We start from the raw sequence: 69838 nt of genomic DNA, 5'->3' as shown, positions 1-69838 counted from the left end.
AAGAAAAGAAAAAGATTGTACATGCATCATAGCTCCATTGGTCTTTGGGTTCTGTGAGGAAATTGCATAAGTTGCCACCTTCACAGACAGCAGGAAACTGGGGAGCGAACACAATCACAGGGCAAGATGAGCTCTTAGTTGGTGAACCAGGCCTAAGGGCCTGGCCCCACAAGGAGCCTCACATGCTGGAATAGAGGCAGGACAGCCTTTTCTGACCAGGAGCAGCATGGAGATAAAGAACTTCCAGGCTGGAAATGACCTCTAGAGGAAGGGTCATTTACCACAAGCTACACAGAGTGTGGTTCGCAGTCTAGTGCTGCTTGGCAAGCAGTTTGTTCCAGGTGCAAGACAAGATAAATGCAGCAATTCGAGTAGGCATTTAGGTACTGTTTTGGCAATTTGACATGGCTGCAATGCAGAAGTGTGTGATTTTGTAGTTTACAAAAGTATAGATTGTGACAGAATGAAAATTGAAAAACGAGTCCTTCCTTCACGTGAAGTTTAAGAAGAATTGCTCTAAAGTACAGGCTTCCCAGCCTAGCAGTGAGTCACCAGCATAGAGGTTGGCATCTGTGTTTTTTTTTTGTTGTTGTTGTTGTTGTTTTTGAGACGGAGTCTTGCTCTGTCGCCCAGGCTGGAGTGCAGTGGGGCGATCTCGGCTCACTGCAAGCTCCACCTCCAGGGTTCATGCCATTCTCCTGCTTCAGCCTCCCGAGTAGCTGGGACTACAGGTGCCCGCCACCATGCCCGGCTAATTTTTTGTATTTTTAGTAGAGACGGGGTTTCACCATGTTAGCTAGGATGGTCTCGATCTCCTGACTTTGTGATCCACCCTCCTCGGCCTCCCAAAGTGCTGGGATTACAGGCATGAGCCACCGCACCCTGCCGGCATGTGTTTTTAACTCCCTCCCACGGTAACTCCCAAGCAGGCTTGAGAACCAGTGGACCATTGGTATGCAATGCCCTACACCACAAACAGGAGACACATGTGCAAGAGACACCTTCATACCTGGTTTCAGTGGCCATGAAACCATTCCTTGCACACCTCCAGGGCTGAGGGGTGCCCCCATCCTAAGGCAGTGGCTCTGACCTCAAAAAAGTGCTTACTTAGCTGGAGCTGGAGTGCTGAGTGGCAACTGGGCCCCTCTGAGACCCCACCAGGGCAGGGTCTGTGGACCCATGTTCCCGCTGACCCGCTCCTCAGGCAGAGGCTATTTAGACTCCCAGCCGCTCTGTGAGACATCTGAAAAAAGCTTGCTGTGTGCATCACCCCTTCTCATAGAGGCTCCTGATAGATGTACACCCATGCCATCTCTGACTTCCTAAGTGCAGTTACCGGTGCCATTCTTTCCCTTTCTACCAGCACCCCCCAACTCTTGCCAGAAGGAGTATAGAAGGACTTGATTTGTTGAGACCCATTCAACTACTTCTATATTCACCCCTGTGACGTCCCCATCTCACTTCAGGCTGCTCCCACCTGCGTAGCAGGGCCTGGGCCTCCTGGACTTCCCTTGCTTTGACCATGGCCTCCCAACTCTGCTTGACAACCTGCCTTGAAAATGCCAGTTGGCCTCAGCTTTTGCCTCTTCAAAGCTATTTGGCCACATGGTTCCTCTACCTTGTTCATCTGGGTGGGGAGTGAGCAATGCAAGTACTAGTGCTTTGGAGGATGAGTTGTCAACTTTCTTAGAACAATGTGTGCTAGCATAGTGTGGTGACAAGAGCCAACGACAGAGACTCAGGGAACACGGGCTCAAATACCGCCTCTGTTACTGAATCATTGTGCATCTCTGAGAATCCCTCTCTCTCTGAGCCTCTAGATCCTCATCCATAAAATTAACATGCCTTCCTCAGAGGCCTCTTGTCAGTCTTGAAATGAAGCATAGGACCTGAAAGGAATTTGTAATGGCTAAGGCACTAGCTCTGTTGAAGTAGTAGCTCTCTCTGCTCCAGACCCCAGAGAAAGGAGGGTTGCCAACTCAGTGCCAATGCCATGCATTTTTATATGTAAGGATTAAGAAAATAAGAGGATATTGAAATAATAAAGGCCTTGAAACAGCTAAGTTGATTTGTATAGACAAAGAGCAAAGAGGAAGACTTGTCCCACTAGATATTGAGACCTAATACAAATCTATAGTCATTTAGGAAATAGTAATAGGTTTTCGCACAGGAAAAAAAAAACAAAAACAAAAAACAGACCCCGAAGGAAAACACTAGAGAGTTAATATATATGTTAAAGTTAGAACCACAAATCAATGGAGAAACGAAGGGTCTTGAGTAAATAGTGCTAAGAAAAGTGGCTGGATTCCCACCTCACACCATATTTAAACATTGATTTTCGATGGATTCAAAACCTAAATATACAAGGTAAAAACATAAAATAAATTGCAAGAAGATGTAAGAGAACACCTTTTTGGCCTTGGAGTGGAAAAGGATGAGATCTAAAACTAAAATCTGAAAGCCATAAGGATTGATAGATTCGACCAAACAAAATTACAGATTGCTGTTTACAAAATGACATTTAAAAACAAAGATAAACTACAGAGATGAATAGTTTTGTGATGTTTAAAACCAACAAAAAGGAATTGATCAACAAGAACACAGAAGTCTAAATTTAAAAGACAGAGAAGTATTTTGAATAGGCAATTTACATAAAAGGAAATCTAATGGCCAATAAACCTGTGAAAAGATACCCAAACTCAGTAGTAATCAAGGAAATGCGAATTAAAAAAATAGCATTCGCCTTGCCCCTATCAGTTTGGCAGGCATTAGAAAGCTAGGTAATAATAGTATCAGTATTTGTCAGCAAGCACAAGGTGACACTGAACCCCCGTGCTCTCCTGGTAGGGAGTGCAAACTACTCTACTGTACTGGAGCACAATCTAGCAGAGCTTGGAATGAAGCATACGTGTATTCTCTGATCTAGTGGGCCCACATCTGGGGCTCTTCCCCAAGGCAGGTCCCACTGGGACATGTCCAGCGGTGGCCACTGTGGCACTGAATGGAACTGGGGACAGGTTATCTTTTCATCCCCAGGAGAATGGATGGGCTAAATACAAAACTAAGCAGCAGTTTGAAGTAACTAGATGTATGCACAACATGGGCTGATCTCAAAATTACAGGCTGATTTCTTTTTTTTTAAGTAAGAAACAGAACAAGATTTATAGCACAATAATATTTATGCAAATTAAAAACACATACAAGAAACAACACTATATTTTATAAGAACGCAAACATATTCAGGGACTCATCTCGAATGCATTAAAATGGGTGCTCACGGAGGGGGAAAGGGATGTGGGGACCTGAGAGAATGGTGAGGAAATAAATAAAACGCAAGAAAGACCTTCCACATACCGTAGGTGATGCTAGGGGCCCAGCCCTGAAGTGAAGGGCGGATTCAGTTCAACTCTCTGCACCTGAGGTCCACAAGTACATTTTAATAATGCAGGCTTTAAAGGAAAATAGGAGCAACAATAACAGAGAGTGGCTGCTTAATGGGTATGGGGTTTCCATTTGAGTGACAATCTGCTCATCCCCAGCCTGGCTCTGGGCTACTGGCCCTTTGAGGCCAGGTTCCCCACTGCAGCACAAGGACCCCTTGGCATAGATGGCAGTGCTCAGGGCTGAGGGAAGGAGGCCTGGCTTCCAGCCCCAGCCCTGCCCACCCCGCCCTGGGGAGCTAGTCCTGGTCTTGTTTACCTCACAGTCTCATTGTGACGATCGAGTGGGCTGACGTATGGGAAAGAGCTCAGTGCCTGACAAAGCACAGTGCGGTGTGAGGGATTATTGGTGAGATTTATGACCAAGCTGTATTGCTCACGAGGCAATTTTGTCTCCCTTATTCCTTCCTGACATGGCAGCCAATCTCCATTTCAGTGACTTGGGACTTTAAGGAGGCAATATTGCAAACCTTCCCTTATTTCCCAGGGCTTGCTAAAAATTTGATCATTCCTCGTGATGTCAAATTAAAACAACTGAGAGACCTGCAGGGCAGAGGGTTGGCAGGGGCGGGAGTTCAGAGCCCATCACTCAGGCACAGGATGGCTACTCAAGATTTACTTCATCCCAGAGCCCCACACACATGTGTGGAGGTTCATGTCCATGCACCCACCACACCACATGCCCTGGGGCCTTGATCCTTACTCGGCACGGAAATGTCTTCAGAGGGTCCAGCTCTGGCAGGGGTGGGACACTTCCAGGCTGCATGACAAGCTTATGGGAGGCATTGGACGTTTTCTTTCTTTGGAAGAAGTGCCAGCAGCTTTCTTTCCTTGGAGGCCCCTTCATTACCTAGTTGGTGCCACTCAGTCTTGGTATACTTAAAAAGGCAAGTCCTCCCCAAGGTCTTGGTGTCCAAGTCCAGCACCTTTGCTCAGGCTTTGTGATCCAGGCTGCAGCTGGTATTTCTAACATTTCCTTCACAAGCCAGGTCATCTCACACAGTCTATGTGTGCCTTCCTATCTAATGGAGCCCTTGACAGGGACTCCTGTCTTAGCGGGAAACCTGTTTACCTCTCCCCTCCTCTCATACTGTTTCCCTTTCTAGAAATGTCCTGTCCTGGTTCTCTGTCTGAAAAACTACTCAACCTTCAATATCTTCCCTAATTCTCCCAGACAGAGACAGTTACAATGTGCCCTAGACTTGGCAGCACCTTTTATAAGTCTGGCTCTCACAGTACACAGCATACAGCACGGGGCCCCAGTGTTCTGTGACCAGGTCTGTCTTTCCACTATATTGGAAATCCTGGAGGGCAAGAAGTCGGTGGAATTGTCATCAGTGTCCCCATCACCCAACGCAGAATGACCAAGCACTTCACTGGTGCTGGGTTCTTGTCACTATTTGCCACTGGGGCATCATCATTCATACAATAAACTTGCACTGATTTCTTGCTGGGCGCCAAGCACAGTGCCAGGCCTTGGGGGTACAACCAGACACAAGAGAAACATGATCTGACACTATTCAGTGGAGAAAGAGAGGAGAATTTGAACAATCACAGAAATAAACGAGGACAATATGAGTGAGTAGTGCTAGCCAGAGATTTAACAAAAGGTGATGTGGCAGAGAGTAGCTGCATGGATACTTCAGGCTGGGTGACCAGACATTCAGGTGGATGATTGAGTGTCCAGAAGGAGACAGTAATGCAGAGATCAGGGGACAGAGCATTCAGGCAGTGGGAACAGCAAGTGATTAACCAAAAGTTAAGAGCCTCTGCTATCACTGAAACAGTGATTAAACACATGCTATCTTGGGTGAAGGCTCCCTACTCCCCAGCTTGTAGCAGGGACAGAAGGAAAACAGCTCCAACCATCTCCCTTGAGCAGCTTTGTCCCTGTCTAATTTGCCTTTCCGCTGGTCAAACCGCTGCTGCCTGACAAGAGCCCTGAGTCCCAGATCCCTGGACCAACTCCATCAGAAATCGCCTTGATGCACAGGATGAGTGAGATCTGGAGCCAAGCAGACCCATGTTCCAATCCCACATCTTTCACTTACTGGGAATCTAGGGCCCATTAGTTAAGCTCCCTGTGCCTTGGCTGTTGTATGTACAAATGGAGAAATCTAGCTTGTTGACTTAATGCCAGGCTTAAAGGCAACCACACATGTATAGTGTCTGGAGCAAAATGGGCCTGTGGTGGGCCAAAATCACCACAGCTAGAAGACCCTTGGAGACCACTTAGTCCAGTCCTCTGTTGAAAATGGGGACACTGCGGCCTAGTCTTGCCCAATATCACTTCCATTCAGGACTCCAACATAAATCTCCTGGAGCTCGTACTTCCCTGAATATTAAATTTGTCTTTCAGAAATAGCACAAATTCACTTTCCACTTGTACCACAAGGTTGAAGAGTGGCTGTGGGTGTGGAGGTGTGTGGGCATGGGTGTGAAACATGCTAAGAAAGTCACTTAACACACAAACACACATGTGTCCCCACATCTCTGATACATGTGTGCAGACTCCACAGGCAAAGAATCTCGCTCTGTTATTCCTACCTTTGACTTCTGATCCCAGTTCTTTGACTTTCCGAATGTAGGGCTCAGAGTCCCCAACTGTATAATGGGACACTTCAGACAATGTTTGTGCAGCCACCGCCATCTCCACTCCCTTGAGACTCTGCAAGTCCCCAGAAAGCCATTGCCAGCATCCTCTAGCAGGCTTTGGTGCAATGGCAGAAATGATGATCTGTGTGTAACATCTCTAGGAGCTGCCCTGGGCCTGGGAATATGACTGGGGAGGACTGTTGGCTTTTCTGGGTCCAATGCCTTCAGCTCAGTGCAAAGCCTGTCAAAGCCATATCCTTCTACTACCTTCCTTTCTCCCGCTCCATGTACCACTGGATCCAGAGGCTGGTCCCAGGAGTCTGCTGCTTGGGATGCTGGAAGCTGGGAGGAAGAAGGGTGGGCTAGAAGCCTGAAACGTAGGGAGGAGAGAGACTGAGAAGGAAAGGGAAGAGAAGGGGCTTGGAGGATCAGCTGGAGCAAGGACTGTGAGAAGGGAAGAGGGATGATGACAGGTGAGGCAGAAGCAGGGACTAGGCTGCTGGAAAAGACAGAGCCACAGGGAGGAGAGAGGCAGGCAGCAGGAAAAGATGGCTGAGCCATCCTGAAAGACAGAGCAGAGGAGGATGGGAGGATTCAGGAGGACAGAGAAAAAAGTGCCTGGGGAGGGGACAAAGAATGACATGGGGGAAGGAAAAAGCGAGCTTTAGAGGGGAAGATAAAGCAGGGAGGAGAAAAGGGGAGGCAAAAGGGGGAGAGGAGGGAAGAGTGGTCTCAGAGGCAAAAGGAAGAACAGAAAAAAGGGTGAGGAGGAGGGAAAGCAGCTGAGAGAGCCACAGAGGGAGAAAGAAGCAAGGAAGGAGGAGGGGCAGGAGGAAGAGGAGCAAGAGAGCAAAGAGAGGAGAGAGAAGCACAAAAAGAAAGGAGTTGGAAAGGGAGCAAAGAAAGGTAAAGGCAAGGAGTGCCACTGCAGATGGCATCTGTGACCCAATTGTGAGGGGTGACCAAATCCGAGCCTGGGAAGACCCATTTCGAAAGGAACATGACAATGGCCTGCCGCTTGTCTCTCAAGAGTCCTTGTGGCATTTCCCCGGCAGAGGGGAGCCAGCTCATGACCTGCCATGACCCTTTCCAGTGACCGTTTCATGCCCCCTCTGAGTGAGCCCTGCCACCCAGCACAGCTGAACACCACGCTCTGCATGGTGGCCTGGCGTAAGAGTCAGCTAAGCTTTTCCACCTGTCATCACTCTGCCGCCATGAGTTGCCAGGATAGGGTCCCAGATATCTGCCTCCCTCTCTTCTTTTCTTCTTCTCTTCCTCCCTGATTTCCTCCCTTCCTTTCTTCTTTCCCCTTTCCCTTCTTCTTGCCTTCCTTCTCTCCCTCCCTCCTTCCTTTCTTATTCCTTTCTCCATTCAGAGCTGGCCACAGCCTTACCTCACCTCCACGCCCGTCAGTCCCACAATGGGGAGGCGGAGGTCTCGGCCCAGCCCCAGGTCTAGGTTGCATCCCCAGAGCGGAAGCCAGGTAGAACCCAGGAGTGTGTACCGCAGTCACCTCAAAGCTGGCCACTCAGTACAGTCACCACCCCTTTGAGTAGTAGAGAAAAGCTGCTTCCAATTCCAAGCTGTGGCTTTGTAGGGCCACTAATTCCAAGTACTTCCCGGATCTAGTGATGGTCGCTGGTTATGAAAACTACTCTTAAAATAATGGGCAGATATTAACCACTAAATAAGATTTTCATGCCATTCAAAAACGATTCAATACATGACAAGATTTGAAAATAGAAAAATCAAGTTTTAGCCAGCTCCATCTCAAAATCCTCAAATGTCACCAGTCAGGACTTACTCCCTCTGGCTATGATGTTATCTCTGCAACTGGGTGAACAGCCCACCAGGAACCCGGGTTTCTGGCCCACGGCGGCTCAGTCTGCCGATGCGATCACTTTGAGGTTCAGGAGCAACTTTGGGTTGGCGTGACCACAGCAGCCAGTGTTTGGAACCGCACACTCCACTCCTTTCTGTACACAGGACCTGAAACTGTTCCATAACAGGTACAGTTAGTTCTCGGCACGTTTAGACACAGTCACCGCCTCGCCTGCCTTGTCTTTGAGCCAAGGAAAACTGTTTTCTGTTCCACATGGTCAGAACAGAAAAGGAAGAACAAGACCGTGCCTGTAAAATGAGATGCATTCCCAGGACTCTGTTTGCTGGCAGAGTTCCTGTTTCTCAGATTCTTTACTCCCCCACCTTAGCCCTCAGTCCACATCTGCACAAAACTGGTCTATTCCCTGAAACGACTGCTATGCTATGGACACGCTGGACACAACCTCGTGTCCTAAAGGGCTGTATTGTTATTTCATAGGCATAATAGAAAACAGCAAGCATCTGAAAAAAATCAAGAAATACACCGGTTTTCCCATTCTTTCAAAAAATATTTGTTGGCATCTACTCTGGGTCAGGCACTGAACAGAGACAATGTAATCAAGCAACAAGAGGTGATTTGATTGAGTGGGTCTGGGGAGATCTCTAGAGGCCCCCCAGATCAGGGTGGCTTTAGAAAAGAAGTCTGTTTCATCTTGAAACCTGAGCGACCCAGTGCTTACAAAAGAGAGAAAAGGGGAGAGACATGAGCTAAGGCTTCCGGGCCTGGCCTGAGCAAGCAGTGCTCTGGGCCACTGGTAGTACACTCGAATTGTTGCACTGGTTTTGAGGGGGGGGCCCCAACTCAGCCTCTCTAAGCACATTGCATATCCAAGTGCTCAGCAATTAAATCGATCCACAGAGGTGACTCACAGGCAGCCAGCCAGCACAGTCACGGAGCCCTGTCTGCATTCCCAATTTGCCTGCTCCGGTTGCTGCCTTGTTAATGTTATTTACCAAGCCCGATGCCCTGAATACCTGTCCCTAGCCCCTGCTGGAGCCCTCCAGCCATTGTCCCTGTTCGCCTGTCACATCTTGTCACTATCTCCCTGAATTCCACAGGTTTGGGCAGCCTGTCTACAGACCTGCCTCCTCACTCTTGTGAGGAGCCAGGAAGGTGGCCCAGCAGTCCCAGCCTTACCCTCTCTCAGAACAGGTCCCAGAGGTGAATGGCCTACAGCTCACCCCTCCTCCCTTTCTTTGGGCAAGAAATGGAATGGGTTGCGGACGGAAACCCTGCAGGGTGGCACTGTGTAGGTGGTAAATGTGGCCATTGAGAGGAGAGGGTAAGGGCAAAGGCTCCAAGGGGGATGTGGAGATGAGGAGATCTGGGGCGGGCGCTGAAGAGCTTCCTCCTGCCATGCCCTGTGCCTGCAGCTGCCCTGCTCAAATTCTTTCTTCGCCAGGGGATCTTGGGGCGCTCCCATTCCTGGAGTACAGGTCGTGCAAAAAAGCTCCCGCTACGTGGAGATTGAGCAAGGGCTTGGCAAGCCCAGCGGCGCGCTCAAATCGCGGTGCAAGAGCGTCCCCACCATTCTTTATGGCCGGAAGTGGAACAGCAGCAGGGCGAGCTGTCTGGAGCCTGAGGCAGCCTTAGCTTGGTCAGCCAGGCGCGCAGCCCAGACCTGGCCCAGGCTGCTGCACCACCCAGGCCTCTTGCCCAGCCCACTTCGGTCGGCCTTCCAAGACTCGGATCCCGAAACTGTGCCCCCTCCAGCACCAGACAAACAAGCTATGTCTTGGTGGAGCAGATTCCACCTTCACAGAGCCAGAGTGCAACAGAATGCCAGAACAGAAGCGTCTCCAGAGACCTTACCCATTGTATAGATAACAAAACAGAGGCTACAGGTCAAAGAAGTGCCTTGTCCACAGGCAACCCTAGGAACTCCTGATTATTATCTCACCACTGTTCCCATCCAGCTTGAGTCCTGAGCCCCCGTGACCACCCACCTTGCCTTTCTAGACCAACAAAGAGAGTGGGTCTATGCCCCAGGGACTCAGACCCTCAAGAGCCAGAGACCCATGCCTACGGTTCCCTGGGATGCCTACTCCTCCAGCTGGCCTCTGATTCCATCACTCCAGGAAGAAGTTGGAGGGACTTGGATATGGCACAAACCCAGGTTATGAAACCCAGTTGGCATTTAAATGACCTAACAACAAATTGCCCAATTTAATTTGCTTACCCGATTCAATAAAGGAGAAACAAGAAACCCCATCTAATTAAAAACATTGATCCATAGAAACTGGCAACTCCAAAGGCCTGGCTGGAAGTTTGAGCTTAGACAAACTTGAGTGATGCAAGGGTACAAGTTGACATAAGACAAATCTATCCTCTGACTCCCCAGGAGGGCTGCAAAGGGCCTGCGATCTTCCTTTCTTAAAATAAGTGGGAAATTGAGCCCAAAAGGGAAAGAAATTTGTTCAGTTCAACCACTGAGATCACTTTAACTCCAGGATCTGTAGAGCCCAGGAGAGAGTTAAGTTCATGCTCCACTGAACCCCCTCCTGGCCACAGACTGGGGCCATTGGTCTTGCTCTTCAACACTCTTGCTCACTTGGCTTGTGGGACCTGGCATCTCATCCTGCTTGCCCATCGAGTTCCTCTGCATCCTTCAAGACCCTGGGCAAATATCAGGTTCCAGGGACAAATCTGTCCAAAGAAGACAAGACAGCAGCTTGCTGAGGCCCCCTTAGCACTGCCCAGTTTGAGTCATGTGAATATGCAGTTAGGCTGGCAGCGCTGGGAAAGAGCAGGGTCTTCCTCAAGCCTAGGGGGACCAAGGAAAGGGGCTCTATTGGATACTGTCCTCTTCCCCAGCTACCCTACTGTGCTATGTTCCAGATTTCCAGGAATAGAATAGTCCAAGTCCCCAGAAAACGGGAGTGGAACAGGACCAAGCTTAGGTTACAGGGCTCCCAGGCCAGTGTTCCTATGGACCCTCTCTAAGCATGGCCTTGGTCCCAGCCACAGCGTTGAGTCCCTTTTGGACCTGGGCTTAGCAAACATTTTATCTAGAAAGGCATCTTCATCACCCTCCCCGTCAGGCTAACTGTAACTGGCTTGGTGTCAGGCCCTAAATCAGGGCTAGATTGTCCTTCCAGGGAAATGTCTGCCTCAGAGAGAAGCAAAATCACTTAGTTCTTGGCAGCTCAGTCCCTGCCAGGGGGAAGTTGACCTGCCAGTGAACCCACAGCCAGTATGGCACACCACTCCTCCTGCTGGGGCCAGCTGGTACCCCAAGCCTGCCTACCTCAGCTCCCTGTTCAACTGGGGAGCTCTACCTCAGCAGAGCCCCCTGGGGACCAAGTCCACACCCACTCTCCTCCTCCACACACATACCCTCTTGCAAGTAGCTTTGGCTACAGGAGGGTAGCATGAATCTCACACAGCCCCATCCTCCGGGAGCAAGGAAGGGGGAAAGCCACAAATACAGATGATAGCTGAGTCACACTTGTTTGTAGGGGATCAAAGAAGGCTTTGGGAGGGAGGTGACATTAGAGGTGACTTTGAAGGATTACAGGAATGTTGCAGACAGATGTAGGGATAGAAGTAGGTGTAAGCTGAGTTTCTTGTGGGACAGCTCCAGTTGGGTTATGGAATACCAAGGAGTTTTGTGTGAGCAAAACCTGCAGGGCTATGAGGATGGGCAGAGGGAAGCAGCTGAAGATATGGGGTTTAGTCCATTAGAGAAAAAGGAGGAGGCCAGCCCCTAAGAAGTTCCCAGTATTGGGCATGTACAGAACACTGAGGTACCAGTAGCTGCTCTAGGTGCTACAGATGTAGTGGGGGCCAGCACAAAGGTCTGTCTCAGGGAGCTGACATTCTAATTGGGGAAACGAGCAATAAACAAGGAAACCAATGAACAGGAAGATCGTGGAGGGTGCTAAGTGCTGTTAGGAAAACCTCACAGGGTGCTGAGATCAGCATGACTGGGAGGCTGGGGGGTCTTTTCATTGTGGAGTCCTGAGGACAAGAAGCCAGCCACAGAAGGTCCAGAGGAAAAGAGAGCAACACAGCAAGACAGCAAGTGCAAGGCTGCCAAGGGACAGAGAAGCTGGGTGTGTTTGAGGAGCTCAGAGGAGACTGGAGGATCTGACTCCAGAAGAGGCGGGGAGAGAAAGCAAGTAAGGCCAAGGATGCTGGCGGGGGCTGTGCAACAGGACCTGGAGACCAAGCCATGAGTTTGAATTTTATTATAGGAGTAATGGAAGACCCCAAAAGAATGTAAGCAGGATGAGACATGATTTTCATTGCTTTTGACTACTCTGCTGGCTAGATGGAGAGTGGGTTGGAGGGGAGGGAGCAAAGGTGGAAACAGGGACACCAGTCTGGAGGTGACTGCAGTCATCCAGGAGAGAGCCCTGCACGAGGGCAGGAGTGGCGGAGGTGGAAGAGGTGCGTGGATTCTGACTGGACTTCGAAAAGTTATGCGGACGGGGTATTTTCTGGCTGATTGGATGCAGTGGATGAAGAAAAGAGAGGGATCCAGGATTACATCAGGGGCTTTGGCCTGAGCAACCTGAAGGACAGATGTGCCATTACCCACATGGGAAGATGAGCAGGTTCTCTAGGAAACACCAAGGGGTGACTTATGGTGGTGTTACTTTTCAAGTACCATGGTGGCATCAAGTAGGTATTTGGCTAAATGTACACAATCATCTGTGTACTACCTTCAAGTGACACTGGGACAATTATTTACATAATAATTTTATTTATGTCAATTTTAAGTAGGCTGACATTAGCTCCATGCTAACCAATCTTATCCATAACATCAAGGGTTTTTCAGACTTCTAGTATTTTTTTTTTCTGAATACAATAAGTAATGACAACCATAGTGCTCAAGTCTCCCCATAATTCCACCCTGACATTCTCTCCTTCCCCAATCTCCAGCAGAGTCTGGGTACCTAGCATGAACAAACTTGTACTGGTCATTGGCCTTGACACCCAGGAACCTCTGAGGGCCTTCAAAGGGACCACAGTGGGGCACAATGGGAAGGAGACCTTGTCCAATAGCTCTGCAAGGCCCCGGGGGGGCAGCCACCTAACTGCCTCAACAGGCCCTGCTCAGTCCTCTGCTGGGTGGAGGGTTCACAGAGTGGAGCCCACCACCCTTTCCTGAGGTTCATGCGCCCTCTGGTGGTAGGGTTCCCCATCTCTGTGCACTGGGGGCTTCCTTGTTTCCAGGCTAAACAGAAGACAGAGACCCTCTGCCTCGGATTCACCAAAGGGAGGGGATAAATGGTCAGACTAACTTTAAGCCCCAGACTAAGGAATAGATGCTTCTGAGGCTTGGACTCAGGCTGGGCTGGCCAGGCAAGGACCACCACAGGTCACACCAAAAGAAGAAGGAGTGTGGTGCGCAGGAGAGGGGACTTTTGTTTTCTATAGAAGGTCACCAATGCAGAGAAAAGCAAATTGACGGCCATATGCAAATAGAGCAATTTACCTTCAATGGGTATTTTCAAATGAAAATAAAAAACATTCCAATTTAAACATTTTAAAATCAAGAGCAGGAAACATCAGGCTGTGCTGAATAAATCCAACACATAATGGAAAATGTACTTCAGTTCTTATGTTACAGCCAGTTATAGGAGAGAGGCGGGGGCGGCGGCCAGCAACAGACAGGAGAGTCACGCTCTTACAGAGAAAGCAGCCCGAGAGAGGGTGGGTGAGGGGTTGGCCAGAGACAGACACTGCCTAGGCTGACATCCAGGTCCTCACACAGGCATACACACACACACACACACACACACACACGACAAGCTGCACAGATATTCCTTCTGTTGTTCCTTCATCCTTTTCTCAATGAACAAACTGTCATTAGATGAGAGTATATTATTGCTAAACAGACACTTGCAGACCAATGTACAAGGGAGTCTCACATAGAAAGCTGTGGTAGGACTCGGAGAAGGGGCCTGTGAATTTAATCTCAGAAGAAAAAGAGGCAGAAAAGGGTAATCCAGGCAGAGGGAACAGCATGAGAAAATACCTGAAAGCATTCCAAGACCTTAACACTAACTTCTCAAAAAGGAAGTTTTCATCACCTCTAAAAATCAATTCAATGTAATTTTATTAAGAGCAGGAAATCTAGACCTTCCTCTAATGACAATCCAATAGTCCACCCTCGCTGTCATCAAAAAAAAAAAGTTCAACCCCCAAATTAACAGTAATTAGCCTGAGATATTGTAAATGTGGCTCTACAGTCTGAAATGTAATGGCAACTTCTGTCAAAAATAGTCTTATTTCCACTTTAGTCTCATGACTACAATACTATAGTGCTATCCCTATAGTATCTACTACAATACAGTATATCTGAAAAATATCTGAAAAAAATGCATTGGTGCATCCATCCACTTCTATAAAAATAGGAGCCACACAAAGATCTAAAAGAGTGCTGCCTGCCCAGATCCAGAACAGAGAAAGTTAGTGTTAAGGTCTTGGAATGTGAGCACATCGTTTGTAGTGCTATCCATTCCTCTCCTGAGATTTTCACTTACTACTGGAAATCCTTAACCAATTATAATAGCTTTTTTCTCTTTATTTTCAAAATGACTTCCTTTGCTTTGCTTAGACACTCTGTGCTCTCTTTTTTTTGGCGGGCGGGGAGGGGCGGGTAACCATAGTTCATCTAAATGCAGCTTTTTCTGAACCTTAAAGATAGAATCCCGTTTTTAATGAACTGAAGTAGCAAAATCATCTTTTTCATTATTTTAGGAAATAGCTATTGCCAAAGTGAAGGTGTAGATAATGCCTAGTCTTGTTACATAATGGGGATGTGGTTTGCAGAATTTTCTTTATAAAATTGTAGTTTCAAGGGATGTCAGTGTTTATGCCACTTTTCCAGTTCCAAAATGATTCCATTCCATTGTAGAAATTTGAAGTATGTAACTTGAAATCCTTAATAAAATTTGGATTTAATTTTATTAAAAAAAAAAAAAAGAAAAGAAAATACCTGAAAGCTGAAGAGAACACAGACATTCGAGACATGGCAAACAGTTGTGAGAGATTGGACCCAAGGATATCTGGGGAAAAGAAAACCAGAAGAGGGTGGGAGCTGAGCCCTGGAGTCTGTGTCTCGAGCCAGTGAGCTCCCCATGCGGTCCAGAGAAGGTGCCTGCCTTGCCCTGGGGCAAACCAAATCCGAGACACAATGTCCGTCCCATGATGTGGGCTGGAAATCAGGCACCTGTTGGGGCTGGGCTGAGGGTGAACCAGGCTCCAGGGAGAACACTGCAGATTTCTTGCTGAAATCAAGGCAAAAAATTTCAGTGCAGCCATCCCCCTGCTTCTGGCCCCAGTATCATCTTACGCCTGCAAAAATTACATTTTGTCCTGGTTCTAAGACACGGTAAAAACTGAACTCGGTGCAACCTTAGCAATGAGGTTATTGGCAAGGAGCTGGCTGGGTCTCCAAAGACTCCTCCTGTTGCGTGGGGTTCTCTTGAAGCAAAGGGGTTTAGAGCTTTTTCTCCAAGCCCAATACCCAAAGGGGGCTGTACACAAAGCACTGCTCCATCATGAATGCATCTCTCTCCTGCTGCAACTTTCAGGGACCAGGACCTAGGCATGTGTCATGTTGCAGATCCGTCCAGGTGAGTCTTCCCCTGGTTAAGATTTCTTCCTCTAAGCCAGGGAAGAGGTCAAGAAACTACACTAAATGTAAAAGAAGCCTGGCCAGAAGGATGAATTCACATAAAAAGGAATGGTAATGCCAAAAGCACAGGCAACAGAAGCAAAAGCAGATGAATTGAATTACAACAAGATTAAACACTTCTGCATACCAAAGGACACAATCCACGTGGTCACACAGTAAAAAAGCAACCTCGAGAATAAGGAAAAGAGTTGCAAATCATAGCTGATAAGGGTTTAATATCCAGAATATATAAAGAACTTCTACAACTTGACACTCCAATTAAAAAATAGCCAAAGAACTTGAATAGACATTTCTCCAAAAAAGATATACAAATGGCCACTAAGCTTGTGAAAATATGCTCAAAATCACTGCTCATTAGAGAAATGAAAATCAAAACTACAATAAGATTCACCTGACACCCATTAGTATAGCTACAAAAAACACAGAAATTAAGTGATGGTGAGAATGTAGAGAAATTGGAACCCTTGTGCATTGCTGGTAGGAATGTAAAATGATGTCACTGTTTTGGTGACACACAAAAAAGAAAATGTTCTTCAAAAAATTAAAAATAGAATTACTAAGCGATCCTGCAATTTCATTTCTGAGTATATGCCCAAAAATCTGAAAACGGGGTCTCAAAGAGCTATTTGTATACCCATGTATACAGGAATATTCACCATAGCCAAATGGTGGAAACAACCCAGGTGTTCATCAAGAAATGAATGACTAAGCAAAATGTGGTGATCTATACAATCAAATATTATTTGGCCTTAAAAAGGAAAGAAATTCTGACACATGCTACAACATGGATGAGTCTTGAGGATGTTATGCTGAGTCAAATAAGCCAGGCACAAAGGACAAATACTGTATGATAGCACTTATATGAGGTCCCTAGAGAAGTTAAATTTATAGAGACAGAAAGTAGAATGGTTGCTTCCAGGGGCTGGGTAGAAGGAGCAATGGGGAATTTTTATTGGGGACAAAGTTTCAGTTTTGCAAGATGAAAAATTCTCAAGATTGTTTTCACAAAAGTGTGAATATACTTAACACGACTGAACTGTACACTTAAAAGTGATTACGATGGTAAATTTTATGTGTATTTCACCACAAGAAATACATGAATAAATAAGTGGTGTGCATGTGAACAGGAAGGCCTCTGAGTCTGCGCCTAGATTTTCTTGCCCACTAATTAGTACTTTTCCTTTAGGTTCCTGATCACGTTATAATGCCCAGCTGAAAGACCTGATACTCCAGGAGATCTTTCCCAACTCCCGCAGCAGAGCCAATGCTTCTGTCAAGGCATGACTGCTGTCAGGGAGAAGCAGGGGAGTTTTGGTCAGCTGTGTTTCTTTGCTCATTCATCCATTCATTCACTCATTCACGTGTTCACTTACGCCCCCAATGAATAAATGTGCTCTGAATGCTCCTCAGTGCCAGCTGTGTCACTGAGGCTGCAAATAGACGCATGAGGGAGACTGTCTTGGCCTTGTCCACAGTCAGGAGGGGAAACCAAGTCCACTAAAACTGACCGCACATTATAAAACCAGGACAGAAAGGCTCTGCGCTGTGGGAGGCTACAGAGGAGGTAATTGACTAGTGTGGGAGTGGTTGCAGTCAAGTGGGCCTTCTGCGAGAAGGTGGTGCCTGAGCTAAGCCCTGGAGGACCCATAAGGCTTAGGCAGGCAGGGAAAGGTGGGAGAGTGTATTTCAGACCGAAAGAGTTCTGGATAGGGGCGAAGAAGAGTACTCTTTCCTTCATATCCTTGCGTTTCACATCTGCAGGTTCAACCAACGGCAGATTAAAAATATTCAGGGAAAAAAGTAACAGATCAAAATAATACAAAGAAAAGATACAATATAACAACTATCTACATAGCACTGACATTGTATTAGGTGTTACAAATAATCGAGAGATGACTTAAAGTATGGGAGGATGTGCATAGGTTATATTCAAATACTACGGCATTTTGTATCAGGGACTTGAACATCCACAAATTTTGGTATCCATGGGGACTCCTGAAAGCAATCCCTGATGAATACTGAGGGACAACCATGTAGCGAAAAGAGAGGGATTAATGGAGGGAGGGAGAGAATGTGAACAGCAGAGTTGAGCAAGAACCACAGATAGGTCAAAGGAATTTGTTGACTCATAGGTGCCTCTAATGTAGATATTAACTTGAAGAGCCTCCCCACCAGCAGCAGTTTTCAGGGCCTCTTTAGGAGTGCTCTTCATAGGGGAGGGATGGCCAGACCTGCCAGCTACCTCTGTCTTCAGGTGGACAAATGCCAGTTGCCTTGCTCCTCACTCCCTGCCCTGGAATGGACCAGAAGCCGGGTCTATCTCCTTGGTCCACAGAAGACTGCAGAGATGCCATCCTGGCTAGCAGACAGAGAGATCAACCTACGGAGCAGGAGCTGGAGTATCTGATGGGGAGGAATAACCCTGAGTGGGCCCCCTTCTACCCCCTCCCAACAACACTATCACATCCCTTGGCCTGTCTTGGGAGACAGACACTGGGTACCTGATCTAAATGTCTATAGTCGGTGCTCGAAGTACATGCATGTGCAGGGAAAAAGGGAGTATTCAGAACACCTGTTAGAAAAAGTGGGGGCCAGAACCAAGGGAGGAGTCGCTATGTGCAAAAGAGCCAGAGGGGGGCAGTACTGCAGCAAGGTGTATGTCATTTTGCAAGTGGCCTTCTTCAGAGCAGATCATTGCCCAGGCTCCCAGTCCCAGGACAGACTCCTGGAAGACAGCTGCTCCCTTCTCCCTTCCTGAGACTTAGGCAGGCCAAAGGTCTCGGAAGCCCAGCCAACACAGTCTGTACTCTCCACAAACTTGGGCTAAACTTGGCGGCGGAATCTTGGCTGTTTAGGCCAAAAACCCAGGGTCAGAGAGGCTTTTGGGAGAATTCAGGGAACATGAGGGTAATGCATGTAAATCCGGAGATCTAAATAGCTCCTCTAGCTCCTGGGATCAAGGCCAAGCTTGGAGAGGCAGTCGGGCCCCAGGTCTTATGGCTTGTCAGCAGCAGCCAGCTCGGGGCTGTTCATCCCATCAGACAGGTAGTCATCTTCATTGTTCTGTTTCATCTTGGTTTCCAGAACCGTGATGCGCTGCTTGAGCTTCTGCTGGGCCCCCGTGTACTCAGCCAGCAGGCGGCCAAAGCGAGTGTACAGGGTTTCCATGTTGGTCTCCAGCTGCCCTAGCTTCTCCTGCACATCGACCTCCATGCTGGTTGCCACTTCGTTCTCATCCAGCAGTCCCTCCTTCATGAGGATCTCCCGACCCCTCTCTTCTAGGACTTTCTTGGCATCAGGGTACTCAGTCACAGCTTCCATAAGATCATCCTTGGACAAGCAGAAGAGATCTGAGTAGCCCAGGCTGCGGATATTAGCCGTGCGTCGATTGCCCATTTTACTGCCCTTAATGTTAAGGATACTGATCTCGCCAAAGCAGCCTCCAGCCGAGAGCAGAGCATACTGAGTCACACCATCATCAGCCACCACTGCCAGTTTGCCCTCCTTAATGATGTACATCTCCTTGCCGATGTCCCCTTTGCGGCAAATGTAATCCCCAGGACTGAAGACCTGAGGACGCAGTTTCAGTACCAGCTCTACCAGCAGGCCAGCCTCACAATCATGGAAGATGCGCACTTTCTTGAGTGTGGACAAGTGGACATTGATGGCTATCTCAGCCCTGAGCTTGGCTGGCAGATTCTTGAGAATTTCTCGCTCATCCACTGTCTTCTTATTGGTCCACAAGTAGTCAAACCACCTAATGACCTTGGCTTCCATCTCCTTGCTGACCTTTCGGAACTGCATGTAGTGTTTCACGGCATCGATCTTAGCCTGGAACTCTGCCCGGGTGGCATTCATGTTGGAGATCATGGAGCCCACATTTCCCACGATGGTGGCAAAGATGAGGACGCCAATCAGGAAGTCAAAGATGACAAATAGGTACTCCTCATCCTTTACAGGGGGTGGTGTCTCCCCAATGGTAGTGAGGGTCAGTGTGGACCAGTAAAGGCAATAGATGTATTCTCTAGCCAGGTAGCCATATTCAGGGTCAGTGATGTTTGGGTAAACCCAGGTGTCGACCCCAAAGCCTATGGATTTGGAGATGGCATAATAGATGCAGGCATTCCAGTGGATGATGACCAAGATGTAGAGGACAAGGTTGCTGATGCGGAAGATGTTAGGGTAGCTGGTGCGTGTCTCTGTCCGGTCAAAGAACTCAAACATGCGGGCAAAGTGCAGCAGGCGGTTGAAGCGCACCTCGGGGCTGTGGATGTCCACAGCAAAATAGATCAGGTCAGTGGGGATGATGGAAGCCACATCCAGCTTGAACTGCAGGGTGTGGATGTAGTTGTCTCGCAGTTTCTTGGTATCTTTGACCAGCAGCCCCTGCTCCAGGAAACCTAGTAGAGATGAAAGCCAGCATGTCATCTCTGCCCTCAGGGTATATATATATATATATATATATATATCCTTCTCTGTAGGCTAATATCTCTAGGCAAGGAAACTACTGCTCACTGAAACTTCCTTCCCAAGGAAGGATATAGCTCACATACCAGGGCTGGCCAGAAGGATTCTAAGAGAACACCCCCAGATCAAAACCTCTCTATGCATGTGGGACCATGAGGTTCAAAGAAGGGTACTCACCTACCAGAGTCCCACCCAAGCAATTCAGCCCCACACCACGTCCAGTGGGCTTCCTAAAAATTTGGACTCAGGCCTTCGGATTTACCTGCATCCCAGTTGCTCACTGACCTGTGCGCAATCGGATGAAGAGGTCCGCAATGTAGACCACATCTGAGACATAATCCAGCACCAGCCACACCAGGTAGTAGCCTTTCTGTAGGTCACTGAAGCAGGCTCTGCAGGAGGACAGGGCTAAGCTTCACCTCCAAAGCCAGCCAAAGGTCCCTTGGAGGCCCCAAACTGAGTGTTCACTGTGTGCAGGGCTTGGGATGGCTACCAGGGGCGTCATTTAGTCACAGTCAGCCTGAGGCCAAGAGATACTTATCTACAAGTAACTTCTGCCCCACCCCTCCTCATTACATCACATCACTACATAGACAGCACCATTAACCATTAATTTTCTGTCTCACCCTCTGAACTGTGAGCTCCAGGAAGGCAGGGACCCCTCTTAGTCATTACGGCATGCCGCATGCCTGACCTAGGGCAGTGGGATCTGAGCGCTCAATGGCTGTGAGTTGAATGAATGAACAAGTCATTGGAAGAACAGACTGCAGCACACGACTGAACCATCTCCATGCTCATCTCTTCAACATGCATCTTATTCAGCACCCAACAAACAGCACTAGCCAATACACGTGAGAGGGAGGATAGTAGTGGGAATGGAGAAAGGTTGGAGGTTGCAGAACTTTTTAAAAGGAAGTGGCAGGATTTGGCAACTGAGTAGGGAGAGGACTGGGGAGAGAGCAGAGTCAGGGACACAGCCCAGGATGATTGTCCAGTGAGTGTACTAGTCAAAGGGGAGAGCCGTTAACTCTGACTACTTGGTCACATTTAGACTCAAACTCCAGCCCCCTCCCCTTCACACTGAGACTGCAGAGCTGGCCCATGCCAGTGACGGCTCACTCACAGCCACAGTAGCTGGCCATCCCGAGACAGGGTTTTCATACTTGCTGTTTCTTCTGCCCAGAATGCTCCCTCCACCACCCTCAAGTATCTAATTAGCTGCCTCCCTCCCACGAGCTAAGCCATCACCTCCTCAGAGACGCTGATCCTGACTGCCCTTTCTCTAGCCACCAGTCCCTGGCATCATCCTGGTCATTTGTTTCACTTCAGGTTTACAGTCACTGTCCGCCACTAGCCTGGGAGCCCCAGGAGAGCGGAGACCATGGTTGTGCTCACCACATTATCCCCAGCACGGAGCACACATGAGCTGCTCAGTCAAATCCTTGCTGAATGAATGACTGGGATTGGGACAGAGTAGGATGGGGAATGCTGCCAAGGAAAGCTACATGGAGATAGTGGCTTTTGAACTTAGCCTGCAAGGAGAAGAATCTCCATAGGTGGAAAATGGAAGGGAAAGGGAATTTTCTCTAGAGGAAACGGCGTGTTCTGATCCAAGAGTGGTGAATGCTGGGGCTGGGGTGTATCCAGAAGGTGTAGCAAGAGAAAAAGGACAGGTCCAGAGGAGTTTGAAGGCCATGCTTAGGCCTTGAACTTCATCCTGTGGACAATGGGGAGCCACTTAAGGGTTTGTGAGGAGGGAATGGCATCACCAAATCCTAGTTTTCTATCAAGTATGTTTGTTGCAAATGTGGAGGATGCACCCTAGGTGTGTGGAGCCACTGTAGTTGTCCCAGACACAGGACAGACAAGAAATCTTCATGGCATATTAAACGGGGAGAGGCTTGGGGTTAACAGAGAAGTTGGAGGTGCCACTGGTATCCAGGGACTGCTGCACTGTCAATCCCGGGGTCTGAAGACTGGGTTGCTTTGGCCACCCCTCCTGGGCCCCACCCTGCTCACCTGGCCACCAGCAGGCACCAGTTGTAAAGGACAGGCATGGCAATGACAAATAGCCAGCAGTAGTACCAATCCCCAGCTGGGTCCAAGACAAATAGTTCAAATTTCTTCCTGAGAAGACAGACAAAGGCAAGGCTTGGGGATCAGGTTCCCCAGTGTGATAGCACCCCAGCTCCCAGAAACCAGAGGTGCCTGAGAAAGCAAAAGCACTGCCGAAGGGTACATGTGGGGTGAAAGATGGGTTGGCTGAGGGCCCCATTTTTCAGGGAACTACAACCTGGTACTGGGCATCTGAGTGGAACTCAGATGGGCGGGGGCACCCATCTTCTCATTCGGAACCTAGATAGGTCCATTGGTTCCCATGCACCTTACAGGCCCCTTGCCCAGAGGGCATGTCAAGGGGCAGAGCTTTCAGTAGCGGTGGGTCTCAGGGCCTGGGCAGGGATTTCCACAGGATGGTAATTGGGGCTTAGGCCTATTCCCACATCCCTCCCTAAAGAGAGGTGCCCCAGGCGAGTGAGCACCATGAGCTTCCTGCCCACCTCACCCTCCCTTTTTGGTCATTGGCCTCCAGCCTCCAAATCACTTCCCCGGATGTTGTGTCCTGCTTTGACAAGGGATGTTGTGTCCTGCTTTCTCTCCACTGGCCAGAGGTGGGGAATGGCAGCTTGGCCAGACATCTGCAGTTGCCTTCTCATTCCTCAAAGTACAGACCCTCCAGCTCTGCCTTCTCTGCCCTCCCCATGCTATCCTGCTCCATCATCCAGCCCTTCTCCTCCAGCCCTATACATGATCTCTTCAAAGACCCACTTCCTCGCCCACAGTGGAGCTGAGATTGGCATCCCCTCCAGGGCACTCCCTGAATGCACCCTCTCAGTATTTCCTGACCACTGGAACTGGGCTATACATTCATGTGCAGCAAGAGGACATCGGGCAAGAGGCAACTAAGGTGAGAAAAGACCCCAGAGGTTCTCATGGCAAATAGGCCACTGGCTGTTGGGGAAACAGTGGAAATATTCTGGAGGTGAAAACATTGCAAGTCACCCTTGCCCACCACTCTCTTTACTACAGCAGGGCTTGTCATAGCCCCTGACAGTAGCGTAGAAACCCCAGTGAGCTCTTCCATTGCATGCTTAAAGCCCATTTGAGCCCCACAAGCTGAACAGCTGTACTTGGTGCCTTTGTCCTCGCCATCCTTGTCGTCTTTGCCATCCCCCTGCTGTGTGGTCACAGTCTGGAGTTCAGGCCCACGAAAACGCTCGAGGAATGAGTCAGGCCTAGGTCCCTCCTCTCGGAGATTCTTGTTGGCCCACTCTCTGATGATCTCCACCAGGCGAACTATCCTAGAGGTGAGAGAAAAAGAGCCTGAGCCAGAGCCAAGACTCATGCGGTTCAGAGAGCACCTGTCCCCAAGAGCTCACTGTCTGCTAAGGAAGATGAAAGAAGGACAGTGAAACCTACAAACAGGCCAGACCATGATTTCCCGTGTGCTAAAAGCTGGGGTAGAGGCCACAGGGCAGGGGGCTGGGGCTCAGGCATGACCCTGCATGCAGTCCAGGGGGAAACTGCTGTCCTGGGAAGACTTCCTATAGGAAGTGCCATCTCAGTTGCTCAGAAGAGCAAACGGGGGGTCTTCACGGCAAGTTGGAGGTTGTGTTAAGGCAGGAACTGTCAGGAGTAAAGCTTGCCCTGAGCTTCCTGCTTTCCCCGTGGAGCCTCTCTACTGGGAAGGATATCGCTGTCTGACGCTGAGACAGCCGAATGTGAAGGGAGGCCTCTTCTGGCCCCTCTGAGCTTGCCTGCCTTGGGGTTTGCCCAGACCTCAGGAGGAAAGAATGAAGTTTGGCTACCACCGACAGTGCTCCTTGGAGGTCTTGGTGGACAGGACTAGTGGGACCGTGAAGAGGAGGGCAGTGGTAGCCACCCTGACAGGCCCCATGCATAGGAAGGGGAAGCAGCAGGGTAGTGGTGGGACCCACCTGCGGAAGCCACTCCTTCCCCGCTGTGGGGTATCCATGTCTGCCAGCCTCTGCAGTTCTGAGGAGGTGTCATCGTCAGCTGCAGAGCGTGGCCTGCAGAAAAAAGAGCAGGGTTGACCCAGGGTTCTCAGGGCATGACTTGTCTCCCCTCCTGGGTCATGCTTAGAAATCCCATGTTCCTTTTAGAGGCTGTCCTGGAGACAAAGATTGCTTGCTCTGTGACAATGAGGCAGAGATGGGAAGAAGTGCCAGCCTCTGTACCTTCCCTGATACCATGCAGACTCACCTGCTGCTTGTCCTGTGGTCATCTTTGCCATTGGCCTTGATGGCAGGGGGTGCATGCTGCTTGTGATTATTGGCTGGGGAGCTCTTCACACCATTGATTTTTTCGGTCATCTTCCATGTACAACCAGAGCACTTATCTGCCAGGAAGAGGGCCAAGAGGAAGGTCACAGAGGGCCAAGAGGAAGGTCACAGAGGACCCTGACACCCACGAGAGTGGGAGAGCGGCAAGTGAACAGGATGGATCAGAACCCAGGCCCACCTGGCCAACCTCAGCACCCTCAGGCACTGCTGTGGCAGTCGGGGCAGTAGGATTCAGCATTCCCTAAGTGCCAGGCGCCAGGGGCCAAGAAAATGAGGGTACTCCCCCAACCCTAATATGTAATTGTAAATGGAAACAGTGCTAAACTACAAAAAGCGTTTGCTTTTCTATTTTACCCCAGGATTTTTTTACATGCAAACTATCAAAGCTAACACAAAACATAACTAACAAAAACCGTTTTTGTTCGTTTTGTTTTGTGTTAGCTTTGATAGTTTGATAGTGAGGGCTCTCTCCTCTGCCCACAGCAGGAGAGGGACAAGGGCAGCGTTCTGTGCCACAAAATCCCTCTGGCTGCTCTGTGAAGCCTGCATTAGAGGGAGAACAAGGGCGAAGGTTGGCGCGGAGAGGAGGCTGGGCAAGAGTACCAATGGAGCCCAAGACAAGAGGGCGGAGTGCGGAACTATCTAGGAAGGAGAATGAATGGGACTCAGAGGAGTGGGTGTGGGGAGCAATGGAGAGAGTGGGTGGGATCACAAAGAAAGAGGAGACAGAGTGAGGGTCTGGGGCAGAGTTGTGGAGAACCCCAATATTTAAGAGTTGAACAGAGGATGAGGTGTCCACAAAATAGATGGAGAAGGAATAGCCGAGGAGGTAACAATCTAGAGGAGGGACAGAAGATTGTGTCCCACAGCGTCTCTTGCCACAGAGTCAGGAGATACTTGGAGGAGCTCTTCCCTGCCAGGGCTGGTTGGCATGTCCTACCAGGTGTGGGCAGAAATGGTCAGCATGACCCCCAGATTTCCCACAGCCCATGCTGCGGGACCCACAGTCCGGAAGCTGTTCCTGGAGCTCCCTCAACCCCCGCCCAAGCTTGTTCCAGCCTCTGAAGCTGTCACCATGGCGATGGCAGGCACGTCAAACAGCCTCAGAGATGCTCACCTGGTGCTCTCTGCGGGACTATGGCACCAGGATAGTAACGAGGGCACTTGAGGGAAAGGGACCAGCATCACTGAGTCCCTGCTTGGACCCTGGAGGCAGCAGACCATGGAGACAAAAAGTTTCAGGCAACACAAACAAAGCCAGAGCCATTCGCACCAGAGTTTCAGGGCTGGCCTCCTGGAAAAGCTGGTGTTGAAGATGAAGCTGGCAGATCAAAAGGGCTGTAATCCAGGGCCAGGCCAGTGCTGGGGGCACAGCATATGTTCACACCCTCTCTAAGGTTCTGTCACAAAGGCAGATTCCCCCACCCCATGAGCCCTGCTCCTTCTGTACCAGGAAACAGATCCATCCCTGAGCCTGACTGCCTGCACACCCTCCCCTTTGTCAGAAACTGCCCCCTCAGGCTGCTTGCTGGAAACAAGGCAGTTGGGCTGGTGGGTCTCATGTATACACCCTCTCCAGGAAACCTCAAGTCCCAAGGCTCCAGCTAACATCATGTCAAATCAGCTCCTCCTCAAAGTTACCCACCTCTGAAAGGGGCCTGCCCTCTTCCCAGTCACTCAAGCTGGAAGCCTGGTGTCAACCGTAACTCCTTATTTCCTTTATCACATCCAAGCAGCGTCTGCCCTGAGTTGATTGCCCCCACAAAAAGTGTCAAAGTTCTGTCCACCCATTGCGCTCCATCCCCAAGGCCCTGGACTGGTCTCAAGCCTTCAACATGGCTCTCCAGGCCTGCTGCAGTGGACTCCGGATGGCTCAGGGTTCACTGGGGTCTGGACTGGAGGGGGCCCATGAACACCAGTGTTTACATTACAGGTAAAGCTCTCAGGGGGATGTATCCCTCCCCATATCATGAGAGCAAAGAAAAAAAGCTAAGGGTAGAGCTCTGGGGAGCTGCAACCATGAAAGACAGCGGAGGGGCTGGGTGAGTGAAGGAGAATGAGGCTGGGGATGTGGGAAACATGAGGGAGTTCCCAGGGAAGGCAGACTTTCAGGAAGGGAGCTGTCTGCAAGGCCAATGCCCCCCTCCCATATCAGGAAGATAAGTGCTCTATGTGGGGTGCTTCTTCCCCCTGAGCTGAGAGCTGGTGCGGGCACTGGGTGGAACAATAGCGGCCTCGCTGGGGACCTTATCAAGAGTAGTGTCAAGGAGTGGTGGTCAAAGAGAGCTTGTTTCATGAAGTTTCAAGCGAAGGGTAGGAGGGAACAGATAAGAGATAGAGCACGTAGCTCAGTCTTTCTAAGAGACTGGCCTAGAAAAAGAGGAAAGATAGAGTGGGAACTGGAGGAGGATATGGGGCTGACAAAGGTTCTCTGTCTTGCTGTTGCTGTTATTTTCTATGTCAAGAAGATAATAAAGCAAGCTTAAAGGTTTTGAGGAGGAATTCAGCAGATAATAAAAATATGTGTGCTTGTGAGCCACTCTAGTTGAGGCTGGAACCCATGAAATATGGGTGGAATGGGAAGGTTCAGGTACCAGAGGAAGTGACAAGAGACAGATGCAGGACAATGGGAAGGGGTTGCTGAGAAACAGGCCACAAGACAGTTGAAGGGATTCACTCTTGCAAAACCCCAGTGTTCTAAGTGAAATGGGAGGGATGGGGGGATCTCATCTTCAGAGACACCAGACAGCAGTAGGTGCAGAATTTGGAGGAGGCCAGAACGTTTGCAATAGCTGCTGCAAGGACAGACAGGGGATACCAAACAAGTGTGAGGACAAGAAAAGGCTTGGCAAGGAAGACGACAGACCATGTACCTACCAAAGAGAACAGAGATGGACAACAGATCTTCGATGAGCAGTGGGATTCTCAAGGAGGGTGGTTTAACAACCTAGAGTAGGGCATGATTATTTGGTAAAAAGTCCAAACACAGTCAAGGTGGAGTTGTAGGCCTCTTTTCTCCTTATCCACACACAAGTTGAGCAGCCAGCCCAAGACTTTAAAGAAAAACCAGCCTAGTCAAGGAGTTTATTGAAAGAATTTTGAGGAAAATTCCTTCCTAGAGAAGTCAAGTCAGGGTGAGAAGGAACAAGTTCGTCATATAGCCAAGATTAGAAGTTTCAGTTCATGGCCCATTCATTCACTCATCTATCTCACGCACGTCCCCAAGACACCTACTATGTGCCAGGTCCTTTGCTGGGTGCTGAGTTTAGAAAGAACAGTCTGGCAGTCTCGATCTCAATGGTGCTGCCAGAGTAAGAGATAGACAGGAACACGATTTATCCCAAGTCACTTCTCTGTTCATGTTCTATTCTGCTTCTGAGCAGCATCTAACAGCTTATCCACTCCATCTTTCTTGAAATAATAGAGTCTACTCTCCTCGTTCTCCTCCTCCTCCCTGGCCACTTCTCAGTGTTCTTTGAAGAGGCGTCCTCTTCTTCTCCAACTCTAAATGTCGGAGTGCCCCAAACTCAGTCCTTCAATGGACTTCTTGTCTTTTCTCTCTTCATCACCTCCTTCTCCAGTCTCATGGCTTTAAATACATCTGTATGTTGATGACTTGCAAACTCTTAACACCAGTTCAACCTATCCCATGGATGGTAATTTACCTCCCTCACATAACCACTTGGATTTTGAATAGGCATCTCAGGCTCCATATGTCCAAAAGTGAGTTATCTTCCCCTCAAAAGCTTATCCTTCCATAATCATCTGCATCTCAGTAAAGGCAAAGGCATACTCCCAGTTACTCAGGTCACAAACCTTAGCATCATCCTTGACTCCTCTTTTTTTCCTACCCCATGGACTCTACATATATGCAAATCATATGGGCTCTACCTTCAAAACATACCTCTTATCCAATCACTTTTTATCTCCACCATCACCATGTTAATCAAAGCTACCACCTTTTCTCAGTGCCTGGAGCATAGTAGGTGCTCAATAAATAAGTTTTAAATGAGTAGTCTATGCACGGTCCCTGCATTTTTCCCAGTCCATTACTCCCTCTCTTTTCACTTTCATTGTACAGCATAAGATTCTGCTATATCAATTATTTGATTTTCAAGGAACATGCAACACTTTTCCTCTTAGCCAACATGGGGTAACAAGGATCAGATTTTTCCTCCAGAATGAAATAACCAAACATAGAAAAAATATGCGACATTTTATATACTATTATAGGAAGCATTTTATATACTATTGAGTTCGAAAGACAATACCATGAAAGAAAACATTGAACATAGATGCACATTAAACCCAACATTTAAAAGAATGCAATAAACTGAACAAAATATCTGACAGAGAAAGAAAAAGATTGATTTTCTTATAAACAGAAATCTTACAAATCAATATATTAAAAAAAATAAAAACAGTAAAATCACAAAAATACAGGTGCAAGGATGCTAGTCACAGTGACGTATACCTTAATGAATTAATCAATTAACCGAGTGAACCAAGACCATAGGGTGGAATGCTATGCAGCCCTTAAAATGGTATTGCTATTGTGAAAGACTGCTTCTTGTCAGGGGGAAACCAGGTTTCGAAATGGAATGTTCTGTTATGTTAATAATTTCCATGCATGCATGTGCGACATATATTCACACATAGATACATAAACTCACAAGATCAAGACTTTATTTCTCAATTCTGAGGGTGTGGGGAAATTGGTTTCTTTTGTATATTTTTTATAGTGTCCAATATATTCTGTATTGTAATGTGTGATGTCTGTAGTCGGGAAGGGAGGTTATAAGGCTATATAATAAAATAAAATATTACTTTAAACTTTAATTTAAAACAACAACAGCAACAAAAATCCAGCCCATTTTGGTTTCAGGTTCAACTTACCGGGTCAAGCCAAAGTTTTTCCACTGATACTGGGAAGGGATCTTTTCCATGGTTGACAGCCTAGAGAGTCGGACTACTACACGTCTTAGCCAGAAACTAGTCCCCCAGATAGTCAATATCTGGGATGTTTTAATATCAGATATTTTCCATTGCAGTGGCAAAAGTCTTGGGTGGCAGGCAGAGAATGGTACAGGGGAGAGTCATAGACATCATGGGGGGCAGGGTGGTAGGGCAGACAGGCAGAGAAGCAGGGAGGTGTGTGGGTGAGCAGCAATAGCGAAGTCCCAGAGGAAGCAGTGGGTATCCCTGACAGGAAGCTGGAATCTGGTGATTCAGGGGCAGGTTCTCATTCATGGAGCAGCTCCCTTGTGCTAAGTACTTGACGTAAGTTAATTCATTGAAACCTCATGACAACCTGACAAAGTCGACACTATTCTTATCCCCGTTGCACAGATTCATACCTAAGCAATTTGGTTCCAAAAGCACACTCAGTAACAGGGCCAGCTTGGAAGGTAAAATGAGCCAGAAGTGCACAAGTCCTAAGAGAGGTATGGTCAGAACTGCACTGGAAGCAGCAGGCTCCTGGGCAGACTTTTGAGTGTGGAGCTGAAGCTGCCATGACCCCCTGTGCCCAGGCTCAGGAGGGGCAGTGGGAGGGGCCCAGCTGTGATAGGGTGAGCTGCAGGAGCCGGAGGTGGAGAGCATGCCGGGCACTCACTAGGCAGATAGTGGGCCTTTGAGTCTGAGCCGCCTCAGCCTCCCTGAGTTCAGGCTCCAGCACAGCAGCTTCATGAACTAGGTCCTCGAGAACCACTTGTTGAATGAATAAAATCTCCAGAAGGATACATAAGAGGCAGGGCTTTGCCCAAGAGGCTTGGCAGGCCAGCGCCGTTGATCACTACCTTGAGAAGGGGCTACAATCTCTAGTGTGGACACCACTATGCCAAACTTACCATGGTTGGGCTGCTTTGCCAAGGGAGGCTTCGTCTCTTTACAGACAAAGATGGGGCTGGGGCAATATACCTGGCATCAGCCACATAGAGTCCATACCCCAGGGGAAGCTCCTCCTAGAAGGCGGCCCAAGACAGGCTGGACCCTAGTGATTGTAGCTCATCTCCCTAAATGCTCCTGTCCTCACTGAGAAGCCCCTCCTGAGCTCCCCATCTTCAGGTGCCCATGGGCCAACTCTGTCTCCTAGAGGAAGACACTGGGCCCCTGGAACCAATATGTTCAAACTGACATGAACTTCTGCCCCTCCGCCCCAGCTCCTCTGTCCCCAGCGCCTTCTCTGGAGAAAGGCACATCTTGCCCCACATGTGCTTAATTCAGAAACCTAGGAGTCATCCTTGATACCTCGCACCCGCTCCCCAAATCGTATTTGTTATTCTGCTGGAATCTCTCTCCAGCACCTTCTTCTCCATCCATTCTGACTACTGCTGCCCTGGTCCTGTCTGGTGCTCCTCTGAAAACCCATGGAAAGAAGACCGCACTCTAGAAATAAACTTTATGTGGCAAGGACTCATCTAATTTTTTTAGTCATTAATCTGCAGAGCCGAGCCCAATGGTAAGCACGTAATAAGTGCTTGATATATATTTGGCAAGTAAATGAGTGAATGAACGATTCTCCCAAATCGACCTTGTTTCATGTTCACTTTTCCCCCACTTTATTTGTATCACAGATTTATCGTCTCCTGACAATGAACTACACAGACTTTCTTGTTCCTTGCTGCATCCCAGGATTAGGGATCATGTCTGGTATTTGTTGGATGGATGGAAGGATCATCTAAATAGTACATTACAAACTCTGCACTCAGGCTTTCAAACTCCTTCAGGTTGTCACTAGACCCATCTCTGCAGCCTCATCTCCTGTGGGGCCATTTTGTGTTGGAGTTTAGTGGGGGTGTGGCCAGGGCTGGTCTTGGTAGTTTTGTGGCCACCGTGACACCTGCAGACCAACCAGGTACATATTCTGTCTGCCACATGCATGTGTCCAGTCCAAGCACTAGTGTCCCTCCCTCTGGAGAAGGTGGTCACTGATGAGTGGTCCTAAGGAGCAGTTGGAGGGGGCCCAGCTATGCAGAAAGAGGGGCCCAGGGACCCAGCTACTGGCAGGATGTCTAGAGATGAGGCTGCTGCAATACCAGCTGCCTCCTATGGTCACAGCCTCACATGGACGGAGCCTACACTTGCTCCTCTGGGCTCAAGCTGAGATGGATGCAAGCTCAGCTGGGGGCCCAAACGGGGTACCAGGCCTGAAGCAGCCCTAAAAGCCTATCTCCGCCCCAGGCCTGCTGCCTGGCTCCAGAATCTTCCCTCAGCCAGAAGCTCCAAGGGCTTCACCCCACATGCATTTCCCCAAATGGCAGAGTGGCTGGCTCCCAAGCCTGAGAGGCCTGAAGTGGGTGCTCCCCTCTAAGGGTCTCCGAAAGAGGTCAGGGGCCAGTTCAAAGAGCCAAAAGCAAAGGCTGCAATCCCAGCATGGTTCCTGGGAGAAGCCCACATAACCCATACCCCTACCTCCACAGCTACTCACATGCAGAGAGCCACAGGCTCCAAGTGAACACTGCCCGTGCTCTGAGGCTGAGGGGCCCAGAAATGCTCGGAGTCAGGCAGGCAGTGAAGGCCCACGGGTCCCCCCTTCCTCCCACTGAAGCTTGCCTGTCCGGCAGGCCCTCAGTCCCTCTGCTCCAAATCTTCTCCAGCAACCCTCCCTGCCACTCTCCTAGGAAAGGACAAAGTCCCAGCTGCTTCAGGACAAGCTTTGTGTGGCACTCAGTGCCTCCACCCTCCTAGAGCCCCAAATCATTTATTTGGCTGCTTCAACAGGGGACAAAGTTTCCCAACACAGCCACTTTCCTCAGCTCCCTCGGCAGATCACGCATATGAAGACCCATGTCAAGCCGGGTTCTAGGGCCCACACACTTTTCACGGACTCCAGTTCTGTACCCCATGGAGGCAACTGGCCTGTGGTCACAGAGAGGTATCAGCCCAAGGTCAGCCGCTTTCCTCACCAATCAGATGGCTTCAGAGGCAGGGGCTGTCCTGGCCAGTCAGCATCCGTTGGTCCTTCTGCACAACCTCCAGTCAGAGACAAACCACTGGGGCTCATCAGCATCTGGAGCTAACAGAGATCTCCTGCCGTTCCTGCCCCTCAGGCCAGCAGGGCCCTCGAGCCCCTGACAACTTAGCTGCAGCCTCGGGGTCAGAGAGCTGCCCCACCCTGCCTGAGGCCAACAGGGGAAGCTGGCAGAGGCCGAGAAGAGCTCATGCCCATGGCTAAGGCAAACTCAAGACGCTGCCCCAGGGTGTCGCCTGCCCACTGGAGAAGCTGGCCTGTCTGTGGGCACTGTACACCCCAGGCTGTCGGCAGGCGAGGGCTCGATGCTGGGCTGCCTGGCTGTGGAAGCTGCTTGCCTGCCCAGATCCAGGAGCCAGCCCCGCCCAAGCTCCCTGAGGAGCCCTCGCTTGCACGGAGCATGCTCAGAGCTTTGTATCTGGGGATTCAGCCCCACCAGCTCACAGCCCTGGTGTACTTGCCTCCAGGCCTTGGCACAGTCTCAGCCAGTCCACCTGACCTGAGGTCAAGCCAGGGAGAAATCTGAGAGAAGAGGTACCTGGGGTAGGGCTGGCCTGAGGGGAAAATCCATACCTTCTCTGCCAGGTCCCCTGGACTTGGCCTCCAAGAAGGGTTGGGGTTAGGGAAGGGAAACAAGGCAAGACCCTTGGGGCAGTGAGCTTTGGGCTCCTTTCCAAGAAGCCGGGATTTCAGGCTGCTCCTGCGTACACCAGAGTCCCCTCCATGCACCCTCATGTACCCCTCCTCACATGCCCACCTTCCTCTTCCCACCTCCCACCAGCTGCCAGGAAGACGGCCTGTGACAAAAGAACTGTAATATTGAGTTTCAGCTTTTGCCCAGGACTGGCGGGGGGCCAGGGGCCCACTTGGCAGGGCAGGGAACTACACAAATGGAGGATTAAAGCTTTGCCCACCTGCACAGCCAGCTGGGAAGACAAGCCACTCCCTCAGGGGGCTGCTAGGACGGGCTTAAATGACATCCTGCGTGCAAAGCCTGGGGTACATACAGGTGCGCATAATCTGCATGGAACAGCATGGAGAGTTCGCAAGGATACGCACCAACCAAACCATGGGAAATACTTCAGTGGAGGGACTTGGCATTTGGGGTGCAAGGGACTGTGTTAGCCAGGCCTGCAATGTTTGCCTTTTTGGGGAGAATGTATTCATGCACAACTTGTGTAATTAAACATTTTTAAGATGCAACGTGTATGGCAAAGAGTAGGTGTGCCGTAGGAAGCAAAGAATAGAATTGGCTTCCTTTGGTGGGGAAAGGTTTTCAACAGAAGGCACACCCTAAAGGCCAGGAGGGGAAGACCAGGGCTAGAATCAATCTCTGGGGACCCTAATCAGAGGCCATCCTGCCAGTCCTTTCCTTGTTCCAGGAGTGCAGAAGACAATGCAGGCAAGCTTGTGCCCTCAAGAAGCTACTGATCTAGTGGAGGACTGATGTGTACCCCTCTAATACTAAGCCTGGGCAGCCCCTGGGAAGCTTCACAGACTAGAGAAAAACAGCACGCCAGGAGAATCCCCTCCCCCACCCCCAAGTAAGAATGAGTTCCTTCCCTCCTTCATTCACCCACAGCATCCTGCTTCGCTAGGGGGAAGTTCATGGCTTGCTGGAGGAAGGCCTGGGCTCAGGGCGGAGAGGTTGGGCAAGGCAAGGACAGGTTGGCAGAGAAATGCAATCAGATGGGCAAATGCTCTAGGTGGGTCAGAGCCAGAGGGCCAAGCAGGAGGTGCCAACTTGCCTCCTGGCACTCTGCCCCCGAGCCTCCCTGGGTCTCTCAGGGGCTTGGGAATCACAGATGTGCCAGCCCCCACAATATGGTCCCCACGCCCCTTAAGGAACATTGCAGAGGGGCCCAGACTGGGCAGCTCTGACTCCAGCTCCTCTCAGGAGCTTCCTGAGGTCTTCTAGGTGGGGCAGGGAGTTCTAGAGATAGAGCAGGAATGCGCTTCTAGGAACTGGCCCCCAGCCCTGCTGGGAACCAGCCAAATGGTCACACAGAAAGGCAGGGTGGAGGCCCAGCCACGGGCTCCTTATGAGCTCACCTGGCTCAGGAGACGTTCCTCCAGGGCATTGCCATGCTGTTTGTTTGCAACTCAACTAAATTGCTCCCAAGGGTGAACCCTTGTTTCACAACATATTTTCAGCCAGACTTTTTCTGCAAACATGTCCACGTCTGTGCAGGCTCACAAACACTCAGGTCCCAAAGGGCAGACCCAGCCCTTCCCGGCTGCAGCCTCCTCTTCCTCTGAGCTTCCCTGTGGGGCCTGACTGGGGCAGGAGAAAGGGGCAGCCCGGGGTAGACAGTGTGAAGGCTGGACTCATGGCAGTGGGAGCACTGGGCTGATGACAAGAAGCTGCACGTGCTGCCCCTGCTCCATCTCCCTGCTTCCCTTAATATTCCTCTGTATCTTGGGTCCTGGTCTGTCCTGAAGCTGCAGGAAGGGGAGGGGTGGCCTGCAAGGAGGTCCCCCAGTCTTCCGTCTAGCCCATGGGTGACTCCTGGGGCCCCAGGGCCCATTTGCAGAGGACAGGGAACACCCCTGGTACTCCCTGGGCCTCTTGGCTCTCCTGGCCAGAAGTACTCATATCTGGGTGCTGCTGTTTCCCCATTCTGCGGAGGGGCTTCCTGTGGCACTTGATTACCTCTGTGCTCTGGGACCAGAGAGAGAATCTCCCAACTGTTTCTTTGCTAGGTATCCTTTTCTCTGCTTTGAGCGGGACCCAGGCTCCAGGGGCCATGTGCCTCGTGTCCCACAGGGCCGACAGGAGGCCCTGCACCCTCATCTTAGAAGTATTGCAAGCCCTAGAGTGTCAGGCGTGGAAGAACCCCCTCATTGTATAGGAGCCCACTGAGGACCAGAGAGAAAGAGGTGGAACAGGGGCAGAGCAGACTCTGGGACCCAAGCTTCTCTCTCTCTCTCTCTCTCTCCTCTAACTTCCCTCCCTCTGCCGCTCTGTATCTCTGACTGTATCTCTCTCTCTGCCTCTCCCTTCCTCCATCCTTTCTTCTCTCCTCACCCCCCATCCTCTCCCTGTCTCTTCTCTGTCTCTCTCTCTCACATACACAGACACATACGTTCATTTCATACCTAGTGACTAACACACTTCCCAATCTTTATAGATGGAGAATCCTTGACAGATTTGGGGGATTAGGGAAGGTGCATTTAGCAACTAAAGCCAATGAGAAAGTTCTGGGTCAGAGACGTGTGTTGAGCCCTTGGTCCCAGGGAAGGGGGTTGCAGCTCTTCCGCAGGCCTCCTGCAGCCAGGCACATCTGCACTGCATTCAGGCCCCCACATGGCAGGCAACATTCTCCACCTCTCAGGCTCAGCCCCACTGGACAACCCAGCTATTCACCCCATCTGAGGTGTGCTTCATGGGCTGTGGACCCAGAGTGTGTGGTGGGTAGGGTGAGGGATATGTGTAGCTCCTGTTCGGCCTCCAGAACTGAGGCAGGACCTCATCTCCAGTGAGTCTTGTCTGCAGGAGGCAGGCCAAGCCCTAGCGTAGGACTCAGGATAACTCACGCCAGAGAACTCACATCGAGGCCCTGTCTCACTGGATGACCCAGGGGCATGTTTCCTCTCTCTGGAATTCAATTTCCTCTTGCGTAAATGAGGTTTCTGGTCCCTTTCAGGAGATTTCCTCTGACTGCATCCCTGCAACACAGCGCGGACATGCTCCCAGAACCACACCCCCACAAGCACTGGTTTGCATGAGCCCAACAGGAAGAACTTTGCAAAGCTGGGGCTGGGGACAGTGAGGCGGGGGAGGTGAAAGGGAGGAGGGAACCAGGGCCCCTGGGGCAATGGCAGAGGCTCACTCCCAGCCACAAGGTCTTTGTGAAGAGGAGCTGTTGTTTCCCAGTGCACCCCACCCCCACTGTTGCCCCAAATGAGTGTTGGACACAGGAACCTCAGCCACAGGGTTTTGCTGCTATGGCTGTACTTTTATTGAGCATGCTGTCTGTGCAGAGCGCTGCGCACGAGGTGGAAGCAAACAAGGGAGGAAAACAAAGCCACACCCCTGCCCACAGAGGATGGAACAGAAGGGCCGCTGAGGTCAGGAAGGCAAGGTTGCCACTAGGTGTTACTGTGGGGCCCAGATGCCGCCATGCTCTTCACCCTTCAAAGGGTGGCATCTCAGCCCACGCAGTCCTCCTCCACCTTCGCAGCAGCCAGGACCTCCCAATGCAGTGACCTGGCCTCCCCAGGTAGGAGGCCTAACCAGAGTTGAAAATGATCCTGACGCTGCCTGAGGGCTGCTGGGAGATGAAAGGGGCATGGGCAATGGCGGCCTGGGGAAAGAGGAAAGAAAGAAGGGGAAGCAGGGAGGGCTCCAATACGGGGGCTGCGCTGGGGCGATCACTGGTTCATCCACAGCCACATGCTGGCAATGCTGGCCGACACCAGCACGGCGATGATCAGGGTCTCCCTCTGGCGCCAGGTGGCGCCCTGCTCCTCCAGGGCGCGCAGACGCCGGTTGACTGCATACAGCTGCAGAGGAGTCAAAGGCAGGGCTGCTGAGCGAGGCTCTTCTCCAGAAGCCCACAGCACAGCCACGGGAAAAGCATAAAGTTAGAGCAAGAAGGGGCTTGATTGCCCTTTGGCGGTGGAGCGGGGAGCGCCCCTAGTGAGAAGCAGGGGGCTGGGCCAGGTCCACGGGACCAAAGACCTGGCTGCTATGTCTGCAGGCCCCACTTTTGCCTTCTCCCTCGATGTTCACTTCCCTTCTCTGGAAGAGACCAGCCCATTCCAGCTGCGCCGGGGAGCCAAGGAAGGAAGGGTCTCCTCCAAAGAAGGTCTGGGTTTGGTTTGAACAAAGGCGACCCCTCTCTCAGACCCTTAGGTATCACTCTCTCTCTGGACATAGAACCCTTATCCTTGTATGTTCCCTCTTCCTCCACCTTTCATCTGCCCCTGTTCCCTACCAGCATCTCAGGGACAGCAGTAGGTTTGAGATTGGACATCTACGCGGGGTGTCAGAGCCATGGGGATGAGGAGGAGGAGGAAGGGAATCTGCCCCACCTCTAGCACTAAAGGGAAAGATGACTGTAAGGGGCTACAGGACCCCAGCTGTTGAGCCCTGCCTACTCCAAGGCACTGTGATTCTGCTTGTACCCACCAATTGGGTCCCTCCTCACCTGTCTTCTCATGACTTCCATCTCCAGTACATTGAGCTCTTCCAGGCTAGTCTGCGCCACTGCATCTGTCCCTGGGTTGCTGGGAGAGAAAAAAGACAGACGGCCAAAGCTGCTGGTGGTCCCTGGCAGGACCTGGCAGGGAGCACAAGAAGGCAGTGAGGTGAAGCAGGTAAGGTCGGGATCTTCTTGGACAGTGACTCTATCAGCCCCCAGTCCTCTTCCATGGTAAAGAGGGCCTAGGGCCTTGAGGGCTGGGAGTCAGCCTGAGCTAGCCTGAGCCAGCCTGGCCCAGCCCAGTCCAGCCCAACTCGGCTAGGCCGCAGAGCACTGGAATGCCCCAAATGGGCAGGGAGCCAGGGTACTCATGGTCTCTGACAGGGAGGCATTCCAGGCCCCCATCCTGGCCAGGCTGCTCACTAGCCCCTCTGCCCCACTCTGGGCCCTGTCTGAGCAGCCAGGGCCCACAGACCCTCAGCTCTTACCGATCATAATGGAAACGTATGCCTTGGAAATTGCCAGCGTACTCCTGGAGATGGGCATCCCCATGGCCTGATTCTCTCAGCATTCTGGGCTTTGGCAGCTGGGACCCCTGAAGAAAGGAATGATCAGTAAAGTAGCCTGCCCAACCCCACATGAGTGGCTTCTCCAGTTTGCCCAGAACCAGTGGTGCACCCCATGGGGAGTCACATGGTGCCTGGTCTCTGGATTCAAGGGCTGGCAGCTTCAGGCCACTAGGAAAGCTTAGGAAGCCCACACAGGCTACTGGCCACCACCCCACCCACACCATGCTCCTCAGGAGCTCTTGGTCCTCCAGGCAGGCTGTGGCAAAAGAAGAGCAGTAACAGGGGTCCCTGTCCTCTGCAAGAACTTTCACATGCAGGTATTAGCTGAGAGGCTGAGCAACCTACTGAAGGAGAACGTAAAACCTTGATTGGCAGCCCAGGCCATTGAGGCCTGGCGAGATGCCCTTACTTTCCGAGGATGCATGGTAAATGTCAGGGCTAAGGCTAGAACTCTGGCTACTGGGAAACCACCAACTCCTCTGGATAAGCCCAGCCAGCCATCCCTGTGGCTTTCATTTTTATCCATCTGCCAACAACTCCCTAGCATGTACATCTCTGGCCCAGAGCCCTTGGGCCAGGGATATCTGATGCCTTTGAAGAGTCAGTGGGGGATAGAGGAACAGAGTGTGGCTTTGGGTGCCAGACCTGCCTGGGCTCAAATCATAGTTCTAGGTTTCCAGTTCAAGATGAAATATTTCACAAGCTGCTTATTTAACACACACCACGTGCCAGGGACCATGCCATCCTCTAAGCCCTTACCAATACTAAGTGATTGATTCCTCATCACAACCCTGTGAAATGGTATCATTATCATCCCATTTTGAAAGCAGGGGAAACTGAAACACAGAGAGGTTAATTAACTTGTGCAAGTCACACAGCTAGTAAGTAGCAGAGCAGTAATTTGAACCCAGGACATTTCAGTCCAGAGGTTATACTCTTAGCCATTACACTATGATGTCCCTCATATTTAACACTCCTTCCTGTTAAGGCTCCACTAAGTGCCAGTGAAGACAGTAAAACAGTATAAACCCGGAAGAAAGAAGACAGCACAAGAGGCATCAGCTAATGAAAGAATTCAATAAAATTCTGGAATCCAGGAAGTGTCCATGGAGGAACTAGGCCTCAGTGTGGATGGGAAGCAGATGGGACTCAGCTGACAAAGGAGGCCCCCACCAGCAGCATCCAGAGAGGACTTGGACGTGCAAGGACAATGGCGGCATATCACCAGAAAGGAGGGGAGGGAGGAAAATAGGGCCTTTAACTAATGATCTATGTATGAAGCAGTCATCCACACTTCTCACTCCTGGCTGGCAGCCAGGCACTTACCGCCAAGCCAAAACCTGAACCAAATGAATAAGAAAGCTGGGGTGAAAGTGACACAAAATAAAACCGTCTTCATTCTGGCAGGGTTCAGGGTGCCGCACATGACAGCCAGTTCCTTACCCACTCACCCTGCTGAAGTAGAGCCTGTCATTTGAGAGGCCTGACTGAGGCGCGCGGAGTACTGGGTTAGCTCTTCTATTTGCCTCATTCTTACAAAAAAATAGACAACCAAGGCTCACCTGTCACCTGAGAAATATCTGCAGCCCTCTTCTGTTCTGAAGTAACAACATCAAACTGAAGGTGGATCAATTTCTGTGTAACGGATTTTCATAGGAACTTTGCCACTGCACTCTGTTTGTTGCAATAATGCATAACTAATCTTTCTCAAGAGGAGCACACAGATACTGGTGCAACTTTTTTATGAACCGTAGTTCATGGTCACAATATTTTATTTCCTTAAGATACTTCAAAAATTGCATTAAAAAGATAATGGGTATTAGGGAGACTCCATGACTGTAATTTGATCAATGATGTCTCTTAGAAAAGTTTTCAGATCACTGCTTGATTTTCCTATAAATTGGAATCAGAAGGACAAAAAAAAGTTTTGAGAGATTTGAAGGCAAAAAATAAGGATGGATGGCTGATGGCTGGAATTTGTTTGTTTGTTTCAGATAACATAGTTGGTTGTTAACATACCAAGTCCCAACTTCTCTCTGTTAATCATTTCAAAAAATGTTGTTTTAATTTCCATGTAATTTTAAAGGCACACTACTTTTTTCCAAGTCAGCAGGATAGCATTATTAACTTTTCTCACCCTTGCATATTATGGTTCTCCTAGAGGCAGTTCCATTAACTGTTTTATTCAAAAATAAAGGAATGAATGAATGAATGAATAAATACAAGTAGTAAATTAGATTTCCTAATTCTAAATTTCTAAATTTAATTTATAAATTCAATATAATGTCTATATTTTCAAACAGTCTACCTCTAGCCCTCATAGTCAACTTTAATTAAACCAGAGATTGTATCTCCCCTAGTCTCAGGGATGTTAGTGGTTTACAGGCGGCTGACCTCCTGGAGCAACTTGATTTGGCTTCTGTCTTTGGACACAAAAAGTCAACTCAATATTTGACTTATTTTTATTCCCAGGAAACCTCTAACCTGGAAGCTTTTTTTCTCATTCTTCACTGGGGCCACCCAATAAATCATTTCAGCAATCAAGTCTCCCTCCCTCTCCAACCTTATTGCCCCCCAGTAACTCTCAAACTTCACCGTGGTAACAGTAAAACCACCATTTTCTAAAATTTTCCCTCATCCATCTGAATGTGGTGAAAAGCATTGGCTACAGAATGATGGGATTCGTGATTCCTTAAAACAGTCAGGTCTACCTCCTCTCCAAAATGGCTCAGTATCCTTTGCAACAATGTGGCCAGCATTTTTCTAGAACATTCAACACCCACAATGAATGTAGCTTAAGGAATTGGCTACAGAACTGTGGGACTCACATGATTGCCTGGAGCAGTCAGGCCTCCCTCCCTCTCCAATCTTGTTGTCTTTTCCCAGCAGCCTTTGCAACAGCATGACAACAATTTTTCTAAAACCTTCCCTTACCCACAGTGAATGTAGCTAGCTAAAATGATTGGATACAGAACTGTGGGACTCACTTAATTCTGTAGAATAGTCAGGTTTCCCTGCCCCTCCAAAATGACTGTGTTTTCCCAATATCATTTGCAACAGTATAGCCACTATTTGTTCTAGAACATTCCTTCACCCATATTGAATGTAGCTTAAAAGGATTGGCTACAAAATGGTCAGATTCACTTGACTGGATTTCTTTCTTCTTTCTCTTTCTTTCTTTCTTTCTTTCTTTCTTCTTTCCTTTTCCTTTCTTTTCTCCCTTCCTTCCATCCTTCCTTCCTTCCTTCCTTCCTTTCTCTCTCTCTCTTTCTTTCTTTCTTGACAGAGTCTCACTCTGTTGCCCAGGCTGGAGTGCAGTGGCATGATCTCAGCTCACTGCAACCTCTGCCTGCTAGGTTCAAGCGATTCTCATGCCTCAGCCTCCTGAGTAGCTGGGATTACAGGCATGTGCCACCATGCCCAGCTAATGTTTGTATTTTTAGTAGAGACGGGGTTTCACCATGCGGGCCAGACTGTTTTCGAACTCCTGGCCTCAAGTGATCCGTCCACCTCCTCCTCTCAGAGTGCTGAGATTACAGGCATGAGCCACCATGCCAGGCCACTTGACTGCATTTCTTAACAGCCAGAAAGCATAGGAGCCTCACCTGACTTATTGTGTGTATACAGGCACACACACACACACACACACACACCACAGACATAATTTTAAATACAGGAAAGCAGTATTTCACACAATAGATTTACAGAGTAAAGTATTTAGGTACTCCTCATGCAATATTTGTTTCAGGCATTCTGAACTCCCAAGGTTGAACCCCCAGCATAGGAAAGGATGACCCTGACCTTTAATTGGACCTTCCTGTCCTCATTTGCCAGCTTGGAACACAGGAGCTTCCTCCTCCTCACAAGTCAACGTCTAGCCCTGCCTGACCTGGTCAGGCTAGAACCCCTACAACCAGTACTCCCAACCCCAACCTGGCCACCATGTGCTGAGGACCCCATACAGTACCATTTTCTTGGGTCGGGTGGCAGTCATATTCCAAACTCGTTTGGCTGAAGCAGAGCCAGCAGCTTTTTGTTCCAACTTCTGCCTCTTCTGGGAGGCACCCCGGGACCGAGATCCATGCTCCATCATTTCTAGAGAGAAGAACAGAGGCCCCAGGAGCACCCATAGAAGTTGTACCAGGGTTTCTTGGGCACAAAACACACCAAAAGGAAGACAGAGTCTTCAGCTGTCTTGGGAATCACTCAGCACCCATTAACCACTGTCCATCAGCTGATCCCAGGTCTCAGTTTGTTCATCTGTTCAAAAGTTAAACAAGAATTTCCTGAGGGCTGAGCTCGAGACTAGGTTACTCTCCAGTAACCTAGAGAGCAATGACCAAGAACAAGATCCCAGCTATCAAGGAACTGACCATCTGTTTGTGTATAAGGGGGAATGACAAGTGTAAAACAGAAAGTAATCTATCTTTGCAAATGCAGACAGAGAGATGCAGGCTCCATAAATGATCAAAACAGGGTAACATAGTGGAAGGAAAGGGCTCCTCCTAGACAAGTAGGAGACAACAATTGAGGTGGGGACCTGAAGGAAAAAAAAGACCCAGCCCTGGGAAATTGAGGGAAAGAGCATTCCAGGAAGAGGAAACAGCAAATGCAAGGTCTTTGGGGAAGAAGCAGGCTTGGAGCATTGTAAGAACAAACATAAATGCAATGTGATCTGGATCCCTTTGTGTGCTATAGAAATGGTATTTTCTGTCTATATCATAGCATTAAATGTTTTGAGGAGGCTGATACAATCTCATAGATAATGGAATTTGGATTTTCCTCCAAATGGCAGGAAAATGAATTAGAGGATTGGGAGAGAGAATTGATCTCTGGTCTCATAATTTGAGCCCCCTGAGTATTTTGCAACAGACACTGTGGTGGCTTGGACAAGGGGAAGACAGAGGGACTACACATGTCGTTCCCATCTTCCTCCCTCCCAGGGCAAAATGCTCACATCATCTATCCCTTTTCCCCTATCTCCCTTACCATCAACCCACAAATCCTCGAAGCCCGCCCAACGCACAGATGTGCAAACACTTCCATGCACACATGCACCTTTTCCAGCACACACATGCACAGGTGTAGACACGTATCTACACAGTTGGCTGTAGCCTAGGGGTATTTTAGGGGATGCTCACCTGCTATCACCAGGTGCTCTTGGTTTTGCCCTTGGCGTCCATGATTCAGTTCTTCTGTCAGGGATATTTCCATCTCCACCTTGGCGTTGGGAGGGCCTCCTGCCATCGCAACCAGCTGTTCTCTTGTAAGCTATGGCTAAGGATGCACAGGGCGCCAGGAACAGAGGAGTCACACTCAGAAAATCACCTCTTCCGGAAACAGGAGCTCAAGGAAGATATAGTCAGACCTGGGGGTGGAGTGAGATTCCCTCTCTATGCTGAGACCTTGGACACAGCACTTTCTGTTTCTATTGTATCTTGCTGGCTAGGTCCGTGGCCTTCTCCTCTGCTACTCTGTAAGCAACTTAGGAGAAGAGATACAATTCCGTGCCTTTGCCTGTGAGAACTGCTCTGGCTCATGAATTTCCATATTTAGCCCATGGGGAGAAGGGTGGGGTCCACCCTCCATCATTTCTATGAAGAAACAGGGATTGGCACAGGGTCCGAGAGCCAGCAGTGGCCACAACAGAGTTAGGTCCTAGCAATCCAGGCCATACCACACCTTCAGAAGGGATTCCCTGGAGAGCGTATCCTACCTCCCCCATCCAAAGTCCCCAGACATGGGAGGTAGCCTTTTCCTGAAGTAGGTCAGCCTAGGCAGGAGCCATGAGAACAAAGGGAGAGAAGGGTAAGAGAGGTGGGACCTGACTGCAGCCACTAGAACCCCCAGGGACCTCAGGCCCTGCACCTTCTAAGTCCCAATTCTCCCTCAGCTTCCCTACTGATTAGACCACTGTGACGGTCAGGTTTATGTGTCACCTGGCCAGGTTCTAGTCCCCAGTGACTCCATCAAACACTAGTCCAGGTGTTGCTGTGGAGGCATTTTGTAGCTGTGGTTGGCATCTACAACCAGTGGACTTGAAGTAAAGTAGAGACCCATCCTCGATGATGTGAGTTGGCCTCACACAATCAGCTGAGAGGCCTGAAGAGCAAAGACTGAGGTTTCTACCCCAGGACTGCAATGTCAACTCTTCCTCGAGTTGCCAGCCTGCCGGGCTGCCTTGCACATTTCAGACTTGTCAGCCCCACAATCGCATAAGCCAATTTCTTAAAATAAATTTCTATATACTTGTGCATATGCAGATACGTACATACATACATACATATATACATCCTATCAGTTCTGTTGCTCTGGAAAACCCTGATTGCTACAACTAACTACAGTGAACCCTTCATTCTAGGAAACAACCCCAGAGCCCCTGGAGGAATAGGAGGCTATTCGTAAAAGGAATCAGGACAGGTTTATATAAAGTTCCTTTTACAAATAGCCTCTTCTTCCCCCAGAGCCCCTGGGCCAGGTGGGAGGAAGAGGAGGAAGGAAGAAGGAAAGGAGGAAGGGAGGAAGGGAGGAAGGAAGGAAGGAAGGAAGGTAGGGAGGGAGGAAGGAAGGAAGGAAGGAAGGGAGGAGAGAGAGTGGAAAGGAAGGGGCCAGGAGTAGCTGAAAGAGGGCGGCATGGTCTGAGGCTGCCTGCCCCCTGCCCCCACCTCACCTGTCCAGCGCTGGGGCCGAGCTCTTGGGAACCAGAGCTGATATAGGCCCTGCCTGCCTTCCTGGGGGCTGAAAAGAAGCCCTTCCCAGATCCAGTGGAGCAGCTGTGATGAAATTTGAGCTTTCTGGAGGGCCACCTTGGGAGCAGAGAAACCGCTGAGTGTGCTCAGCTCAGTGGGATTCAGGAGCCTGGGAAGCCCAGCCAGATTGAGCAAATGAAAATACAGGTACAAAGTACATTTAAATTTCAGATAAACAACACATCTGTGCTTATACTACATTTGTAGTGTAAGTATTCTCTCTTGTACACTAACTTTTGGGACATATTTACACTAAAAAATGGTTCATGGATTGATTTGACATTGAAATTTAGCTGCATATCCTGTATTCTATCTGACAATCTTATCTCACTATGACCTCAAGATTTTACCTTGGGCAAGTTTCTCGCTTCTTTTGGTGTCAGTCTCCCCCATGGACAAGCCTCCCTACAGGGTGGCTGGATTGTCAGGAGCACTCAGAAGTCAGCAAAGCTAGAGCAGGGTAGGCACTGGCTTGCCACAGGGCCTCGGGCTATGGAGGCCAGATTTCTGTCTAGCTATCAACTGGCCCTGGTGGGGCTTCTTGGGCACAGGAGCACAGGGTCCAGGTGCACATTGGAGGCACTGCCCCCTGGTGGCATAGGAATCCACCACCTAAAGCCAAGCAAAGAGGGTGGGAGAATTCCTTCCCAATCCCTGAACCCCCAATGCCACTCAAAAACCCCAGCATCTCACCCCCTTAGCATGCCTTCCTTTCTTGGATTGAGTGCTAAGGACACCTTGGAGGTGACGAGAGTTTGCTGCGTGCCTTTGAACTTGTCTCAGCATGCTAGCTAATTATAATTTCATAATTATAATCTACATGGTAATCTCCTTGTGAAATGGCCCTAAATTCGTACTCCAACCATTCTGAAAAGCCCCCTACTCCAAAGTATGGGTGCTAACCTCAGGGGCCCGAAGGACTAGAGCACCTGGGATACAGAGGGAGACCTTTCAAGTCTTACACGGTGCCTGGGTCCAGGAAGATGGCACATGGCCAAGTGTATATAACAGGCTGCAGAGCCCTAACACTCCAGTGGAAGGCTCTGCTCACCCAAAGGTTCGACAGATGCTTCTTCATAGGGGAAGGAAGGGTCCAGAACATACCTGGCTTGTATGTGTGTCTATATGTTTTCAGTGTTCAGTGTTTTACACAAATGAGATCTTACATCTGAGGTGTGTGCCATATTCTACAACTTATTTTTTCAAGTGAACCACGTGCCTTGGGGAATCTCTCCGTGTGAGAACAAATCTACCTCATTTCTTCTCAGCCCGGCAGAGCATTTCCCTACACAGCTGCCTCCCCTTGCTCCTTTACTGACTTGCTCATGGGTGTTTTGGGTGCCTAGAGCTTTTCTACTTTTAGAAACAGTGTAGCACTGAGCATTCCTGAACACGTCTCTCTGCACACATATGTAAATGTGTTTGCACAGAAGCTGCCTATAAGTGGAATTGTGGGGTTCTAGGGTATGTGTGTTGATGATTTTGACCTATATGGACCAATATTGTCAAAGGAGCCTCCAAAGAGGCTGCACAACGTGAAGCCTCACCTAGAAGAAAGTCCGTGTTCCTTCCCAGTCTGATCAACAGAAATATTATGCAACTATTTAAAAGGCATAATGGGTGAAAAATGATATCTATCTCATTGTTGCTTTAATTTATATTACTTTAATTATGAATAATCCTGAGCAATTTTTCGTATGTTTATTGATCTTCTGTATTTCTTTCCCGTGAACTGTCTGCTGGAGGGCTTGGATCTTTATTAAAATAAGAGCTATTTTATTAACAGAAAAGAATAAGACAAAAACTCTCCCTCCTTTCAAGCTAAGTATCTCCAAAGGAAATGTATCATCTTTTTCCCTAAGGGGGATCGTGAGCACAGAGCCTCCACTGGGGACCAAACAAATAAAGTTAATTGCATCCAAGCTTTTGCTGAAACCTAGAGGGCATCCAGCCACCCACGGAGCAGGTGTCCAACTCAGGCTGCTGCTTGCCTACCTGTCCATCTGCCCTTGTGTCTGTCTGTCTTCTCTGCCTGCCCCCAGCCAGCCTGATCATCTGCCTCCAACAGTGCCTTCCAACCACTAGCTTCTTCCAGCTGTTCAGTCAGCTGAGCACTCTGCTCCAGTTCCCAGCGGCTCAGGGTCGCAGCTCTGTCTGCCCCCTGCTCCCACCTCCCTTGCAAGTTGCAGCAGGAGATGGCAGGAACCTAGCCCAAACTCAGCACATCTGTGAGTGACTCAGAACCCCTGCCACTGGGACATCTTAGGCAAGTTGCTTCACCTGCTTGGAGCCTCAGTTTCCCATCTTCACGTGGAAGTTTCAGGGAGATGTGTGGGGGCTGCCTGGGCTTCAAGGCAGACTCTACTGTTCTTCATCCAGAGCAGCTCAGCTCTTACCACTTTCTTATACTGGGGCTTTATGTAAGAGGTCGTTGAAGCCAAATGTCTTGAAGGAAAGTAAAAAAGCCATTGGGTGTGATGACTTCCTATCTCCCAGCCCTGCTGAGAGCCCAGTCTCAGGCAGCTACAGTCCCAAACCCGAGCAAATGGGTGCACCTGGATCTTCCGGGCAGCTGAGAGCTTCCTCTTGGCTTGTTAATGAACCTTATGGACCTGTAAACAATTCTCCTTCCTGCTCCTGGAAGCAGCTGGTACTGAGGTCATCCCTGGAGCCACAAAGCCCTCCCCATGCCAGAGAGGAAGGGGAAAGGGGACTAGCAGAGTCTTGCATCTCTCCCGCCTCTCCTTAAAGAGGCAGGAAGGACAGACAGAAGGACACAGGGTCAAACTGCAGGGACCATAGCTGGCCCAGGGAAGGAAGGCCACCTTGTGAGCAGAGAGAGGGAAATAAAAAGTAGCAGGGCCACTTAGGGCAGCCCTTAGGACCCACTCCCATGGGGACAGAGCCACCTTGATTTCCAGCTTTCTGCCTTGAATCAAGATTGACTGTCTGCTAGACACTGGGGATGGAGATGAGGTCCCTGTCCTCACGAAGTTCATGCTCTAGTGAACAGAGAATCAAATGGACAGGAAAGAAGTCCATCTGCCTGTGGGGACAGTAGCAGGCAGTTGTTTGTGTGGCGGCCATGCCCTTAACCCTGCTGCACTCTGCCTGTCCGGGGGTGTGGTGGGTGCTCACTGTAGCTCGGCAAACCTAAGAAGGAGGGGCCCAAGGGAGATCTGTCTCAAGCAATGTCCCCGGCCTCTGTAGCCTCTAACTGCACACCTCCTGGGGCAGCTCGCTACATCCCAAGGGGGCTCAGATCAGTAGAAACGTCTTCTCTACATGGGTGGAAACTCTGGCACAGTCTGGGGGGTGGGGGAGGAGCAGCTTCAGCAGAAGGAAGTTAAAGATGCAGACACAGAGTCAGTCTTGGCTTTCAAACCAGCAGGTAGGACTGCAGTTGCTGAGATGCTAAGTGGTTCCCAAACAACCCAGTCCTCCAGGCTTAGGGGTCCAGAGATCATCCTGCTGTGCCTCTGAGTTCCTTCAGAACAGCACCTTGAGATTCCCCCTGAGAAGGGAAGGCTCTCTCAGCAGCTCAGGTGGAGCTGCAAAGAGCTCAGGGTAATTGCTGTTGGTTGACTGCCCTAGACACAACTCAGGACCACCCTGCATGTGACAAAGAACAGCACCCAGAAAGAGGGGAAATTCGCCTCCCAGAGCAGCCAGTTGCTGTCACTGCCTGCTCCTTCTTCTGCCTTCTCCTTTTTTCTTCACTGGCCCGAGAAACCCTTCCCCCAGAAGCTGGCAGCAGGTTCAGAGACCCAGAGGGGTTTGTTTCCTGCCTATCTGTCACACTGTGGCCCAGTGTCACCCTGCCCCCAGCTGAGAGGCTAGGGCACTTTGCTGTTGTGTCCAGAGATCCCTTGGAGCTGGTGGGAAAGAGTCTCTTTCTTGATCCTCAGGAAGGGGGGTTGAGCAAGGTGACCTCACAAAATCCTTGGCCTCCGCTGTGTGGTGACTCCTCAGATCAAAATGCATCTGCTTTTGATTGTTTCTGTGCCCAATGACTGAATTGTGATGTGTATGTAAAAATCAGGAGAATCAGAGGCCAAAGGAAGAGGTAGACAATGTGGTACAAAACCTCAGAAAATGACCTGCTCGAAACACAAGCAGCAGCTGCCCCTCCAAGCTGGAGAAAGATGTTGGAGAGGAGGAAGAAGGCCCAAGGTGGGAAGCACAGCCCTGAGAAGCTGCATGGGTTTTTTTTCAGACAGGAAGCTAATGACAGGTGTTCCCATCTATGAAGTGGTTACTATTCCCAGTACGCCCCCATTTTACAGATGGAAAAGCTGGACAGTGGAGGGAAGAGAGGGCTGAGATATGACCCAGTTCACTGATTCGGTGATAAACCAAGGCCATCACATTAACACTCCAGGGTCCTCGCTAGACCAAGAGGAAGTCCCAAGGAGGAGGTGGCTCCAGAGAATTTCAGAAAACATCCTCCAGCCCCTATTCTACTCTGACCTGCCCTTCACTCTTAGAAGACAGAGACCAACAGAGACCTTGTCTGCTTTGTTTGCTGGCTCCTCAGCACTTAGCGTGCTTCCTGGCATATTAGAAGATCACTAAATAGTGGCTGGATTGGAATGGCCCGAATGTTAAAAAACAAAAAAATCCCCCCTTAGCATCTTGTCTTTTGCCACTAAACTTTCTCAACTCCTGGAAAGTGTTGCCTCCATCATATGCACTGTCTCCACTTGTTACCTCCCAGGCATCCCACTGCTCATTCTAGTCTGGCTTCTTCAGTCACCATGGAACTGAAACCACCCCTTGCCAAGGTCACCAATGACCCCCTGATGGCTCCATACAATGAGTTCACTTTGGCTGTCATTTTCCTTGGCTTCTTGAAAGCATTTCACATCATTGTCCACTGTCTCCTTCTAGAAACACTCTAGTCCTTTGGTTTTCAGGGCTCTATACTCCAATGCTTTTCCTCCCACCTGTCTGGCCTCCCTCCTGGGCCATTAGGTCTACACTCAAGACCACTTGTTGTCTTTCTGGGACCTCAAGCAATTCTGATCTCTCCTGCTGCAGCCTAGGCCTCCCTCCTCAACTACACTCAAATGCACTATACACCACACATGCCACACGTCAACTCAAACCTGTGGTCTTTTGCTCCCCTAAACCTGCTCCTCCTCAACTGTGACCCTTTCCGGGGAATGGCCCTACCATCTACTCTACTGTCTGAGCCCCTAAACCTGAAAGTCATCTGGGATTATTCACTACCCCTTCCCAACGCAATCAGTCACCATGCGTGGTTCTGCCTCCTGAATAGAGAATTCAGTGTTTCTTCCAATGTGACCCAAAGATCCCCTGCAGAAGAATCAACTGAGTGATTTGGCCACAATGCACATGCCTGGCCCAACCCTGGACTCAAGGTATCAGACTCTGAGGGTGGGGTCTGGAGATCTGCATTCTAAACAATCAGATGGTCTTGTGCCCATCAAAGTTTGAGTAAAAACCTTCTCAACAGTCTATTTCTCTCTGTCTCTTCCGTCATCAGCCTCATCCATCCCATCGCTGTCTCTTGCCTGGGCGATGGCAATAACCTGACCTCCCTGACTTCTCTTATTCTTCAGCTCCTGCAGCCTGTTTTCCACGTGGCTGGCAGAGCATGCCTGGCCATGCCCGCTTGCTCCTTAAGGCACCCCTTGGTGGCCTCCCCTTATCACTAGGGTAAAGACTACAGCCCTGAATACTGCCTAAAGGGCCTCACATAGGCTGACCTCCATGTATCTTGTAAATCTCATCTTGCACAGGTCTTTCCCCTCATGCTACCCTGTCTTCTGTTTCCTTAAAACCAAGATGGACTTGCTGAACTCCAGGCCTCTTCACGTGCTGCCCCTCTGCCTGTCTCAATTGTCTTCCATGGTCTTTGCTTGGCTGATTCCTACCCATCCTTCACTTTGGTTGGCCATGGCTTCCTCAGGAAGACTTTCTCAGGAAGCCCCCAGCCCCACCCTCCTGGACTTCCCCTAGCATAAAGTTCATCATGCACTATTGCTACAGCTGTTCTGATGTTTCCCCCACCCAGCTATGCCCAGAGCTCCAGGCAGCCAGGACCTACATGCCCCAGCTTGTGGAGCACCATGCTCTGCCAGCACCCACCCCTATATGTCCTATCAGCCCAAGGACCCAGCAGTGCCACCACCAATTGCCCACCCACTGGGCTCCTGTGATCCCATGCAACCAGCCTGATATGAAATGTTACCCAGTCTCTATTTTTATCGCTCAGAAATCCTAGTGAAACTGAACCCATCACACAGTTTGAGCTCTTCAGAGAAAATGCTGAAAGTTAATGTCATTGGAGCTGGCGGTGTTGTGATTCCCCAAAACAATATATTTTGTCTATAAAAACAACCTGTGGGGCACCAACGTTGTATCTATTCTTAAGGCTTTGGGTTCTCAAATCACTTCCCACAGAAGAACCCTGGAAGAAGCATTCTGAAGCCCACTTCTCCTTTCCCAACTCACCTGCCCTGTGGAGACTTTTGGCAGCTGTCCCAAGTCTGTCCAGCTTGGCAGGGAAGAAACTGCTTTGGGGCCTGGTTGGAGACTGACAAGGTGCCCCTCTGTCTTTGCCAGCATCTCGGAGAAGCTATGATGTTCACCCTTCAAGATTTTCCAGAATGTGCATCATGTGCTCAGGTTGGAGGAAGGAGCAACAGAGTCTTCCCGTCATGAGTGGAGCATTATGAGCCAAAATTTGTCCCCCTAAAATTCATATGTTGAAACTGTAAACCCCCAGGACCTCAACATGTGGCTGTAGGAGTAATTAAGGAGTAATTAAGTGGAAATGAGGTCAGTGGGGTAGGACCTAATCCAATCTGACTGGCATCCTTATAGGAAGAGGAGATTAGGAGCACCGAAAAGAACAAAGGGACAATACTGTGAAGCCACAGGGAGAAGATGGCCATCGGCAAACCAAGGAAGCAAGCCTCAAAAGAAATCAACCCTGTCAGCACCTTGATTGCAGACTTCCAGCCTCTAGAACCTTGAGAAAATCTTCTGTGGTTTAAACCCCCCAGCCTGTAGTATTTTGTTTTGCAGCCCAAGCAAACTAATGCATGGAGCTTGGGCTCTGATTGTAGAACACAATCAGTCCACACGTTTTAAAAAATTGAACACTTAGCTGTGATCCAGGCACCGTGCTGTGTTCTAGGGCAGAAGTGGTGAGAAAAGTTATACATGGTCCCTGCCCAAATAGGGTTACCAGTAGGGCAGGGAGAGGAAGGGGGCATTCTGGAGGGATCTATAGTCAACACAAAACCAACATAAAGTCACCCTTCCCCAGAAGGGACCAGCAGTGCTGGGTGCATGGCCTGGGGTGGGGCCATCAGGACGGACCCGGATTCACATGATGGAGCCAGAACTTCCTCTCTGTGAGATCTTCGTCAAATGCCATGCCTTTGCTGGCTTTGCTTGCCTCTGCTATAAACTAGGGTTAGTTATAAACCCCATATCGCAAGTTTCTCGAGAGGGTTGTGTCAGTCAATGCATGTACAAGGCCCGGCATACACTAAGAGCTCAATAAATGCTGGCTATGATCATTTAAAATCACAATTCAGGCATCTTCCCCACTGCCCTTCCATCCTGTCACTCCTTGTAGCCTCAGGTCAGCTACTATGAGGGAGTGGTACTGGTGCAGGATGGGAGGCTGGGGAGAGGGCAAGGAGAGGGACCCCACCTTCCCAAGCCACACCCTTGAGGCACAGGGTCTGCCTTTCACCTGATCCCCTGTCTCTAGGGATACAACCATCTCCCTCCACAGTCACCCCATTAAGTCCCTGGCCCTGACTTGCCCTCATCGTCTATAAGCAATTCAAGTACCTTGGCCCCAGAACCTGTGACTAGATTAGCAAGGGAGGCCCAGTCCATTGGATGGTGCATACAGGGGACTTTGGAAGCTCAGGGCATCCTTCATGTATTAGCTTCCTTGCATGGGCTAGCCTGGGACCCTAAGTCACTGCTTAGAACATTTGTCTCTGGCAAAAGAGCCTAAAGTTCAAAACCCATGTTCAGAATATGACCCCATCTGTGTGCCTGAAGGGCCTTCCTTTGAGTTTCCAGCATCCCCAGAAGGTTAGCATCACTCAAGCCCCAGCTCCCCAAGGCCTCTGGCTGCCATTCCTGGCATCTGGGCTCCATACTCAGTCCTCTAAGGAGGTCCCAAATTTCACTGCCATTGTCCCATCACTTCCAGGGTCTTCCCGATTAAAGGACGGATTACTTTCATTACTTAGGGTTGGTACTACTAGCACTTGCGACTTCCCATGGCTATATCTCTCTGCATACCCACAGCTAGGAATCTCTGGGAGCTAAGACCATGTTTCCTCTGGGCAGAGGCTGGGCATTATTGCCCTCTGAACAGTCCCTGACCCTTGCCATCTTTGGAACTTAGGAAGCCCAGCCAGGGCAAAGCCTGAGTATTGTATACCTTCCACTCCTCTCCCAGCTCTGAAACCAAGCAAGGCATCCTTCCAGCAAGGGACACCTGTTAGTAAGCAGGGATCATGTGACTAGGAAGTTTCTAACTGTGATTTCTGACCGATCTTACCAACCTCATCCCAGAAGGATGGCTCAGGAGATCATCTTACACACTGGGGATGAACTTTAGGACCCAGGACATGTCTGCTTCCTGCTCCTGGACTGGTCTGGGCTTCTTCCTTATCTGCAGTCTGACTCACAACCACCCATACCCCTCGGAAATTTGGGAGTCAGTAGGGATCCAAGATGGATGAGGACAGGATTCAAGTGGATGCCATTTGCTCTTTATTATTATTGTTTTCTTGTAAAGAAGGAGACAAAATGTAACAGCCAAACTCAACAATTATAGAAAGAGAGAGAGAGAGAAATCAGAAGCAAGTTTGTCTGTTGCCGCCAGGCTCCAGTGAAATGCTGACATATACTGAATGTACAGACTTCCCAGCTGACAAGGGTCAACACGTGAATACAAGCACAGTTTAAAGTGGCACCAAAATTAATCCATTTCACAGTAATTATTTCTATAAGCTCAGTTGCACATATCAGGGTTTCCACTGTCACAAATTCACAATGTCAGAGCAAAATAACGGATGTGTTCAGGCCTGGGAAAGTGGTATCTATGAGGGGAGATGGATTGAGAGGCAAAAGCAGCTGGGGGATTTGTCCCAATCCTGAAGATCTGTGTTAATGCTCGGGCTGGCGGTGGGTGAAGGGCAGGCACTATGCAGCAGTCAGATGTCAGTACAGTGAGACAACTGTTGGGGCGTTGAGCTTGGGAGGGTGTGCTATTTGGGTATGTTTGTCAGGGAAATTCTTGCTAGAGAGAGACTCGCTGCCCACAGTCTGAAAGGAAAAGCTCCCACGTTTGAATATTTGGAGGCGAATGATGGAGCGGCCGGTCTGACAGCGAAGCATCTGCTTTACAGAATATTTAGCAAGATACATCACGTGTATTAGTTTAAATTGCAGTCTAGTCCACAAACTATGTTATTCACAGGATAAATAAAGGAGTAGAGTGAAAGGCTGCAATATTCAACATCCCTGTGATGGTGAGAGAACAAGAGATCACCCTGAACATACGAGAAGTGCTGAACTGCAAAGCTGAAGGCACGGTGAAGGGATCCTTAATATCTTGAGCCTTTCCTCTGAAAAGGGGACTCATTTTAAACTGGATTTCTCTTACACAGAAGACCCTGAACATGGACTAAAGGGAAGAATATTTCAAATATTTTTATGTAGCCAGAATCACAGCTACCGTGAATTGTCTTAAGTTGTGATTTTCTCGAAGTTCTGAAGTAGTGGGCTTCAAATTAATGGGCTTTTACTATAGTTGCAAGCAGTCTGATTACCGTACTTTTCAATTCGCTAATTATAGTGATTGGTATTAGTAGAGTTCCGTGGCGGGGGGTGAGGGGCTGTGCTTGTTTCGGAATTGGTGAAGTCCTGAAATGGAGCTTCACTGCTTGTCAAGCTGAAAAGCCACCTAGACCAGCAGCTCCACACATGAGACAGCACACACACATACTCCTAGAAAGACAGAGTCTCCGTGAGCGAGAGAGACTCTCCGCGATCTCTCCCGCGGACAAAATAACAATCTCGAGGCAGTGCTGGACTTCTTTTGTCCCTTCTCATGGGATGTCACTGGGTTGTCAAAAGATCGACTCTGGCTGGGGGTTGCGATGCTCCACCCACTGGGAGAGGGGAAGCATCCGGCTCTGACTGCTTGACAAAAAGACACTTTCCTGTCCTGAATTCCTCATATTCGGGCTACCAAAATGGCAATGTCCGACAGATCAGGCAGACTCCTGTTTTTGGAAGCACCCTAAGGAATTCACATTCATGGCAGTGGGATTGGAAGCTGAAAAAGAGGCCTCCCGGGGCTGACTGCTCAGCACTGCGTCTCCCTCAGCCAGGGCTGGACGCAGCCGTGTGGGTGGTGTGTACACGCCAGGCACCTGTGCACCCCACTCTTGCGCTTGTGCTTTCATTTTGAAAACCGGAGGCAATGGGAAGCGGAGGAGGGACAGGATTTCGATTTTTCTTTTAAAACATCTTAAAAAGTTTTTGGTTGAAAACAAGTGACAGTCACATTTCAAGAAAATGTTTAAAGCCTTTTCTTTTCGAAAAATGAAAAACATCTGATTAACTGGCCCCGCCATACGCAAAGTCAATAGTCACACATCTTTCCACAAAAACAAAAAAACACCATGCCCAGGAGCGCTCAGATTTCTTTCAGCTGCTGACGCCACAGAACAGGAGCCCGGGCCAGGGGCACCACGCCAAAAGGGCGTGTGAGCGGGGGTTGCATAGGGCGGAGGCCTGCAGAATGGAGCTGCTTTGTCTTCTTCCAAAGCCTTTTTCAAGGAGGCAAACTGTGACAACTTTGGGGGTTGGGTGTCCAATAGTTAATGTCACTTTTCCTTGCTCAGGGCCCTGTCATCAGGCTACCCAGCCCTGGGAGGGGAGGTGACATTCCTCTTTTCAGACCGGATCCCTCCTGGTACAAATATAGCTGCACACCGGCTATTGTTTCAGATAAGCAATGAGAAAAGGCAACGTGCACACGTAGATACACACACACACACACACACACACACGCGCGCGCGCGTGAGCATAGAAGTCCAAAAACAGCAAAAATGTAGCCACGAAAGAGTCAGCATTGTATCAAATCCACCTCCATACAAACACAGAGTTTGAAAAGATATGTACAGGGCATTCATAAAAGCCAAGTGTGCACCGCAAGGAGTGATGCCTGCTGTGTGCTGTACAGTCTTTTTTTCTACAATGTGCTGCAAAAACCATCCCAGAGACCGTGGTGCAATCCCACCTGGCAGAACACCATGAAGCATCTGAACCGAACACCACAGCCCTTAAGCAACCACCTGTGACTCTTCCCATGGCCTGTCCTCAGCCCCTGAAGGACACATGTTGCCCTCCATGGGCCAGGCCTTGGGCTTCTTCCTGCTCTCTCCCATTACCACCCAGCTGCAACTCAGATTCCAAAGGCAGCGGGCATTTCTTGGCAAACTCCTTTTGGCTTTGATCAGTGGAGCTCATGCCTGGCTCTGTGTTAACTGAGTAGACATATTGGGATAAGTTTCCTCTCACCTGCTCCCAGGTCACACTCTGGCACCTACTTGAAGAAACACTGGGAGAGCCAGGGCTAGCCCCGAGCTTCAGGCTGCCCCAGGTCCCCCCAACATGGAAAAAGCAGGGGCCTTCTAAGCCAAAATCTCCTTTGTGACGAAGGGCAGGAGTGCAAGGCTGAAGGCCCAGGGGAGGGAAAGACAAAGAAATGAAAGGTAGAATGTCACCTGCTCAGCATCTGTGGCATCAGGGAGCTCTGGAAAGGGAGGACGAGAGGATGGAAAGGGTCAACTGACGGGAGATTGACTCTCCGAGTGGAGACTCAACATCAGAGGCATATGAGGGCCTCAGCTAAGACTGCTCCCTTATAATCTACACCTTTCTTGAAGACTCTTCCTAAGGCAAACCTCGCTGGCTCCCCGGCAATTCAAGCACTTCGCAGGCATTTGCTCAGTCAGCCTCCAACGGGCCTGTGACGTAGGGGGAAGCCACAGGGTGGAGTGGTCCAAGCTGGTGGCCTCACTGGGGTAGGGACACAAGCCTCCTAACTGGAAGCACGCCCCAGGGCAAGTCCTCAGGGCTAGAGCAGCCTCCGGAAGTCCTCTGTGGCCTGAAGGCAGGGCTGCATTCAAGGAATGAGTCCCAATGTCTGCCTTAGAGAGATATTTTGACAGAAAAAAGCTTGTCAACTCAGTGGATTTTAAACTGCTGTGGTTGCCAATAGACCCAGGCCATGCATTCTTGCACCACACAAAAATTTGCTACAATTTTTAAAGCACCACAGAGGAGAAATGGTTTGGTGTTGAGGTCAGGAGGGTGGAGACGGAAGTAGGGGGAGGTGGTATCAACAGTGTCTAGCATGGTCACTGACAGTTAAAGGGCAGGTGCCTTCCGCCCCACTGCTGTCCAAAGCCTCACTGAAAACACACTGGCACCTGGCAACAGCAGAGCAAACCCCAAATGGGCCTTCAACCCCAGGCCACGGGCTTCTCCACAAATAAATGTTTTAAAAGGGACACTTTAGGATCTTCTCCCGAGACGGGCACCATCATTAAGGAGAAATCCTCAATCTGAAGTTCAATTTCAATGCACCATTCACAAAAAGTAGGCTCATGCCAGTGGGTAGTGGTTTGAACACAGCTGGTCCACATGTCTGGAGAGACAAGCACACTAGAAACTGAATGGCAGAGTCCACGTGGGCCCCTTGGTCAATGTGGAAGAGGAAACTCTGCCACCCAGCCCTCTGGCCCTCAGCCTTCACACACCCTGTCCTCCTTCCACGAGTGTGGGGACAGCTTTTAGGGAAGGCGGACATCACGGATCCGTGTGATGAATTTCCCTTGGCCTCCTATGAACGGTCCGGGTGCTAGAGTTTTGTTGTATTGTGTTAATTATTTATTTGTCATGATTTTTTCATTCTGTTTTTGCTCAATCCTTGTCCCTGTCCTCCAAATGTAAGCAAGGACAGAAAGCACAGAACTGTGGAGGGTAAGGGGTGCTGAAAGGCTGGCTTCCCTCCCATACCCCTGTGGCCCAGAGCTCTAGACACAGACAGGCCTCCAGCCAGTCCCACAGCCCCCGGGCCAGGCCTGTGGACATTCTGGCCACAATCAACTCAATGGGGTTATTCCTTTGGCATAAGAGAAGCCAGTTCCTGATAGAAAGACAGGATGTTGGAGGCTTGGGGGTCATCCCAAAGAGTTGGGCACTTTGGCCTTTGGCTCTTCCCGGGGGCTTCGACTCATGCCTGGTCCCTACCCCCACCCTCCCCACCTATCTCTGACAACTGACTTCCTAAAACTCCACAGTTAGGGAATTATTTGGCAACAAGGAGGCTAAGGCTGTTTTGTGGTGGCACAGTCTTTAAAAAGTTAAAAAGAAAATAGGAGACCTCGGAAAGAGGCGTTCATCCAGGACAGGGCACAAACGTCCCACTACTTGTCAGCGCCAGGGTTGGCGGCCACTATCTCCTCGTACTTTGGGGGTGGGTCGCTGTAAGACACGCTGGCCTCCTCACTGCTGCTCTCTTGGGGCGCAGTCACCTCCTCGTAGGAGGGGGGAGGGGTGGTGCTGGACAGTCTGGAGAGAGAGAGCTCAGGGAGGTAGAGGGTGCTCTCGAGCCGGACTGTGGTCCTGGCCCCCCGACTGGGCCCCAGCACCACCTGGGGGCTGCTCGCTGCCTCTCGGTGCCCAGAAGGCTCCCCTTGGCTATGCACAGTACCCCGGTACACCATGACCCGGGGGAGGGTGTGCCCGGCGCGACTGGCTAGGTACCGGTTCTGAGCATAGGAGGGGTGGTGACGGGTCGCTTTCTGCAGCTGGCACCTCCAGATGATGAACAAGGCGATGACAATCAGCAATGCCACCCCCAGAAGGGGTACCACCACGTACATGGCATCTGAGCTCTGCGAGGGGTCTCGAACTGAGTAGACTGCATTTGGGTACCCCTTCCAGAACTCCATCTGCAAAAGAAAAAGTGGTACTTAAGAGAAGCTCAAGTTCCAGGTGGGCTCAGAGGCCTTCAGTAAGTCTGGTGCTTCCTACCCTTCCCCATCTGACTTGTCTCAGCGAGTTACCAGAGAGGCAGCAGAATGTACCAAGGGCAAAGGACAATGCTCCCAAGTGAGGAGGACCCCGGAAGAGTCAGGCAATGGGACTGTACGTACTTTATCTGCTCCTTGATGGCCCTAGTGGCTATGCCTTAGGCTGCGTGTCTTTCCTTGCTTCTGATTCGTCTGCATTACCAGGGCCTGTTCTTGCTATTCCTGAGGCTACTCCTACTCCCAGAACCAGCCCCAGGGTGGTACATGCCGTTTTCTCTTTGTTCTCAAACACTTCCTTGACCTCCTCGTAGCTGCAGATCTCCTCCATGCACTCTCGCTCGATGGTGCCCTGGCGCAGCTCCTCCAGGAACTCATTGGCACGAGGGAATCGTTTCAGGACCGAATGGGCATCCTTGGCCTCCAGAAACACTGAAGAGAGAGCCCTACTGAGGCCTGGAGTGGGGAGATGCCCAGAGGCTCCTTCAAACCAGGCCCAGCCCAGCAACTGAAGCATAATTATGCAGGGAAACAAGGCCGAGTGAGCAGGCAAGACACCAGGCTTCTGATCAAAGGACATGGCCGGCCCTTTGTAAAAGGGATGGAAGGGCTGACATTCTATGGTGCCATGATATACCTGTCTAGAATACCACGGCCCCAACAAGGCTCAGGCCCCTGGCTACATGGAAGAAAATGGGAGCCAACTACAAGGAAAGTGCACGTTGCACAGGAACAAGAAAGAATAAGAATTGTGAGTAGGCAATCTTCAGTGACTAAATCTCCAGTATCTTCTGCATCACCTTGAAAAGTGAAAGTTGGAGCCCTTGCAATGAGAATGTATTCCTCTTTAAGGCTGATACTGGTGGAACTAATACCAGATAATCCTAGAAGACTCTACCAGGGTGGCGTTCCTCCACCTGAACATCCACCTGTGCCACCAGGTGGTCTGGCCTCAATAGTCTTGTTCAAGAAAGTCTAATGCAAAGCCAGCCTAGGCTAGATCAGACAAGTGGGCATACACGAGCCTAAGTGCACCTCTGGGGATGGGAAGTAGCAGGGTTCAGATGGAGAGTCTAAGCCTTTACAGACGGGGCACAGACTCCCCCTACAACACCGTCTTTGGATGGTGGGCATATCTACTTATTCCGGAGACAGAGACCCAGCTACAACCAGGCTGACCAGAATAGCTTGAGCTCTGCACCCACATAAGCCTAAGTTGAGACTGTGAAGGATGAAAGAAGAGGTGACGTTTGCTCCTGTTGTTCATCTAGAGGTGGGTTCCCATGTAAAGCAACTCCCCCTGGATGCCCAAGCTGGCATGTCTTTGCCAGCAGGCAGGCACCCTTCCCCAGGCCCTATGGCCTGTCACGTTAGTGTCACTCAGGGAAGCCTGGGCAGGTACACATCTACAAGTGACATATGCTCCAGAAGGGAGCCAAAGAGTTGAGAGGGCAAAACTGCTACTCAGCCATTTGGAAAATGGTTACAGGCCCACTTGGGGGGTGGGGGGCAGGGAAGCTGGGAAGGACTTGAAACCTGACTCATGAACCCCTAGGCATGGCCCTCCACGGCTCTGCCCGGGCCTGGAAAAACTCACCTGCCATGATGCTCCCTCAGCTGCAGGGTCTCACTTCTCTGGAGTAAGAGAAAAGCAAAGTTGCAGTGAAACCACATGTAGAAATTTACAGGGCACACTCTTGGCTCTGGGATGTGCCCGCCTCCCACTGGCCTGGTCAAAAGGTTGAAGCAGCACCTTGTGGGGTGCATCGTCCTCCATGCAGCCACCCATAGCTTCCGCTGCTTCTCCTTCTGCCCCAAGCTGTTCTCCAGAGACCTCCCCAGGCCCAGTAGGGCCCAAAGCAAACCTTTCAGCGTTTTCCCCCAAGAACATGTTCTGAGCATCTATAAGAACCAAGGGTTGACCTTTTTCTTTAAAAAAGGAAAGCTCCTACAGGCTGAGGCTCCTCCTTCCTTTCTCCCCTCAATGAATCTTTGCAACTTCCAATTGGAAAGGACCTCAGAGACAGATGAGGAAATAAAGCCCAGAGAGACGGGCTCAGACAAGGTTAAGCAAATCAACAGTGACAGTGGCAAGACCAGAATTCACAACTAATTTTGATCACAATGGTGAGTCACAGATACCTCCAATGACAAGCATGTTCCCTGAAAACAAAGCTAGCACAGCATCAACCAACTCAAAAGTCACTGCCCTGCTGGGACTAGCCTATAGCAACTGTCAGGGGACACATCATCTACAGGGTCTCATCCTCCATGCACAACAATGCTGCATTCTTCATATTCCCAGGCATATTCAGAAGGCCCAAACCCAGGTGACCCACTGTGTTCATCTTCACCAGACAAAGAGGCAAGATACCTGGAATCTTCTGGAACCAGGCCTCTCTTCTCTCTTTGCATTAAAGCCCATAGCAGTAGAGTACCAAGACATGAATTTAGATGACCAACACTGAGATGCTAACTAGAAGAGTTGCCCCTAATGTGAGCTATTGTCACAAAACCTTTCTCCTGCTAAGGAGCTATCCAGCCAGTACTTAAACCATGGTCACAGCACACTGCTCCCTCTGTCCCTCCCCGCAATACACACGCCCACTCATACACACATTCTAGAGCCCTTGCTGAGCTGTCCACATCTGGGAGCAATCACCCCACTGCTCCCCTCCCCAAGCAGAAGCTCTGGTTTTATGACTAACTGGATGCAAGACACGTGAACTGTGGAATCCATTGAGCCCTCCTTTTTGCCTAGGCTGCCAGGAAGTTCAGCGTCACTATTGCCAGTCAAGCACAGGCAACCTGGAAGCCCAGCTGTTAAGCACATATGCTTCTGTCCTGCGATGTGGTACACAGCTTTCTATTTATGTTTCCAGTGTCTTATTGTGCATTTATAATATGCCACCTAATCCTTTTGGCAAACAGTTAGGATATAAATCAATAATTTAGGCTGGTCGCGGTGGCTCATGCCTGTAATCCCAACACTTTGGGAGGCTGAGGTGGGTGGATCACCTCAGGTTAGGAATTTGAGAACAGCTTGACCAAAAAATGGTGAAACCCCATCTCTACTAAAAATACAAAAATTAGTTAGGCGTGCTGCAGTGCATGCCTGTAGTCCCAGCTACTCAGGAGGCTGAGACGGGAATTACTTGAACCAGGGAGGTGGAGATTGCAGTGAGCTGAGATTGCGCCACTGCACTCCAGCCTGGGCTACAAAGCCAGAAAGAAAGAAAGAGAGAAAGAGAGAAACAGAGGGAGAGAGGGAGAGAGGGAGAGAGGGAGGGAGGGAAGGAGGGAGGGAGGAAGGAAGGAAGGAAGGAAGGAAGGAGAAGGGAAGGGAAGGAGGAAGGAAAGAAGGGAAGGGAAGGGAGGAAGGAAGGAAGGGAGGAAGAAAGAGAGAAAGAAAGAGAGAAAGAGAGAAAATAAAGAAAAGAAAATTAAAAGTAAAACAGCAAATCTGACATCTATTTGTGGAAACGCCACGTCAAGGGGCTTTCTCTTTTGAACCCTGCAACAATCCCTCTCAAAACCATCAACATGTGAATTTGTCAACAGATGGGCCTGCCTTGTGAGACAGTTGGCCCTCAATGTTTGTCAGAACCAAGATGGAATACGATCTCAAAATTCTGCTTGCATTATGGATACCTGAGCTTTATGTGGTGAGGGTGTGGATATAGTATGCCTCATGGCAAGGATTTTTTGATTGAAGAAAAATGGAGCTGTTGTATCTGGGTTTGAGAAGAATGCATATAGTCTTAATAAGGGAAGAGAGAAAAATATATTGCATTGCTTATCAAAGGAAACTGCAGTGTTTTTTTTTTAAATGGGGAAAAATTTACATCATAGATTACATATATCCATCTTTTGTCCCCCACACACCTAGCCTTGGTCAAAGGTGGCTATATGTGACACCTATCATAGACCCGAATACATGTTATCCTGACGCACCTGCTAAAGTCATCAGTTTGTTTTTAAGCTTCAGTCGAGCCAGAAACACCCCCAAAACAGTTCCCATGGCATGGCCCACTCCATTAGCAATTCTGTAGCCACCTTCACTGCTGCTGCTGCCTGCCATGAGGCCTCTTCCCCCTCCCTCCCCAAAATGTAGCGCCTGCTCCTTCCCCTATAAATACACCATCAATAGACAGTTACTATGGCAACAATAAGGAAGCAATCGTGAGGGCTCCACGACAGAGAATGATGCTGCAGCCACACATGTGTATGTCCCTCCTGCCCCTGGTGGATACTGTAAAGCTGACTGTAGGCGGAAGGAATTTTTAACCCACTCCCCGCAGGAACACAGCTGAATCCTGACAGCCTGGAAAGGAAGGAAGGCAGGGAACTGGCCACCACAAAGACCTTACTTAACTCCACCCCAGACTGAAGCTTCTGAATCTCAGCCCTCTGGGACACAACTCCCAAAGTCCCTCACATGAAGCCTGATGACCACCAGAGCACCTGGTCCCAAGACGTGGCCTCCAAACCACTTCTCCAAACCCTAGACTTTATTTCCATCCCTCAGAACTGATCGCCAGGAAAGGGTTCTCCAAATCGCATGACTCATCGACCCACCCAGTGACACGACAACTCCCAAATTATGCTCAAACTCAAACTCTGGGGCCCCCTTGTCCCTTTCCACTCAGGCCAGCCCTGAAAGTGCCTGTCCTCGCCCACCTTCGCTGGACACCAGCGCCCTGACCCAGCAACACTCTTCTCCCGGGTCTGCTCAAGACCCCCCATCACCTTCGCCGGGCCGGGCCTCTAGATCTTCCCTCCCCAACAATGCCCTGCACCCAGCTCGCTGGCCCTGGATACAGAACCGTGCCCTCGGGACTGGGACACCCAACCCAAATGGCCTCACCGTTCTCCGGGCCCAGAAGGCGGCCGCCCTGTTTGCGCACGCAGCCCGCCACCTCGCTGCTGCGCCTCTTCCAGCAGGGGCCCTGTCCCCGCCCACCTGCTCCCCGTCGGCCAAGCCCCCAGGTCCGGCCCAGCCGTCTCCTCCCTCCCTTCCTCCCCTCCCCGCTGCCCTCCCACCGCCCCGGGCACCCTGTCGCCCGCCCCTCCAGGGCCGAAGTGCGCCTGGAGCCCCCGCCCCTCGCAGCCGGGCGCCCAGGCCCTGCCCATTACCTCGGCACCCCCCTGCCTGCCCCTGCTCTCCTCTGGGGGCTCCGCAGCTGCCCGCCCCCCACACCCCGCCGCGCCAGGGCTGGCCTCGCGCCCCGCGCCTCGCGCGCCACGACCGCAGTGCCCCGATCGCCAGGCCGCAATCGTCGCGCTGCCCCGCGCACCGGGCTGCCGGCCGCCTGGCCGAGTGGAGGAAGGAGGGGTGGGGGCGACGGAGTGGGCCGAGGGGGTTGGGAGAGCGGGCGGGCAAGCTGGGCCGGAGGGGCGGCGGCGCGCACCGAGCACCGCGCGCCCGCGCCCCACTCTGCCGGCGCCGCCCCTGCCCCCGCCCGTGCCGCCGGGGGCGGGGCCTGACTGGCGGGCCTGGGGCACACAGAGGACCCTTGGCCAAAGCCCTGGTCCAGTCGTGACCCAAGGCGTGGGCCCTCGGAAGATACGGCGCAGCAGGGAGCTCGGGCGGCCGCTCCCAAGGCCCGCGCGCCAGGCGTCCCTGCGCAGCCCAACCCGCGTCCTGTCCCCACCCCGGGCTCACCTGCCATTCAGGCCTGCCGGGCTCCTGGGGCCGCCGAAAAGAGAGGGGGGCTGGCCTGCAACCTAGGCCTGCCTTGCCAGGGATCCACAGGGCCCTCGGAAGAAGGGCCGAGTCGAAGGCCGCGTTCCGCCAATGACTGGGTGACCTTGACTTCCTCACTTACCTACCCCCACCCTGCCCCGGGAAGGCAGGCTTCTCTCCTGCAAAGTCCGAGAAATGGGGAGAATTCTGCCTCACTCGCGAGGCTGCAGAGAGTTGAAGGAGGAAATGGGTTTGGAAAACTAAGGCTCAGTAAGGGGAGAGGGAATCTTCCGCGACTGCAAGGAGGGCTAGGTGGGGGCTCCTTCGGAGGCCGCACTGTGAGAGGTTTAGCATGGCAGGACAAGACGCATAGCAGAGATTCCACTAGTCCGGGAGGAACCACAAGACAGGTCCACTGCTAAGAGAGGGGCAAGGGGGTTCCGGGTGGGCTGAGGTTCTGGGTCTAGGAAAGGCTCCCTCCGAGAAGGGGATGCTGGGTTTTCAGGGTTCCTTTTTGTTCTCTGCACATCTAGAACCCGGCCAGGCACTGGGGTTGGCGTCCTCTTCCTCCCTCCACCCCAAGTGTTGCTTTTGATGGGAATGAGTCTCAGAAGGCGGTTCCAGAACCACTCCCACCCCTATCCCAGGGCGGGTATTAGCAACCTGCCTTGCCAGGGCGCGGAAGAGGAGTGGGAGAAGGCCTTCATTGCCACCGGCCGCCTCCCCTCCAACCCCCAGGGCCTGGCTCCCCTAGCTCCCCCGATGCCCGCCCCTACACTTCTCTCCCCGCATGGTACTTTCCCTTCCATTTCTGCCTCCTGTTAGAGTTCTTCCCTAGCTTGCTTGCTATTCCACGGCTGCAGGAATCTTCCTTACCCACCACAGCTCTTCTATGGCCTTCCCCCATGCCTCCGGAGCCTGTGGGGAAGAATTCCACAGGCTCTTCTGGAACTAACCTCTTGAGTTTCCTAGCCCACCAGTATGTTCCCATCCTGATCTTAACACCGCATAGACCCTTGTACACCTGACTGTTAAAAAAGCAGCTCTTCCAGTATGTGCACAAGGGTCTATGGCTTCTGCCCTCCTTCTGGCACTCCCACTTTGGCTTCTGGCTCCAGCAACATGAGGCTCCTTCTACTTCCCACTGCCCAGAATGCCTTTCCTCCCACTGTGGACCTGCAGCACTTGCATTCATTCTTCCCACACAGTATGCATGACATCTCTACTGTGAGGTCTTGCAGGATCCTCCCTGCACCCCAGTCTGCCATTCCACTCAGGACTATCTGCAGAGACTACGAACATGGGGGCCTCGGTGGATAGCAAAGTGGGGGAGGAGGAATAGCAGTGCCTCTGGAGCGTACTGCCTGCTGCACCTCTTGGTGGTACTACATAATAGGCTCTATTATCTCCAGCAAGTGTTTGACCTCTCTGCATCTCGGTTTCCTTACCTTTCAGATGAGAATGATGCTAACAGTGCCCGCCTCAAAGCATCGCTAAGCGGGTAATGGAGCTAATCACATAGAATGTGCCTGGCGCTTAAGTGTGAGCTTAATGTACATCAGCTGGCCTGCATCCAGCTACCTTGTGTTCATTTGGTAGCTCACTTATGTGCACACTTGCCTCCTCTCTTGGGGCCAGGGACCTTGTCTCTTTCTGTGTCCCTAGCATCTCGCACGGAGCCTCATCCACAGCTGGTGCTCTCTAGAGACTTGTAAAGCTGAGGCTGGAGGGGCTGGGGCTGAGAAGGCCTTCATTGCCTTCTTACCTGCCCCCACTTCTGTTCCAAATCCCATTTGGCAGAGCCGGTATTGTGGGTGTATGACCCATGGAGTCAGACAGGTCCCTGTGCTTAAGAGGGCTCTGGACACTTGGCTCAGGCTGTGCTATCACCATCTTGAAATTCTAATGCTTTTTGAACAAGAGGCCTTCATTTTCACTTTCACTGGGTCCCATAAAGTATGTAAGCCATCGTGCCTGTGGGTGGCATTTCCAATATCCCGGATCCTACCCCAGGGAACAGAATTCTCAATCACCCACCACTTGTGACTCCTCACCTTCTCCCCTCTGCAAGCCTTGACCAGTTGCCTCTTTCCTCATGTCTCATCACCACCAATTCCATTACCTTCCTCCACATTGCCCCTCCCCAGCCCCATCCCTGTGCCTCACCCTTTGGCTAAGAGGAGCAGTCTCTGCCAACCTCATTTACTCCCAGAGTTTCCACTCTTTCCCCAACACTCATCCATTCCAGAATTGAACGGATAACTTCATCTGGGCTCTGCTGCTCCCAACCTTTTATGTCCTGACTGAGCCTAAGCATAGATCCTTACCCTGTAAGAGACTCATTCCATCTCTGCAAACCGATCAACAAGTTAATCAGGTGTCATGGATTGAGTTGTGTCCCTCTGCAAATTCATGTTGAAGTCCTAATCCCCAGTACTCCAGAATGTGATCATACTTCGAAATAGGGCCTTTAAAGAGGTTGTTAAGGTAAAATAGGGTTATTAGGCTGGGCCTTAATCTAGTGTGACTAGAGTCCTTATAAGAAGAGGAAATTAAGACACAGGCACATACAGAGGAATGACTATGTGGAGACACAGGGAGAGTGTGGCCATCCACAAGCCACCAAGAGAGGTTCGGGAGAAACCGACCCTGCCCACACCTTTATCTCAGACTTCCAGCCCCCAGAACTGGAAGACAATACATTTCTATTGTTCAAGCCACCCAGTCCACAGTACCTACTTTGTTAAGACAGACTGAACCAACTCCTACATCAAGTATTTACTCAGCGATACTACGTGCTGTCCACTGTTCTAGGACTTGGGATTACAGAAGCCAAAAAATTAAATAAAAACTCCTAACCTCATGGATATTAGACACACAAAAAAGAAAAACAAGTCAAAGATACAGGATGCTAGATGATGATTGGTGCCATGAAGAAAAAGTGAAGCAGCGATTTCAAATAAGGTAGTCAGGGAATGTCCCACTGAGAAGATGGCATTTGAACCAAGATTTGAAAGAGGTGAGGGGCCATCCTATTCCAGGTTGGGAAATTCACAAGTGCAAGAGCCCTGGGAGCAGAAGCTTAGCATGTTCTAGGGTTACGCAGGAGGCTGCTGTGCTGAAGTGAAGCAAGCCAGAGAGGAGGATGGTAGGCAACTAGGTCAGAGTAGTTAAGATGAGGGTAGCGAGAGATCATGCAGGGCCTTGTAGACCACTGTCAGGACTTTGGCTACTAGTCAGAGTCATGTGGAGAGACAGTGAGGATTCTGAGTCAATGGTTAGTTATCACGATCCGATTTCTATTTTACAACAGGCAATGCAGTGGAGGTGGTAAGAAGCAAACAGATTCAAGATTGATTTTGAGGGAAGAGTCATTAGGGTTTGATGCCAGTTTGGAGTTGAGCTAGGACAGAGACAGAAATCAATTATGGCACTAAGGTTTTCAGTCAAGGGAACAGGAAGGATGGAGGCCCTTTAACTGAGATAAGAAAAACAGTGATGGAATGGGTTATGTAGACGTGTGTGAAGTTCAGGGGCACTATCAAGGCTGGAGATATAATCACAGAATGAGTAACATTTCATTCATATTACAAGTCATGAGACTGGATCGGATCATCCACAGGATAATGAATGTAGAGATAGCAAACCAGCCCCAGAACAAAGCCCCAGGCAATGCTACATTTAGACAAGGAAGAGCCAGCAAGGGAGCCGGTAAGGAGCGATGGGTGAGGCAGGAGGGGTGCAGCAAGACATAGAGACAACTGCAGAAAGTGTATCAGGAAAGAGGCAGTGAGCAGCTATTCCAATCCTATGGACTGGACAAATAAGAAGAGGACAAAGAATTGAGCATTATGTCTGTCGACGTGGAGGTCATGAATGTCTTTACAGGGGCCATTTCCAGGAAAATGTGGAGGGACAAGAGTAGGAGAAAAGGAATTGAAAACAGTGAGTACCCAATGATTGACAAGTACTGTAAGGGGTTTTGTTGTAAAGGAGAACAGAGAAGCTGGGGTTGGGGGTGGTAGGGATATGAGAGGACAAGATAAAAGTATTTTTAAAATATGGGATAAATTCCAGCCCAGTAACATGTTTGTATGCTAATGTGCCAGTAACGTGGGAAAAATTGGTGATGCAGGAGGGAGAGACACAGATGTAGGTAAGTGGGAGAGGCGATGGCAGAGCTTGGAAAAGTTCTCTTCTGATGGCTTCTATTTTCCCAGTGACACAGAAAGCCAAGCCACCAGTTGGGAGTTGGGGGTGAGGGATGTCAGTGGTTTGAGGAGAGAAGGCTTGAAATAGTCTTCTTCTGGGAGCCAGGAGAGTGGATGTTCTGTGGAACTGTAGAGTGATTTCTGGGCTGCATGGAGGGCCCGCTTGAGGGTTGATGGTCATTATTTTAAAGTGAAACTACTCAACATATGTGCATGGCTTTCTCCAACCATATTCAATTGTTCTTGTGGAGATTTAGAGTAGGTAGAGTTGGATTTCATCAGGGTTGGGGTTTTGCCAGATGAGTACAGGGATATAATGGAGGGACACAGTAGTTTTATGTGGATTCAAGGGAGAAAAGATAATGATTGACCATGGATTTTAGGCTGGGTAAGGAGGGAGGTAAGGACAGAAGCAGGGTTTGGTGAAGGAGAGTGAAATCAACAGTAGAATCTTTGGTCTGAGGGTCCCCATAGGGGTCAGAGGACTGTCGTAATACTAAAAGGAGTGAGCTGGTGGTTGGAGAGCTGGATGCATGAAATGGAGGTTCTGGAGAGATGGTGGTTATAGATGTCAACCAGGTCTTAGGATGAGTGTAGAAGGAAGTGGCTGAGGTAGAGAACAGGGCAAGAGCACCAGTGGAGAGTAGGTCAAGGGAGTAGGAGATCAGAGAGTAGAATTATCTATGCAGATATTGAAATTACCAAAAACTTTGCCATCCTCCCACCCACACACACCCTGGATCCCAACCTACACATAAGCACGTGCTTATTCTTTTTACTTTTGTCTCCTCTGACTGTGTGTTTTCAAATAGCCTATCTTCAAGCTCACTATTTCTTTCTTCTGCTTGATCAATTGTGCTATTAAAGAGCAATGTGCATTCTCTGGTATGCCAGTTGCATTTTTTAGCTCCAGATTTTCTGCTTGATTCTTTTAAGTTATTTCAATCTCTTAAAGTCTATCTGGTAGGATTCTGAATTCCTTCTCTGTGTT

At 50.1% G+C, this 69838-nt stretch overlaps 3 protein-coding genes across 6 annotated transcripts; all 3 read right to left on the bottom strand.

Moving 5' to 3' along the window:
- Positions 1-18397: 18397 nt before the first annotated feature.
- On the bottom strand, positions 18398-27697 carry CNGA2 (cyclic nucleotide gated channel subunit alpha 2). The gene is made up of 7 exons (XM_003271846.3): positions 27631-27697; positions 24317-24452; positions 24031-24123; positions 23224-23394; positions 22055-22162; positions 20321-20427; positions 18398-19968 (listed from the first exon to the last, which is right to left on the bottom strand). Exons 2-7 carry the CDS (start codon positions 24424-24426, stop codon positions 18563-18565), a joined length of 1995 nt encoding a protein of 664 aa, XP_003271894.1. The 5' UTR covers positions 24427-24452; positions 27631-27697; the 3' UTR covers positions 18398-18562.
- Positions 27698-36306: 8609 nt separating this feature from the next.
- On the bottom strand, positions 36307-43416 carry FATE1 (fetal and adult testis expressed 1). Its single transcript, XM_003271845.3, has 5 exons — positions 43226-43416; positions 42052-42179; positions 38004-38110; positions 37522-37600; positions 36307-36874 (listed from the first exon to the last, which is right to left on the bottom strand). The coding sequence occupies exons 1-5, from the start codon at positions 43329-43331 to the stop codon at positions 36743-36745; spliced, it is 552 nt and encodes a 183-aa protein (XP_003271893.1). The 5' UTR covers positions 43332-43416; the 3' UTR covers positions 36307-36742.
- A 14374-nt stretch (positions 43417-57790) lies between these two features.
- Positions 57791-64140, bottom strand: PRRG3 (proline rich and Gla domain 3). Of its 4 annotated transcripts, none has more exons than XM_004092551.3 (4): positions 64087-64140; positions 60548-60585; positions 59222-59382; positions 57791-58872 (listed from the first exon to the last, which is right to left on the bottom strand). In XM_004092551.3, exons 2-4 carry the CDS (start codon positions 60552-60554, stop codon positions 58345-58347), a joined length of 696 nt encoding a protein of 231 aa, XP_004092599.1. In that variant the 5' UTR covers positions 60555-60585; positions 64087-64140; the 3' UTR covers positions 57791-58344. The 4 variants fall into 4 exon arrangements, with proteins under 4 accessions (XP_004092599.1, XP_030663146.1, XP_003271932.2 ...); XM_030807286.1 differs by lacking the exon at positions 64087-64140 and adding an exon at positions 63818-63883; XM_003271884.4 differs by lacking the exon at positions 64087-64140 and adding an exon at positions 60704-61188.
- Between the last annotated feature and the right edge of the window lie 5698 nt (positions 64141-69838).

The sequence above is a fragment of the Nomascus leucogenys genome, chromosome X (genome assembly GCF_006542625.1).
Source record: "Nomascus leucogenys isolate Asia chromosome X, Asia_NLE_v1, whole genome shotgun sequence".
NCBI lineage: Eukaryota > Metazoa > Chordata > Mammalia > Primates > Hylobatidae > Nomascus > Nomascus leucogenys.
This window is presented reverse-complemented; position numbering and strand designations above follow the sequence as displayed.

Excerpts from the sequence above, each read along its gene's own strand:
- CNGA2 (XM_003271846.3), bottom strand. The coding sequence starts at position 24,426 with ATGACCGAAAAAATCAATGGTGTGAAGAGCTCCCCAGCCAATAATCAC. Across the intron at positions 23,395-24,030 it reads GGAAGGAGTGGCTTCCGCAG|GATAGTTCGCCTGGTGGAGA; the intron begins GTGGGTCCCACC and ends TCTCACCTCTAG. Across the intron at positions 22,163-23,223 it reads GGCGAGGACAAAGGCACCAA|GAAGAAATTTGAACTATTTG; the intron begins GTACAGCTGTTC and ends CTGTCTTCTCAG.
- FATE1 (XM_003271845.3), bottom strand. The coding sequence starts at position 43,331 with ATGGCAGGAGGCCCTCCCAACGCCAAGGTGGAGATGGAAATATCCCTG. Across the intron at positions 42,180-43,225 it reads AGAGCACCTGGTGATAGCAG|AAATGATGGAGCATGGATCT; the intron begins GTGAGCATCCCC and ends TCTTCTCTCTAG. Across the intron at positions 37,601-38,003 it reads ATACGTTTCCATTATGATCG|CAACCCAGGGACAGATGCAG; the intron begins GTAAGAGCTGAG and ends TTTCTCTCCCAG.
- PRRG3 (XM_030807285.1), bottom strand. The coding sequence starts at position 59,530 with ATGTCCTTTGATCAGAAGCCTGGTGTCTTGCCTGCTCACTCGGCCTTG. Across the intron at positions 58,873-59,221 it reads TTGAGAACAAAGAGAAAACG|ATGGAGTTCTGGAAGGGGTA; the intron begins GCATGTACCACC and ends TTTCTTTTGCAG.